A 72,089-nucleotide genomic window follows, 5' to 3' on the forward strand; every position below is an offset into this window, starting at 1 on the left:
ACGAGAGTATTGGCAAATGTAATGGTTGCATTCAAAAGAATCTGGAAACTTCCAAATGCATGGGATGTGTGAAGATGACCTTCCTTCTGATATGAAGGCTGCTGGGTTTCCTTTTCAAATTTGACAATATTAGAAAATTTGTGACTAAAGGTGCTTGAAAACCACATCTTTGAAAACACATCTATAGGGCAGAGTTTTTTTCCTCAAAAAACTAGAAAACAATTCCCTTAATCCCAGATGGGACAAAACTCACCTTCACCTTCCACTGTTAGACCCCGCTCTCTGAACACTAGGACATGCTGCTACTTCAACTGATTCTATTTATGTTACTAAATAGCTTTAATTAGTTAATAAGAAGTGGCTGCAAGTTGAAACCTGAGCTGATGTCAGACGGGAACGTCCAGCAGACCTGTTCAAACGCTGGACTTTTCACAGCCTCAGAGGAGCAGCACCATCCTGATTAACCGCACGGGGGCTGGTGAGTTGGCAGGGATGGGGGCAGCGGGGTGTTAATATTAATAGTTTCCTTTTGGCAACCCAGGCCAAACCCCCATTTCTCCAAAAACCTGCTCGATCCTAATTACACCTTAATAATAGAGTACAAATATTTGCTACATAAAAACGTTTCATTACAAATAATACTGTGTACTGTGCGTGTCCAGGTGAATTGCTATCAGGAGTGAGTTTTTTGGTGTGAATCAGTGCCGGTAGCTTTCCGGTACATGTTTCTGTATATTTTCTCGAGACTCTCTTCAAAGGTCGCTCGGTGAGGCTTCCCTTTGTATACAGCTGCACGACCAGACCGATATTCACCATTATCCAGGTGAACAGCAGCGTTCTCCTGCACTGGTGAACTGTCAACAGAAAGAAGATACGAAATAATTATCAAATCAAGATAAGGAAGAGGAATTGGAAGCACAAAACCATCAGAACTTGCAAATCATGGATAACTTTCAGAAATTGATAAAAAGCCTGCACTGCAGCTACTCCTAAGAAACAGGAGCCCAACGTTATCCATTCACACAAATTCTCCTCCAATGATCTGAGTGCACTTGACACCTCCCGAACAGAAAGAGAATTAATTTGCAAAGAGCAGTGGTTTCGCTGTGTTTTGATCAGCAGTGTGACGAGGCACTGAGCCTGTGCAAGAGCAGCACAGCAGGAGTTGTGTGTCCTTTGAAGGTCAAAACGTAACCACAAGCAGCTATTTCAATATGAAGACAATCTATCAGAGGTATATTAAATTACTGTGGTTGCAGCTGCAAAGTGCTCCATCGGAAGCATCTTGGATTAAGTATGCTACCCAATACATTATGATATAGTGGCAACCGAGTGTTCCTTCCCCACCCCATCTTCTGTGTCACTGTTTTAATACTAAACACAAATACCGTCTCATATTTCAGTTGCTTTGATAAATTACTTCCTAGGTCTATGAAGTGAAATTTATTCTCTGAAAATCATGACAAAACACTGACAAATCTGAAGGATGTGTATCTAGACTTCGTGACTATTCGCCTTCCCTTGGAACTTTCAAAACAAAGGCTTGTGTCATATAATGAAATGAGGTGTTTTCCTGTAATAAAGCATGAAACAAGCAGCTCAAAAATCCTAAGCAAAAAAATGACTACTGAGGTGACATCTTTTTCACATCTGCTCAGAGATTTAACCACTTAAGACACTTAAAAAATAGGATTGTGTTATCTTCAGCCTTTTGTGAATATTCTCAGTCTGAGGAATGAAACTGGAAATGTGATGTTTACAGGGACCATCTTCCCTTAGGACATGGATTACGTTTCTCATATGCATATAATTTATTAAGCTACTATGGCCAAACCAGTACTTAAAACTTTGTCCTCAAGTAAGTACCAGTAAACATCTATGACAAAATTGGAAGAATCCTTATGTCAAAGGACTAAAAAATATACTTCTACCGAGATGCACCAAAACACAAGGTTTTCATTTCAAGAAAGGAAAATGGTGAGGGAAGAAGAGAAAATGTAGGCTTCTTTTTCTAAATTCATGTCCCATGGAAAACAGAAGAAGGATCAGCTTTTGCCTTTATATTTCTTACATTCAAACATTACGGTGATGCCAACCTATACCACATAAAACAACAACAACAAGGTCTTTATGTGGCTCAAATATTAGAAAGGGAAGGAGGCCAACTTCATGTTTTTTCAAAACAACTTCCACATATCAAGTCAATCAACAGCATGCAGATAATTTAAAAGTGTTTATCATTCTGCAGCGGGTGAACTGTGCTTCACAGACACCAAGAAACCAACCAGCAAAATCAATAGGAAAGTTACACAGGCTTGTGTTAAATGGTGACAAGTCAACACCCGAGGGTCCCACCGACAACTGGGGTCTTACCGCCTCCTCTCTGCAGTGTGTGTTCCCTCACTGCTGATGCACAATTCTCAGGCCAACAGATAAGCCCAGCTCTAGGAGCAGCACTTGTCACGCTACAACAAACAGCTCTGACATCCTGCTCCTCGGAATCCACTTCTCGCACTCAGCCGTCGCTTCTACTAACAGCTTAATCTACATGGAGACACGCAAAGTCCAACCGCTTCAACTGCCGTAAAGACAGGCTCAAAAAGCTTCATTTCCCCCTCTTTTTGACAGAGGGGGTGTGTATGTATTTCCATCTCCAGCCCTTGTACATGAGATATTCAGCACAGGTGTGACAGACACAGCCAAGCCAGGGCAGGGTCTCGCTCCTGTCCCAGCTGGCAACCCGAGCTCAGCAACTGGGGAATTACACTCACAACTCATATTAACAGTAGGACTTCTGCACGCAACTCCCTGCTCTGAAATGCCCATCATATGCTTTTGTTTCCTCATACATCTCCTTTAAGAGTCCCAGACGTTCTTCTCTGAGTGAATCACATCCTAAATATTTCACAGAACACAGCCTTTTTCCTTACTCCCAGTGGTTTGCAATCAGCTGCTCTGCTGCCAACATTTGGTTGACAGCACCATGTCCTCCTGTGAACTCTGTCCCTGTGTCCTGTTTGCGAGCCCTGTGCTGAACACTGAGCGATCAGATTAGCAAAATAAAACCTTCTTTTCCTAAGTTAGCACCGCAGTTCTAGGATTTCTCTCTTCTTATAAAGAAAAACAGAAAAGCCATACAACCGAACAAATGTTTTACATTGCTTAGTGTTTTTCATCCAACAAGTATGCAAAACACTCTCCAGAATACTGTGTGTGTACAGAGAACATCAGTATTGATAACATCTACTACAGAAGTTGCCCAAATCAATTCAATTGGTGTCTTTAAAGTGAGATATTTGAATGAAAGTCTCATCATACATGCGAGGGCTGCACAGATTAATGAACTTACATTAGCCAGGTTTTTGCTGAATCACTAAACCATAGTATATAGAATTGCTGTGATTTTTAACATGCTTCTCTTTCCAAATACGTGTTTAGGGAAAGAAAAAAACCACCAAAAACCCAAACAAAACCAAACAAGAAACCACACACACAAACCCCAAAGCAAACACCCCCCAGCAAACAAGCAAAACTCCCCCCAACAATGACCAAAACACAACAAATCAGCCCCAAACCATATTACTAAATCAACTTCAATTTATTTTTGCACGTCCATCATTTTAAGAAAATAAACCCAACTGGTTATTTTTAAAGTGACACTTGCTCTCTGGCTGATAAAATCCCCAAACTACTGCCTAAGGATTGTTTTTACAACCAAGTCCAGTTCCAAAATCAGTGTTTCATGAAGGCTACACTGACACAACACCAAACAGAATGGAAGGCACAAATAACGACAGTTAACTATATTTCGCTTTTAGGTGAAAAAACTTGGTAGGCCTAACTCTTAGAGAAGCCTTTTCCCAATGAAATATAATACACAGCTCAAAATAGGACAAAGCTATTTTTTAGCTAAATGTAAAGGGCAACATCATGAGTATGGATGTTCTGTCTTGGCCAGAGGAAATCGCCATACCTGCTCTGCAGTTCCCCCATGGCTGAGGACGCTTGATGCGAAGATTCTTTTGTCTTAATCAAGTCTCCTTTTGATGAGTTACTCTCATCCTAAAAAAACCCAGAAATGAAATTCTCATTACCTTGGTTTCTGATTACAATGATCTCATTTCAAAAATTCTTTCCATTTAGTAGAAGACTATTAAAGTGCTTACATTTCTTGGGGCAGGAAGGGACAAAGTGTAATGAGCCAAATGCCATTTATGAACACTTTTAATTAAGTTTGGTACGACTCAGCTAATAATTTTCAGGTAATAAACTGGAAAGAATTTCTAGACAGTGTAGATCCAAAGAATTATGCAGACAGCACAAGCTTCAATAATCCCCAACAAACAAGTTGGTTAAACGCTATGAAACCTATTGCTCGGTGCTTTACTTTTGTTTCTTGTAGAAGAGAGGGGAAAGAATCTAACACTTATTATTTATTAGTTTTTATAATGAGCCACTATTATAAATTTAATGCATTTTACCATTCTACACACCTGAATACGTCGATTCCACGTACAGGCCTGAGAACACGCTCGCCCAACTTTACAAAGTCAGTATGATACACTTAATGACTCCTCAGTGGTATTCTCAGGAGGCGCTAGAAAGCACTCTGACCTTCCAAATGCCATCTAGACATTAATTAATCCATATTTGCCCTATTAGGTAATTAAGAAACAAAACGCCTCATGTGAAGGGAGCCACTTGCTCACCTGGAAATTCCACCACACACACCCATGTTCACTCTACTCTGAAGAACAAAGATGCCACTCAAGAGGTGCTATTAGGTGATGCTTTTAGCAGAAGCCAGTTGCTGTACGGATTAGTAAACAAAATCATCTTTCATGCTATAGAAGAAATAACTGGGAGAAAAAGACTGCAATAAAAATAATCACGCTTGCTGGTAACACAGAGCTGGGAGAAAAGACAATAAATATAGAGGTAGATGGCAATAAGATGCAGAGTAAGAACGGCAGATGTATGGCTGAGGAAAAACCCAATGCAATTTATTATGGTGAAAGACAAGGTAATAAATGTGTTTGTAAACAGGAAAACTCTTCCTCCGGCAGTCACAGACTACAAAGCACTGCAGAGGAAACGGAGTACAGTGCTGAATAAAACTCTGCAGCGTTTGCCAAAGGCAAATTCTGTTCTGGAAAGTCAAAAAAGAAAGGCAACGTTACAATGCTGTCAGAATGTCGCAGCGGAAAGCCGCAGCGGACACCCTGAGGAACCTGTGGTCACATTGCTTTACAGAGCGCTATGGAAACGAAACTTTGGAAAACACAACTGGATGCTCCTGGGCATGGTTATTGAGCATTAGGCTCTTTGGAATGAAACAGTGAGGGACTTTTGAACCTTTCGAAGTCTGGACGAGGATCCAAAGTCTACTCACCGCATTGCCAGCGCACTCACTTTGCTGTTCCCTCACTTTGATGACCATCTGATTGCCTCATCCATCCACCGCACCACAATGCAGATTAGGGGGAAACACAACCCGTCCCGATGTATTTTAAAGTATTCACTGTAAGGAGACCTGATTTGTATTTTGTTTTTAAGCGGGTCAGCTGCTGTTAGCAGCGCCTTCACAAGCTGGGCGGACACAGTTACCAAACACTATGAGATTCTCTGTAAAATCATCCTGTTCCTTTTGCTCAGAGGAAGAAAATGGAATGAAAAAACTGATTGTTCTGATCAGGTTGGTAATGACGGACTCAAAAATCTTCCCCAATACCCTGATATCTGGATTTTTTTAGAGCAGAAACAGTAAGTTTTCCAGCAGGAGAGGAAACAGAAAAGCACCATCTCTGATTATGAATCCCTGTGAGTATTCAGCAAGTGTTTGGTACAGGAGGTGACGAGGTGTGTTAACAGAAAGCACCATGCTTCAAGAATCTAACACCGCGCTTGCAAATTTGTATGTATTTCTGTAATATTGCAGTAACAAGTCAACACCAGCATATGTGTAGCTCATTTTAGAGTAGAATGTTTTAAGGGAAGTTGTTTTGTTTTGTTTTTTTCTAAAAATGTAAGTGAAGTAAGAGAGTAAATGCATGGAGAGACTGTTAACCAGCCGTCCAGCCCTCCTAACAACCTAGGATCTTTTATTGTAAAGTCATGGTCTGCTGGTCAAGGAAGGTAGTCAGGGACCACTAGCGACAGGCTAGGGCAGACTTTCATTACATGGAGGTGCTGCACTGTCAGCAAATTCAAGTTGTTATCTTAAGTTCATTGAAACATTTGACATGATTTGTGCCTATTTTGGAGTGGCTGAAACACAGAAAAATGCGATGGACATCTTATATTTAAGAGCTCGCAAGATCATGAAGTTCGGATACAAACGTAGGCAGGGGCAGCCTGAAGTAGATCCAACAGTCTTAGCGTGGAGCAGAAAAGGTTTGCAGGGTTTAAAACAAAAAGCACAAAAACTTAATCTTACCGACTCTCATCCTTACATCCATCTACCTGCCTTTCTTTGACCTCACCTTACACGTAAGATGCTGAGTTCTTTGCAGACGAACACCCTTGTAATTCGCTTTGTAAAATGCTTTGGCCAGGGAGATCCTGTGCCACAACTGCATTTCTCTAAATCACAATAGCAAAAACTTTTACCATCTAAAACCACACTTTAAAACTCCATGAGACTCAAGGACAACGTATTCTGAGCCGGGGCATCATCTCATTAGATAAAAGCTCTGTTCGTTGAAAGGCAGGTAATTAAGGGGAAAAAGCAGACATCTGAGGAACAATATTAGCTCTACAAACAGCTGGACACAAGCAGCTGCTGATGTGCAGCTGCACAACATGTTAAGCCTTGATGCTCTACAGATCCGGAACATATCTTTTGCTTAAATTGGAAGTAAAGAACCAGATATCAAAAAATCCTCTGTCTGTCCTCAATACCCCCTGAGAGGTCACCCACCCCAGCCGTGCGTAAAGGCCACACACAGAGCTACTGAAATCAGTGTGGAACAGTTCAGCTCATATACTGAGCCCATATTTCTGCAATGGAGGCTGCCGCAAAGGACAGCATTATAGTAAATCCAAGGCGGTAGGCACAGCTCTTTTCCTTAGCCATCTTGGAGAAAAGAAAGGATTTAGTTTGCAGCCAGACTTACAAATATCAGGCGCTGTCTAGCACTGTGTGTCCTTAAAATATTCTTCACTCGTTTATGGATCTCATCTCCATTTGCTGGTGAAGGCCAACCGGAGCTAAACCTGCAAAAACAAACAGAACAAAGATTTTCTTGCTGAAAAGCTCAAATGTGCTTTTGAGTCCGATTTTTTTTTTTGTTAATTATGAAGCAGACATCACTTTCTTCTATTGGGAACATACACAATGTTTAGATTTGCTTCCTTTTCTCCTCTAGGGTACAAGTAACCCAACATTTCAAAGCACAAGCAGTATGCATCCTCAATACCAACAGAAGATGCAAAGCACAGAAAAAACATTGATGATTTTGTAACCTGGGTAATATTTCTGTAACGTCTGCATTGTCCCTACGGAACAGGAAAGTTAGTATTCTATTCCCAGTGATCAGGTTTCATTTTCCCCCTTTTATAGCAAGTATTACACACATGAATTTCTTTTCACTGCAATAAACGAGCAGGAAGAAAAGCCCAATGCCTTCAGAGCAGAAAGCCCGTGGAGGTTAAAAACTGCAGATTCACAGCCTCTGTTTCACAAGGTGGAAATGCATTTTAAGTCACCTTTAAGTTTTTTACATTAAAATCCAGGTAGTTTGCTTGACATGAGTGACTTAAAACAGCAGCTGCTTTTGCTTTTTACCCTTTTATGGTCTTTTTTTCCACTTTACTGAAAAAAATCAACATCCCTCCTTCTCAGTAAGTCCAGAAGCTGGCAGAAGTTTGATACCTGTAGTTATTCTTAGACTGCTAAGGGAGGCAAATAAGATTTTAAGAAAACGATCATTTACATACCAACCTCCATGTATCTGTACATTCAAAAATGTGTTATTAAAAAGGAAAAAAAAAGGAAAGCTCAACATAAGGCAAGAATTATTGGGGAAAAGTTATGAAATGTTTACTCACACAATCTCATCACACGGGTAGAGACATCAAATCAAGATGGGGCAGCTTCATTTCAATGTTTCCCAACCTCTGAGAATCACAGAATCCCAGAACGTCAGGGGTTGAAGGGCCCTGGAAAGCTCATCCAGTGCAATCCCCCCATGGAGCAGGAACACCCAGATGAGGTTACACAGGAAGGTGTCCAGGCGGGTTGGAATGTCTGCACAGAAGGAGACTCCACAACCCCCTGGGCAGCCTGGGCCAGGCTCTGACACCCTCACCCCAAACAAGTTTCTTCTCAAATTTAAGTGGAACCTCCTGTGTTCCAGTTTGTACCCATTGCCCCTTGTCCTGTCGCTGGTTGTCACCAGAAGAGCCTGGCTCCATCCTCCTGACACTGCCCCTTTCCATATTGATCCCCATGAATGAGTCCCCCCTCAGTGTCCTCTTGTCCAGCTCCAGAGCCCCAGCTCCCTCAGCCTTTCCTCACACGGGAGATGCTCCACTCCCTGCAGCATCTTGGTGGCTGCGCTGGACTCTCTGCAGCAGTTCCCTGTCCTGCTGGAACTGAGGGGCCACAGCTGGACACAAGATTCCAGGTGTGGTCTCCCCAGGGCAGAGCAGAGGGGCAGGAGAACCTCTCTGACCTACTGACCACCCCCTTCTAACCCACCCCAGGTCCCATTGGCTTCCTGGCCACAAGGGCCCAGTGCTGGCTCATGGTCACCCTGCTGTCCCCAGGACCCCCAGGTCCCTTTCCCCTACACTGCTCTCCAACAGCTCGTTCCCCAACTTATATTGGAACCTGGGGTAAATAAAAATAAGAAACTTATGGTGTGGTATCACACTAATATGAATAGGGTGACCACTGCAACTGGAACTAATGGGACACCAGGCAGGAGCAGAATGGGGCTGCTCTGTTGATCGGGAGCACAAGAAACCACGACAGGTTTGGTGTAGTGGAGAAATATCGTGGCTCTGAATGCTGAGACTCCACAGTGGGTCTGGATGGGTTTGTGGGACTGGGACTGCAAGCCCTCCTGCCTCTTCCTTCCCATTTATCACATTCCCTGCACTATCCAGCCTGTCCCTCTGAGATCCCCATCTGACCGTGTCTGGCTTACATCCACCACACTTCCAGAATGCTCAGTACAGGTAAGAACTGCACAGCGCCTTCCAGAATGAACAACCCCAGTACACACAGAGAGCTCCAGTACAAAACAAGTAACCTGGCAACATCATTATAGAATTAGCACTTTGCAATCTTTGGGATCATTCCTGCTGTTACCAGAGACAAATAGAAATACCAGTAGAAAGTGACCAGTTCTTTGCTTTTGAGCAATTTTCTTCTATTTTCTTGTATCTAATCAACTTATTTGGACTGACTTATTATTATTTACCTTTCGGAAATCTCTCGCTTCTAAAGAGCCCAAATATTTTCAGCCTGTATATGAGTTTCCTTAAATCAAACTGTTTATGTCTGAATATGTCTATTTTTCTTCAAGAAAGGGCACTAAGAAATGACACAATATTGGAAGGATGAATCATATAATCTATAGGGGGATGTATTTCTCATCTTTCTAATGACATTTAATATTGTTTATCTTTGGATCTTTACAGGCAAGAATTTTTGTAAGCTGGCTACAACATTCATATTAGCATCCTGAAACATTTCCAATTAATTTCAAACCCAGCGCAGCATTTATGGCAAATCCATACTGTTCAATGCTTTTGCATACTAGGATCTAATGATCTGTCACACTAAGAGACCTCACATTACTTTTTCTACAGGAAAGCACAATGTTAGGGGAGGAAAGCGCTGCCTTTCAAGACACAGAAGCAGGGAGAACATCCATTTCGCTGACACGCTCAGAGCCAGTTTGATGTGCTGCATTACAATGCCCGGGCTCGAGCACCAGCAGCATTTGGAATCGTGCAAAGGAAAGGGGCTGGAGTGGGACTATCATCTTATGACTTCCCATTAGCATTTACAAACATTTACTAACACTCAAGAACCTCCAAAACGCAGGTTTCAAGATCCACATCCTAGATGCAGGAGGAGTGAGTCATTTCCCATTTGACAAATAAAAGCCAGAGCCACGAAGTCGTGGCATTTTCTCCTATTTCTACAGCAGCTGCTGTTCTTCCAACACGCAGGTTACTGGCACTGAAAAGAGAACTTGGAATAGATTGCCTTTGGGAAATTAAATTGATGAAATTCATATGTAAGATTTCAGATCATTGTTGTTAATCTTAAATTTACAAATAGCTTTGGAGATAAATCTATTTACTTTGGGAAAAAAAGCAAAGCCAGCTTGCTGCTGTATTCATTTAGAAAAGACGTGGCTGTGTCTGCAAGAAGGACTTTTAAACACTTAATTCAAAACCGATTACATTGCTTTCTTCGGGTGATTTTATTGCTCAATCCACTAGTGTGCGCTGTGGTATAAGAAATGTTACCTGCTCACATACACCCCAAACAGTTTACAATTACAAATAAAAACCTTAAGTGTGATTAAAACCAGGATCAGCTTCTTTTTCTTTAGCTTTTCTAGTATTGTTGTTGTCTAATTTTAGCAATAACTACAGTCTAATCCACATTTAAAGTCATAATGTCAATATTTACACCAACCAAAACTCCAACTACAATAAAATCATGCCTGAAATGTAACAACCAGAATCTGAAGCAAAACCTTTTTGTGACAGTCTGACTCTCCTATTGGAAACAATTTATAGCACAGACTTGATAGCACAGTTTGTTAGGGTGTAACTAAAGGGATTCCAGTTGCCCAAAATCACCAATAATATGTTTTTAAAATGACTAGCTACTTATTTATGTGATTTAGGTGTCACTATCATATTGCAATGTTGAAAGGAAAGTCATTTCATTTCAATGACTGTTTGTCCTGATAACCGAAATAAACTTCTACAGCTGTATTCTTTGTCATACTTTCAATTTTCCTTGGGACTTGCAAACATTCTGCAGTTACATCGGTTTAAATTGTTTATTGATTTCAATAGATTGTATAAACACTTTGGAAATATAGCTCAGTGACCTAGAAAAAGGCAGATCAATCCGAGAACTTCTCCAGATTCATTTCAAAGATGTTGTGTCGAGTGCAACCAAGGAAACAGAATCATTTTCCCTTGTAATGTGACTAAAGGCATTTATTTTCTTTTATGAGATAAGGATTTCTTTAAGGTCATACAGACAACATCTAACTCGATGGAAAAAAAAGCAGCCAAGCAGACAGTCTAGATCTTGTGCTAAAGACTGAAGTTATTTTCATGTATAATTTTCTCCATTAGGATGAAATACTCCATTAGAAATACAAACAGGATACATTCACCCATGTACTCTAGTCAAACGGCAGCTTGCGAACTTGAGAGCTGTAATAAATAGGAACTTTCAAATGTCACACAATCCAATCATCCACTTGCACACAGCAAGAACGTTAATATCACATTTCAGCAGGAGCTACAAATGCATTTCGTATCAGCAGAATTAATGCGAAGGCCCGCTGCAGAATATTTGCAATGCCTATGGTGACCCTTTCCCCCCCATCGCACCTCCTGGCCTTGCCAATAACGCGGTGCATGTGGCCCCCGTGAAGAATTCATCAGCTTCAAAGACATGAGCAAAACCTCACGCAAGGACAAACTATCAGAGGGCAGAAATCGATGCAGTACTGCGGGACCACATGCACAATTGGAGAGAGCACCACAGTCATTGGGGAGAAAGAGCTCTTCAAGCTAAATATAACCTGAAAAAACCACAAACTGCAAGAACTTAGACACGGAATGAGTGAGATTCAAGAACGCCAAATATATTTAATTCTGAACTAGAAAAAAGCCTCGCAGATTTTATGATATCCAAGTAGGCATTTATGCTGTGTTCACCGTAAGTGGAGAAGTTGCTTTGTTCTCATCCAAGAGGACATGAAGTGGCAATTCAGTACAATGAACTCAGTTCTCAGCGGCCTCCTCGCAGGCTCCTGTCGTTACCTTACAGAACCCACCTCACTGTTCCTCCTGTTCTTTAGGAAAGGTGCTTTGCTGCAGGTTTCAGGGTTGCAAGGAGGCTCATCTTACAAGTCCCCAAGAAAAACACCATCTTGTAGGAGTACCTGAGGATGCACATGCATTATGAAATCAAGGACTGGATTGCACCGTGCTTTCCTGCAGCAGCGGTGACAAAATAGGCTCATGCTCTTTCCCAAAGCATGGAGGACACTTATCTATCCACAAGAGGACACTTATTTTTGCACAATCAACCAGTCTGGGGGGGGCAAGTGAACTGTGCTGACTGAAGCCGACCACACACCATGGGCAGGAGCTGACGGGTGTGCAGGTACCGCTGCTTTGCACAGGAGATACAACCAAAATGAGCCGGACAGCCACATCACTGCCGAGTGTCAGCTTGCAACACCAGCAAAAGCTTTCCTTAGGTGACCTAAATAAAGAACAATATCAAAAATAAAGTATGAAAAATAAATATTCAAAACTTTGCTGCCTTGTCTGGCTCTTTACGGTTCTGCTGCTGGCCCAAAGCCAGTGGGAAAGGGGAGTGGATTGATCTGCGGTCTCCACAAGGCTCACAGAAAGGGACTGGAAATTGCTAGAAAAGGGCTCAGAGGACCTTATACAAGACCCCTATGAAAAGTATTGCGGTGGCTTAACAACTCTTGAGCCGTGCTCTGGAAGCGCTCCCCAAAAGGCAGACGGGCACCGCACACTACTTGGAAAAGCAAAAATAGAGAGAGAAGAAAGGGAACTAAAGGTTGGAGCGGAGAGTCAAGTTTCATATCGACTGCGAGTTGACCAGCATTTAAAAAAATAGCCTGGATATGCTAAGCTCTTTGTGTTTGTAATTCAAAAGAAAATTGAGGAAACAAACACCAAATACTGTGAGATAAGACTCTGTATTCTTTCAAATACGCTAAGACTGGGCTACTTGCAGTAGTAGTGATTTTCTCTGCATTTCTGTGATCTGAAGAGCAGTGTTTGTGTGCGTTTCCAGACGCTGACCCCTGCTCCGTGTTTGCCGTTCCACTCCAGCTCCCAGCATACAGCCAGCTGAAGCCATTGTTATCTCAGCAGCATCAAACAGAGATCCAATTTTTTAGACTATGCCCTTTACCTTCTCATGTTCATTTTTTGTGATGACAAAAGGAAATGCTTACATCTTTAACATAAAGAGACGTTACAACGCTAAAGAGCTGAGAACACTTATTCTAATAAGAAGAAAACACATAATTTTATGAGATCACCAATCTCTTCCGGAGAAGAGCTTGTGAAAAGAAAAAGCCAGAATGTTCAGCTCATTTCAAGATGAACTGGCAGATGAGTAAATTTCTGTGCATGTAACAGCAGCTGACACATACAAGACTTTCTTGCCATCAATATAAGGGACCCTGTCAGCTTTAAATGGAATCAGTTTGAAAATTTACCCTCCATGCCTTCTCCCCTAAAAGTAATCCAGTGAATAAAGGATAAAAAATAAGTCACCATTACAATATCTCTTTCCTAAACGTGGGTAACGAATGCACAACGTCGGAGTGGGGATGTAGACAAGATGACAAAGAAACCTCCTCCAAACCCCAGATATATCCTAATATCTGCATAACAGTTCTTAAGAGACACTATTACACAGAACAACAGACAAGTGTTCAAGCAGAGGAAGATGTTAAAACACCAACTTGATCTTTATAAGCATTAAAAATTCAATCCCCACCTGCCATCTGTCATTTTTCTTTTTAAAGAAGAAAACAGAGACAATTTTTCTATTTCAAAAGAAAGCATGAGGCCGTGTGCAGGCTGCACAACGCACTGAGCACTGACTGAGGTACCAACCGTACCGAGGATGGAACCGCCTGCAACTAGTGTGAATTGAGCACCCAAGTACAGCTCCATGTAGGGCCTCAGTAATTTAGGTCAAGACACCAGTTTGATCCTCAGCTTCTCCCAACTATTTAATGTATTTGCTCATTCATGCCCAGTTTTGTAGATAGTATTTCTGCTCCCAGAAAGCCAGCTAGTAACTCGCTAAACTGAATGCACAGTAGAAGCACCGCGCACCAAATACACCTTGTAGTCAGCAGGAGGTAAGGAACCATCTCCTTGGAGGAGACTGGAGGACTTCAGCGTGAAACAAATCTGTTGGGTTTTGACATTTCTTCCATCCAACCCTCATAAGACACAGCAGCTGTCTTCCCAACCAGAAATGTGAGAAGCTGGACCCATCAGGGTCAGAGAAGACTACGAAAACTGATTAAAATATAGCAATTAATATACTAGCATAGGAATTCATATGCACGCAATTGCTGTAGATGCCCACACTTCAACTCAACCAAAACCAAATGTTAGGATGTCATTAATGCAGAAAGACTGGCAAATAACACCCTGAGAAGATGAAAGCGAGCCCAAGCACGCTACGAGCAGCAGTCACACACCTGACCACGGCACAGCCACAAGGGCGTGCGTACAAACACGAGTCAGAGGCAGAAGGAAAAACAGCTTCCAAGTACCTCCCGTAAAGCCTACTTGACATGTATCTATATTTACATTCCTGAGATTGGGATTATTTAAGTATCTTCTGTCTTAGACAGGCATTGGCAGCCTAAATCTGAGGCTTCATTGTTTCAGAAAGGTTAGCGATAGAGACATTAAAGATCCTTTCCATTATGAGGACTATATTGGCTAAGCAGAGAGCTGACGGCAAACACAGCACCGCAGGAAAGGTTAAACGATAACGTAGTTGTTGGGGAAAGATTTTTCAGTCTCTGCAGCCTGCAAACCTCCAAATATGCGAGCTATACTCATGCAAGTAGTTATCATCTGCTCACGTTAACGATTCCCGAATTTCGCAAACAAAACGAAGTCATTACCTTTCCCTTAGAGAAGATCGATTTAGCACAGAACTGGGAGAATGCTTCCGAAATGCTGGAGGTGCTGAACGCCCCAACGAAGCAGCAGAATGGGACAGTCTGTTGGGTGGAGCTGAGATCACATCCTCATTGCAAACACCACAACTGTCAAAGTCTTTTGCGTGAGTAGATCTTGCCTGTAAAAAACAAGCCAACAGCAAACCTTGCTAAAATGTAGGATGAAAATCATGATGTACAGCTGTGAGGTTTTTATTTTTCAAAGCAAAAGCTCAAAGGTTGCACATACATGCAAGAGTATCTGCCTGCTGGGGAAAGAACGAGGACCCTCATCTCATAGAAGGAGCCTTGGTCTAAATCAAATGCAGTGACACAGGCCTCGGTATCGAACCCAACACATGGCACAGTCTAGTGTAACAAGCCTTTTGTCACCTTTTCTGATGCACAATTTATATGCTTATTCTTCTTTAGAATCCCATTGATTCAGGATGACGCCTGAGAGTCTGAACACCGCAAACTTCAGACCTCTCCTCGGTGTGGGGCATCTTGTTCTCAGACCTTTTTTTGTCATGATTTGCTGTTCCTCGAGGGAAAACAAAGGCCCATCTACTAATCTTCTATTCACTCTTGGCCATACTAGTTATTCCTCTCATAATTCCTTTTAACCTGAAACATACCACTAAAATGTCTAATTTTACCTGGAACAGGAACTGTGACAGGAGTTGTTTCCTAAAGCTGAAGAAAACAAACCAAGAAAAAAAACCTCACAACAAAAGCAGGCAAACAATAATCAGGTTATTCATTAGCTCTTTCCAGGCTGCAGGGGTTTTTTTGCCCTCAGCTTTGGGCAACAGCTGCTCTTAGACAAAGCTGTATTAGATTTCTGGCAAGAAAAAGATACGTTCTCTTCAGGCCTGATTTTGTGGGAATCACAAGTGATTAGAGGCATCAAGAACACGATGAATTAACCTGTGGCTCAGCTATGTGTGCTCTGCAGACAACAACTGCTCCGAAAACCTGCTTCCCCATTGGGAGGCAGAGGGATGAAGGGGACGACACAGCCTTAAAACAGCCACCATCCAAAAAGCAAAACAAAACCCAAACACACCACAAAACCAGCAACTCCATATGCAGCATTCTGATTAGAAATTCACTATTTTCTTTACAATTTCTCATTTAAAGCCATGGAACAATCCACGAGGGCGGCAACATATTAGACTTGCATGGTACACAAAACTGCGATCTCGGTAATAAAAGTTTAGAATCTGACAAAAGGACACTTAACACATACCAAGGTTTATTGTTTTAATTCCTCCTCTCTGTTATCATCAATTTTCCCAGCCATTAGGAAGTCTAGATGGGCATATGTAATTAAATACCTAAACCCCCAGTTTCTACAGTATTTAGGAACACAGGCAAAACCAACTAAATGAGGATGGAAAGAATTAAAAAGAAATATTAAAAAAGGGACTGTGACTTCGTCAGATCTGTTCAATACACAAAGCAGCTACAATCTGAAAAATCAAGGATGTGAAATACCACAAGAGTGGCTTGTGAGTTGTACCAGTGCTACCTGTGCATACAATTCTGGAATAAAACGTGCTCTCGGAATGAGCGGGAAAGCAAATCCAAACTGCCTTTAAAGGCTCTTCTACAGCCTTGTCACGAGCCTTAACGCCAAGGAGAAGCCAGGTCTGTACCTACAGGCGTGAATGTCTTATGGAGTGCTAAGTTTCACGTTTCTAGTCGTAAATGATCTGTGAGTAGGCTTAAGCCAGGCTAGATCTGATTTTAAAATGTCTCTTTTCTTGCCTTTTATACCAAAGTAGATGAAGTTTCAAAAATACCTATGGAGGACAATCCTTCTCAGTCAGAGCTTCCCAAAAAATGACTTGTAAGCAACAGCACATCAAAGTACTCACGTGGGCTTTCTTGGGCCTGTAGCTGCCGAGGAGAGACGGATCTGGAGGAAGAGAAAAGGTGCATCCCATAAGGATTCAAAGAAAACCCAAATGCTCAAAATGTTATGAAATCTTTTACAAAATAGCCTCCCAGACAGCACTGCAACTATTTGTTATTTGTTAAACGACACGGTGAAATTCTAAACAGTCTCCTCAGAATATTTCAGGAAATCACTGTCTTTGGCTGAAAATAATGACTTTGCATTTAATGGGATACAATGTAATGAATCGGTGTAAGCGTCATCTTCTGCATAGACAATTTGCTAAGCTATTAATTGCCTAAATCAATATAAAAATCAAGCTCTGCCATTCCCCAAAAAATTCTGACATACATTACACTACCTTGCTAATCTTTTCTGAACAAGCTTCCCAATGACCATCTCTCCCTCCTTCCAGCACCTTATTCCTTCCCTCACCACTAACCCACAAACACGAGTACGGAGCCCACGGAAACACGTAGGGAAGCTATTGGGTCCATCCTGATTTAGGATGTTTCACCCATGTCAATATCCATCTCATCCCTGAGGGACTGGCATTAAATTCTGTCTGGCTTCTTGATCAGTTCAACCAGTCTGAAACATCAACCCTACTGAACAAGCCTCGTGCTGTGACCCAAGCCCATACAGGTTCTTCTGTGCTGCGCAGCATCGTAAAGACCCTCCTCTAATTAGTACCTGCACATAAAGCAAACCAGGACTCATCTGTACTGTCAGTATTAAGAGTTCTACTCCTAGGAATCTGGGTTTTTTTCAGAAGTTACAGTTAAGCCTCAAGATACAGGCAAGTGACCAGTGAATCCTCTGGATAGTAATACCCAGGTAGATTTTGGTCTCTGAACCACTGGCAAGAAACCACCAACTAACTCATTTTGTAACTGCAATGGTATCGGATGACAACAGGTCTCTTACATTATCAGCTTACAGATTGATAAGTATGGCCCCAAGGGGAATGGCAAACCTTTAAAATTCTGCACGCGGTGCTGCTACAAAGAAAAGATGTAGAATAACAAGTTCATAACAATTTGCTATATAACAATTCATAATTAGCGAGGAGGTGCGATAAAAATGAGGCAGAACACGTATAACAAACAAATACTGATGAGACTCATTAAAATCCTCATATTGCCAGACACATACAATAAAATCAAGTTTTAGTGGAATTCCTTGAATTTCCGGTCCTACATCTTTTACTAAACCCTCACTTACTGATACCAATGAATGCTGAAGCAGATAACTGAGCACATCCTGGATGCTCATTAATAATGGTAAATCACTGATCCACTGCTCACAAATTCTGCTGGAATAAATAAACATGACTCATTTTTGAAGAAACATAGTCCTTGAACTTCAAAATGACTGATATTCCACGCCTGAGCAAGACACCCACAGACGGTGGCGCAGGTTTGCTCCACTGTCCCAACTCATCCAAACAGGTGGAGTGAAACAGAGCACCCACCTGGGCTCTGCTGGTTTCTACTCCTACTCTTAGAGCGTGTAGAACTATGTTCCAAGTTTCATGAGGTAAAATGCTATTCAAAACACCCTTTTGCAGCAGTACCTTATTCAGTATTCCTGCTGTTCCTAGGAAGAACAGCTTTTTTCTCCATTACACACTGACTTTTTGAAATAAAACAAACACCACACCAAAACACAACCCAAACCAAATCAACCTCACGAAACTACTGCAGAAAACAAGAGCATTAGTAAGATACATAATAGAAAACACTGACCATGGTCTAGCTTGGTCCAGGCTTCTACGGGGCTTTCTCGTGTGGGACACCAGGTAGAAAGTGTAATACCAGGACTCGGTTGGTCAATCTGAAGTAAAAATACTGTTAAAATGCTCAGTATCGGATGTATCCATTGCTATTTTTTCTGTTTCCATCCATAAGATCACATCTGGTCTGTTCTGAAATATTTTACTCTTATTTAAATACTAGTTTAAACTATTTTCACAACACTTTGTTCACGTGTATTAGCATCCCCATGCATAAACAAAAACAGTATTAGAAAGATCTAGAAAGCCTTGAATATCAGGGCTTCTTCTTCATCTACAATGTCTGTAGCCTTTTTAAACAATTCTCAGTATCTCATAGTTATTCCAAACAGTTCAGATCTCACCAGGAGAGATACGAATCTCTTCCTAATTAATAAAGTTACGTTTAACATGATCTAATTTTAATCTTCGTGTAACACAAAATCTCCAGGCCAAAAAAGTCCTCAGCAGTAAGAAGGCCCAAAAGGAGCATCCTCAATCCAGAAAGGCCGTGACGGTCAGGATACGGTACATTGGGAAACAAGCTTTTTCCTTTTATTGTACTAACTGAACCAAGCAATCACAATCAATAATCAGTGTTTCAAGATGCTATAATTAAACCGTGAACTTCACTTATAGATCAAGAAACCCCAGAAGAATAGATTAAAAGGAGCTAAAGGAAATATATCTGAGAGATAAACAGTAGGTTGATGAACGATTAATGGCTTATTAAGGCTAATTTGCATTTCTAAAAGGTATCGATACGTAGAATAAAACTTGGAAAAGAATTCTAAAATTTGACAAGATATTATTAATTCATTTGTACATAAACTAGAGAAAAATTAAATAAGGTGAGAAGCAAACTAATTAAACGCTAGATTATCTCAATGGCTGTGACGAGTGTCCAAAATTGTAGCCAAATCATAATGTCACAGAACAAAATCAGAAGAATCTCATCTCTGCGCCTACACGTTCAAAATGGTGTTTTATTATAAAACTAAAGGTTTGTTGCAATCATTAGAAACATAAAGATTAAAAAAAAAAAAAAAATATAATCCTCCAAGAGGCTGGGAAATTCAGTCCCTTTGTATTAAAGCACTTAACCACAGCTGCTTTAAATAAGGACCTAATTTCAGAACATCTTTTCAAGTACAGTTAGCAAAAAGTCCTTATGCAGGTGCTGAAGTCGGGCTGGTTGTGAACCCTGAGTCACAGTGTTAGAGATGTCGCTCTGAGCAAAGGACGCCTTTCCAAGATCACAGGATGCCAACATAAAACAAGTTGAAAGCGAGGAAGTGTAAGTGTTCCTAATGTGAGTAGACACTCTTTCTTTAAAGTCTTATTCAGGAATTTTTAATACCAATATCAATTTCTTTCAAGCTGAATTTATACACCTATTATCCTGTCTAGTGCACTGGAAGAAAAGAAATCGGGCCTCGGAGAATTTAACCAAGACACTCATGAAAGAATTTGATCTTTGTCTGTTACTAACATGGATAAAGGAAATTTTATTTTAGTTAATTTTGCATTTAAATCACTATGTGACAGACTATTAAGGAGAGAAAAATCATTCATCTAAACTAAGAGCTGAAGGAATTTTTGGAGCGGTATTTAGCGAAAGCACAATATTTGATCTGAGCTTAAGCTGGAAGCAGCTTGGAGAGAATACAAACCCGTCTAACTACAAACGGAGGTTTATCAGTTTCTCTTCTGAATTTGTAAGGCCCGAGGTTTAAATGGGCCAGTCGCTGCCTGGCTTCTTCTGACAGCTCACTCATTCGTCTTTTCGTGTATGGAGATGGAGACCGTGATTTCGAAGCTATAGTAGGCTGCTGGTAGTTCTTTGGTGCTAAGCCGGGCCTGCTTTTCTCAGCTGAAAGAGCATTTTCCTTTGGTAACTTTGCTCGCAGTTTTCCATTTGGGGTTGAGTGATGCGTCCAAACCAAATCACCCTAGAGCGAAAAAGAGGAATGATCCGCTTGGACAGCATGCAGAGCAAGGACCACTGAAAATAAGGCAAACACGGGACTAATCATCTTAACAGAAACGGATGCCATGTCAGCTGAAGTTCCCCTCACAAAACTATCATCAAACCGCAATTTTAAAAACAACAATGTATTTCCCATTTTCTCTGAAACCAGAAGGGGTTAAACCACACATCACTACAGGTGAGATGTTAAGTGTCTGATACTTACCAATTAACTTTCTCACACAGTTAATGTACAGAGACTGTAAAAAATTAAAGTGAAGTTCGTCACAAGTTCATTGAACACAAACTTTACCCGGATTGGACACACACAGATTTGAAGCATTTTTTCACGTTTAAACGTCTTTTAACATTTTAAAATTTGTATATTTTAAAATAAAACCTACAAATTAAAATGAAGCCTATCTAGTCATTTAAATTATATTCATTTACAGTTGCCTAAAGCCTCCCAAGAAGTCTAACTACATTCTCAGATATTCATATTCTCTTGGATCACAGTGATCCATGAGGCTGTGTGTTTGTTTTGCACCAACACAGTTGGATCTGGTACCACACAGACTACTCAAGCCGCTGGCTTTCTCGTGCCTGTACCAGCACCTATGGAGCTGGGAAACCAGAACATGGAACCAGCCCAAACAAAACCAGACCTAACTCCCTAAGATTAACTTCAGTTTCAGCAGAACTAGGCTGTGCTGAGTTTTTTAATTCCTTATCTAAGTGTCTCAACACATTTTAGATTCTAAATCTGGAAGAAACTTGTCTGAACTAATAGCAATGCCACTAACAGGGCAGAGCCATCTAACCCTCTTTGCATGCAAGCCTTCCTGACAACCGTTCCATTGTAATGATGCTGCACCATTTGTCAATTAAACAGCAAAAAAGGACGACATGAGTAACTTCATGTGACAGCTTGTGCTGGGAAACTCAACCAAAATTGCAGTCCGTGAGACCACAGGAGAGCGCCACCAAATGAGCAAACAGCCCGATCTGTTCTGCTGCTTCACCTTCAGCTTTGTTGGCTGCATTTCCAGATTAACACTGGTGACAGCCTTTTCAACAAAAATCTCCATTTCCATTGCTATTACTGATATTGTTATGGAAAGCAAATTTACTGGTTTGGCTGGCATAATGTATCTTCTGACTTCACCTGGCTTTCATTGTCCCACCTTAATTTTAAGTGTCAGTAAGGAAGGGTGAGAAGGCAACTTCCCACCTCCAAATACACCCGGGACTGACACTTCGGCTGATCCTACAACAGCGCAGCTGATAATTGTTTCAGATTCAAGCAACTCTCAGCATTTACTGTCGTGCACCAACCCCACTCTTTACTCATACTTGATTAAAAATGTAATCAAGTTGTCAAGCACCCATGACAACAGCTTTAGCCACAACAAAAGGACGAGGAAAGTTTGAAGTGAGCAGCACATGCACAAATTGGAAGCAAGGCTATCAATATTAAATCTAGAAATTAAATTGCAAACAATTAAATTATGCTAACCTGTACGTGACTCCTTCCTGAGCTTAATAGACTTTCTGTAATAAGGGAGCTTGTAGAAAATCTCAATTTTGGTGCAATTCCCTAGAAGAGAGACAATAATTGAACATCAAGCTCCAACTCAAGATAAAGGGTATCAAAGAAGTAAATGTCACCTAATGTAACAAACCATCCCTAATTTTCAGCCATTTCCTTTGTTAATTTCAGCCTTTAATAAAGATAATTAGAAAAGACAGAACAGCAATGGTAAATGTCAAGATGCTAACATTTGCATTTCTGACAATTCAATTACAGATGATTATATTGCTTTCGTACAACAATTAAGGCCTGACTTTGGTTTCAATACATTTCTTTGTCAAAAGTGTTTTGAAAGATTTGTCATGCCACGCTATATAGCATCAATACCAATCCCAGTCATTCCCTAGAAGTTTCATTGATGCAAACTCTGGAAACTTATTTACAAATAGTTTCAATTGTGTGATCTTTTTTTGTAAAAACACTTTGAAAATGAGTCAGTTTCACCGCAAAAGCTTTTCCTTTGTAACAGTAACAATCCCCTTAATTAGCAATACCCTTTACTCCATAACCAATAGAGCAAAGTCTGATTTCTGTGGATTGTCTCCCATGTTCTACAACCACGTTGCACTTTCAAACTCTTTGTACACACATGGCTGGCAAGTTCGACCAGTTTGACCAGTGTGGAGTCAGTGAGGTCCAGCTGGGCCTCCTGGGCAACCAGGAGGTCCTCCCATCTTTACATGGCCAACACTTCCCGTTCAACTCATCTTCTTTTACTGCGGCCATGTCTAGAAACAAAACACCTTTGTGAGCTCTGTTTCCCATCAAACTTAGCTAGAATCGGCCAACATCTACACAATTTACCGGGTGTAAATGGCAGAGATTATGACACACAGGCATCATTTCCAAAACCAGCAACATTTAAAAGGTATAAAAGACTAAAAGCCACATATTCTGTAAACAAATGGGAACCATCCATGTGCATCACAGAAGCAAAGAGTGACTCAAGTGTTCCTAGAACTTTCCACCCTCTCTTCTTTCGGCACAGGGTTTGCTGCTCAAAGGCACCTGTGTGCACATGAACACACAAAACCCCTGCGCAATGAAAAGGAGCTGGTCTGTTTGTGACTCTGCCCCATATTCTTAACAACTAGCAAGAATTTCATGAGTCAAGTCTCCTGCTGAACCAAACTATTCTCTACCACCTGCCCAAACACACGCTGATTTCCCATAAGGGAGTATGATCCGGCCGCAGGTAAGATTATGGAAATCAAATGACAAAAATGCCAAGAAAGCTCAGTCATAGCAATTAACAGACTCCAGGATTCAATCAAGTAAAGTTATGGCATTTAAGGAGATTTGAAAGCTGACCGTCTTTAATCAACTTATTTTTCTTACTAATGAATTGTCAAGTGCTATCAACAATTCAAAAAAGGACACAGCGGAATTAGTAAATCTTCTATAAAAAGCAACAACAGAGCACCTACTGCTCTTAGAGAGACTGAGAATGATTACACAATTGTTAAATGCTCATAGCTAAAATAAAAAAAACACACAAAACCATGGTTTCTTCAGAGAAATGGTTTGTGGGGTGGGAATGTGGATGGCACTCACATACATAGGCAAGGATATCACAGAACCCCAGAATGTGAGGGGTTGGAGGGCCCTGGAAAGCTCATCCAGTGCAATCCCCCCATGGAGCAGGAACACCCAGATGAGGTTACACAGGAAGGTGTCCAGGCGGGTTGGAATGTCTGCACAGAAGGAGACTCCACAACCCCCTGGGCAGCCTGGGCCAGGCTCTGCCACCCTCACCCCCAACAAGTTTCTTCTCAAATTCAAGTGGAACCTCTTGTGTTCCAGTTTGAACCCATTACCCCTTGTCCTGTCCCTGGTTGTCACCAGCAGAGCCTGGCTCCATCCTCCTGACACTCCCCCTTTCCATATTGATCCCTATGAATGAGTCCCCCCTCAGTGTCCTCTTGTCCAGCTCCAGAGCCCCAGCTCCCTCAGCCTTTCCTCACACGGGAGATGCTCCACTCCCTTCAGCATCTTGGTGGCTGCGCTGGACTCTCTCCAGCAGTTCCCTGTCCTGCTGGAACTGAGGGGCCACAGCTGGACACAAGATTCCAGGTGTGGTCTCCCCAGGGCAGAGCAGAGGGGCAGGAGAACCTCTCTGACCTACTGACCATCCCCTTCTAATACACCCCAGGTCCCATTGGCTTCCTGGCCACAAGGGCCCAGTGCTGGCTCATGGTCACGCTGCTGTCCCCAGGACCCCCAGGTCCCTTTCCCTACACTGCTCTCCAACAGCTCGTTCCCCAATGTATACTGGAACATGGGGTCATATCAAGGCCAAAAGCAATCAGGGTTTTTCTGTTCTCTGCAGTTCCCAAACTAGGGATTGCAGAAGGATATTCAGTAAAGTTTTACATAAAAATTGCTGTATAGCCCCAAACACATCTGTAAATGAAAATCCAGCCAGAAGGTTTTGGGGATCTGTTCCTCTACCTCTGTCTGAGTGCTCTCTGCAGCCCTCAACAGGCCTCTCAGTCTTTCTGTACCAGTCATTAAACAGATATGATATGGACATAATATTAATTTAATCATAGAAAAACTGTAAAGGTGGTTCATGTTCAGAAGAATGCAAGGCAAAAAAGAAGTCTAATATTTGTTTTTGACTGTAAGGGGCAAGAGGACACAGCTGTGGCTTAAAAAAGTAAATATGAATATAACAGAAGGTCTTGTTTTGATATGCTATAACAGTATAACTAAGAAGAAACTGGTTTATGTAACGTGGCAAATACTGGGAATGGAGATAAGAACGTCTGTAAGAAGTCACCACCAGGCTTATGCACATTTTGAAAGGCAGAGAAACACAGGAGAGCCAGCAAAAGCCTCAGCTGGGCAACACTGGGCCAGGAGAGATAACTCGAGGCACATCTCGTATGCGCGTTGTGTTTGAGAACCTCACAAGACATTTCGGCAGAGACGTTATCAGCCACGTGGCAGATTTCTGCAGGAGTTCTGATCCCCGCAACTTGGGATTCCGTCCAAGCGGCAGATTAGCAGCGTTACTCAGACACTGAACTCCACACCCGCCACTTTGCTGTTGCTACTTTTTCTTTAATTTTAATAAAAGACAAATGTATTTGGAATTAAAGTGCCACTGAAACACAGCTGTCAGTCAAAAATACTCACCAGCTCAGCTAGCTATAAATAACTTCTCATGTGGGAAGAACATGGCTTGACTAGCACAGAAATAATGTGAGGGTTCTCACGAACTTATTTAATGCCTTCCCTTTTGCTCAGCATACACATACAACACGTGGTGTGGGCAGAGTCAGCAGGAGATACTTGCCAGTAAAGCTTAGGGAACACTAGAAGATGGAGACATTGGAGACTGTATTTCTACTGCAGGTAGGAATCCTCTCATGGGTATCCCATTGGCAAGCAAGGAGAGGAACCACAACTTCTTTTTGAGAAGCTCCCTCCAATTACAGCAAACACACCTTCTTTATTCTTCCTGAAAATGGGGTCAGTATGCCAAAATTCTTTCCTAAACTGTTCTTTCTGCAGTGGAGATGGGATGGAGCAACGGATGCTTCCACAGGCCTCGCTCCAGGGCAAAGATGGATTTCATCTATTCTGCTCCCAAGGACATGGAAAGTACATTTCTGTCTCATATCAGTCAAATTTTTAAAGCTACCACAGTGTAGCTACACAACCAAATGACTGTTCTCATATTATGGCATCTTCTCTTTCTTCGAAAAGACATGATTTCTGTATTAAAGAACTCAGTCCGACAAAAACCCCCAAACTTCTTCAGTGGCTGTCTTCTACAAAAACTCACTATATTGCATTTACAAAAAATCTGAAATCGTTTTGCTAATACCACCTCATCTGTGGCTCCCTCCCTATCCTTGCTCAACACCAGAAAAGAACCTATTCTATAAGGAATCTGAAAGCAATACTGTCCCCACCACCTCTCTTGAGTCACCCCTAACATGCATAGGATAAGTCATATCAAAGAGATGCTATGGCCAAAAAACAGTGGCCATTTTTGCAGGGACAATTTAAGCTGCTGCATAACCGTATATCTTGTATCACAAAATCACACCTTTCATTCATTCAAATGTAACAGAGCATGAGACAACTAATTAGCACTTGTAATTGCAAGTGACTGAGCAATTTCCAGGTTGCCCTTGCAGGGTGAAGATTATACCAGCCAAATGTTAGCAGTTAAAAGATACCAATGACCTCTAACCAGCATTTCCCTCCTGCCATATGTTTTTAATCCAATCCCAACAGACAGGGCAACTGAGTCTCTGTCTTTCCAATCCGAATGTCCTGCCATTCCACTAGTAAAGCTTAACAAAAATACAACAGAGAAAGCAAATCCCAAACCACATCTCCCACATCATCACCATCATCTTCAAAGTGCCTTCCTGAGTCATTCCACTGACATCTAAGATTCACCAGCCAAACTCTATGTGTGAGATAAATTCATTTTCATTCACTACGTACTTCAGCCCTTATCTACAGAAAATTAACACTAATTAATTGCGCTCATTCTGCCGATTATTGCCATTTATCAAAGCTTTTTTTGAAACTGTAAAAGAGGCAAGTTACTAAATGAGCGTGAATGGCCTGAACAGACATTAAAGACAGGCTTTGGAACTGAAAAACAATCATGGGGCACTAAGCTAAATTTCAGTTACTTATTTTAGCGGCGATCTTGCACCCCAGAGAGCCCCACAGGTCAGATAGCACAGCACTGGACGTTTGTACTGACTGTACCAACAATGATCTGAAACAAAAGGCTGTGTTTATGCATTGAGAATGGTGAGGTTGATATGACACGTCCCTCTTCTCTCGCCTCGTTCAACTGCAGCACAGATTAAACTGAACGTAAGACCTGTCATGGTGCCACGTTGCAAATCAAGTGGAAACTAACTTTTTCACATTAAATAGTTTCTTGAAGCATTTTGAAAAACAGACTGTAGGTTTACCAAAGTTCAACTGCAGATTTGTACATTCGACACCTGAAACGGCGAAACCTGTCAGAAGTGATCACTTCTCATTTGAAGTAGTTCAAGGGGTTTCTTAGTGAAACACACTGTATCATAAATACAATCCACAGATATTCACTCACTGGAAAAGAAGAGGATCTCTTCATTAAAATCTCCCGATCTAAACCGTGGTGCCCACAGGTAAGCTTAGGGTCAGGGAACAGGAAATCTCTTGTATTTTCTTCATACGTAGCTAGAATTTCTCCTACTAAAAAAGAAAATACATACTTTAATTGGAAAATAGACAAAGCCGTATCGTACAGACCCAACACACAGAACCACATTGAAACGAAGAGAAATTCTGTTCTTTACAAATTAACAGCATGGCTCTAAAACTCATATCACACTAGGAAATAACCTCATTAAGTTAAACCAGCAGCAGGAATGTGCAGAACCTACTCGGAATGTTTCACTGTTCTGGTAACAAAAGTACAGAGCAGTTAACACAGCCTTCGAGAGACATAGGAGAACCTTTCTCCAGGCAATTTGTCAGTAGTCTTCCTCTTTCTTTCCCTTCTGTGCCACAGAACAAACTAGTTGGTTTTTTTAACGGCAGCCAATTCCTTATGAAACCGCAATATTCCATATTACAGAATAGGAATAGTAATAGAGGCATAGCAGTAAGAAAGAAATGCAAGCAACATCAAAATCATTATCTCAGGATTCTCTCACTATCCTGGTTTGCTACTTAGAACAAGATATATTGTCTTTAGGGGAAAACCTTGCAAGTATATTATAAACATTTCAATTGTGCTACTGCAGTCATCTTGTCAGCTTATGCTGGCCACATCACAACTACCTCTGACCCCCAAAATTAAATTCCTTATCCAAGATGTTGTACGTTCCCACAACAAAATCCACATTGAGTACATTTCTTTAAGTGAACAGTCTGGTGAGCCACCTGAGAGAAGCAATTGTTTCCTTGGAAGCACTAAGGACAAGTGACAGAGAGCGCTTTTAATACCGCAGTTTCCAAACGAGTCTTCTTTAAAACTGGACTTTATTTCCAATAAAATGCAGATTTACTTTATTCATGGGAACACTTGAATTTCATTAAAATAGATTTTTATAATCACACAAACCAATAACACAAGTATGACAAATCGCTATTTATGATCTTCACGTATCCCAAGAGACCTGTAATACTTACGGTGAGATAAGAGTTTTCCCAATGGTCACCAGTAAAATGGAAGGGAAAAAAGAGTCATTCTGAGAACAAGATTATGCACTTTGAAATTCCACCGACCGCCACTTTGCAAGGGAATTGTGATACGGTTAATAAGTGTGCACTGCATGATTTCAGTTTATTTTGCATTTTTAAAATATGATCACTTTCCTAAGCCTGTTTATGATACATTTCAATATTCAGCTATTATTCTTTTTCAAGAACAAGATCCTCTTGATCTATTAACATTTCCTATTCAGAGGACTATTTGCTGAAGAGGTTTCTATGTTGTCTGTGTGTTGGACAAACGTGATTGTGCTCTAATGGGCAACGTCCTTATGGAAATTCACCTGCTAAACTGCATAATTGATGAAGAGACTGATACAATACCTGGAGGAACGAGCTGTATTAGTTCAAGTACCGCGGTGTCAACTAGAAAGGAAAACAGGTTTTTCATGAGAATCTTCTCAAAAAATGAAAACAATAATTTTACAAAAATACAATGTTTAGGCTTATATTATTTGGAAACTAATCAAATAAATGATCAGATAAAGAAATCAATTGCCTATCTGGATAACCAGCTGGATTTTCCATTAATGATGGCTTTTTACCCTTTTCCTGTTCTAAAGCATGTAGCACACATTTCCAGAGGCATTTTGTTAGGTAATGGTGTTTTGGGTAAGTTTCTAGTAACCAGACAGCAAAAATCCTCTGCCTGCACTGACAACAAATCTTCTGTTCTGAAAATAAGGTGCTACTTATTTAGTACATGATATACTACATTGGTTACCCACCAGTTTTTCAGACAGCAGGCTCCCGAGAGAAACATTATTACATACTTTAAAGCTCCAGAAAGTCTTCAGAGCCCATACATGCAAGACATGAATGCATACAACACTGCATACATAAAAAGCAGAACCTACGTTCCAGTAACTCCACAAGGTCTCCAGGATCAACTATATCAGCAAATGCCTGGAAAAGAAATTAATAAATAATAATAATGGCACAAAGTCATCGGATGGACCAATATTCTCTCTCACTTCAGATGGCTGCCAAGAGTCCAGTCCCCAGTGGAGAAAGGAAACTGCAATCATCATTTGGCACATGATCACACTCATTGAAGGCCAGCAGTTCTTGTCATACGCTCTCCAGCCAGCCAGGGTTAGCTCTCCATAGTTAAATTAGGAGGCATTGTGAAGAGTTGAACACATAGAGATAAGTGTTGTCTGAGAAAATTTCAGGAGAGAAAGATAAATTGCTGAATGTACTAGAATTCTGACAGATGAAGAATATGTTCTTTTACATATTACTAGTGCTTTAAGCTTCATTTTCATGCAAGTGACTACTTGTGTACAGAGTACTGTTCAGGAATCCCGTGTGAATAGATTTCAAGGAACAGGGAGGATGTTGCACTGGATGGTCAGTAGGGAACAGGCTTTCCCCTCACTCTGTACCGAAGTCTCAGCAGAGGGGTGTAGATCACGTTGCTCTTCAAGGTACCAACCACTCAAAGCACCAACTACTGCGCTCCACACTGATCTAGACCTATTCGGTATTAGCAGCTATTTGTAAGAACACAGATATTCTCAGCTTGCTTGTTCACTTCTTATGCAAGCAGATAGATCCCAGTGTCTTGCCATTCTCCTAAATTACACTTAAGTAGTTAGTGGTACGTTTGCCTTTAAAGAAGTCTTTTTTGATCTTCAGTAGCTGGTGAGATTATCACTGTTTGCATCTTACCCACATCACCAGAGTATCATTGATGTTTACTCAGTCTGGTTTTCAAAGTGCTGGGGGATGCTTAAAAGAAAAGAACTAGAAAGGGCAAAGTATTATTATTCATAGGTAGTCAAGAAGCCAGATCATATCTGTAAGATACTGCGTTTCATTTTCCCTGTGGTACTAATAATGAAGCTAGGAAGGACTCAGAATATGCGATAAACAACTATCAATTACAAGGCCAGAGTACCAGCCTGGGAATTCTAGTGACAAACCATGAAAAGAAGTATCTCAAAGGGAGAAAGATGTCACCAAAAAGGCTTGAGCTGCTATTCTGTCTTTCTACTAAATTAAGCTGACTCTCCTATATTGTATAGTCTTTGTTCTTCAACTTGTCGTAGTTTTTAGAACAACATTCAGTTTCTTCCAAGCCAGAAAAACAGACACTAAAAAAGGACAGTTCACAAAAGAATGAACAAACACCTAAAAAGTCTCATCATACATTATAATCTTTGGTACACGTAACTCTTGAGTCACTACATGGGTAATACAGGCACACGCCTCCTCTGTACTGAACATATAACACTGTGTCATCTTCACTGTGATTACCTGTGCTCAGGGGCTTTGCAGTGAGTTTTTGTGGAGTTTGGGATGGGTTTTATTTGGCTCATATTGGCTCTTCACGCGATCTTACCTTTTCAAATACCAGCTTTTCGTGAAAGAGGAGCGGAAACGCTGCAGGGACGCACTGGGTTTTTTTGCACTGTCCGAGTACGGAGACACTAAGATAAAGTTGCTCTTTGTCTTTCAGCAGCACGCCAGGGCAGGTTATCTGTAACACATTCATTAAACAAGCGGAACTCTAGTTACAGAAGAAATGGCTGTTTTCAAGAGAAAAATGAAATGGTCAAGGCTGAAAATAATCAGGAGCAAACCCTTCTTACTGTAAGTAACACACTCCATTGTCTTCAACCAAAACTGAGAGCTGGTGTCCCAGCCCCAGGTTAATACAGTGAAAGGCATGCACTGCCTATGGGAGAGTTAATCATCATGGGCCATACCGGGTTCTATACGAAGATTCATGTAGAATGAAGTCTACATGACGTCAAGACACAAACCCCCATCCCAGCTGTAGCCCAGCTAGAGACAAATGTAGACACTCAGACACCCGTGCTCTGTCCAACCACCAAAAGGGTAAGTTTATTTGCAAATATTGTATTAACTTGGCCTTCTAGTGCGTAAATGACAAATAGCAACTGTTGTTTTGTTGCTATCAGACACACGGCACACAAAGTTTTATCTGAGAAGTTTGGGCACCCCGGAGGTATCTGAGGCAGGGAAGGCTCCTCATTAGGCTGCCAGATCCTGCCAATAATCTCTCAACTTCCTCTGTACAATTCTTATTCTTTAAATAATAAGAAGCAGTCGGTGTGCTTTTAAAGCTCTGATGAACATCAGATTTTCTTTTAGTTGTGTTTTCACTGCAAGGATGTAAACAAGTTGTTGCAAAACTATCTTCTTCCAGCCACACGGTTTTATTCCATCACCCAGCCAGAGAATTGTCACCTTGCGCTTCAGTTCTTCTGCTCGCTTTTCCTCATAGTGTAATAAATATGAAGTTGTCTCTTCCAACATAAGGTTGCTGGAAAAAAGTGTTCAGATTTTCAACCGCCAGGTAGAAAGACAGAGGAGGAGAGTGACGGGAATTAAAATAAGTGCTTTGGTTACAGTCTCCTACTCCCAAATGTAAGTTTTACTTGAGAATGCTAACTGGAGCTAAGAGAAAACTATATAAACAGCAGAAAAAACCAGCCTCAGGTGGAAGATCCAACAGACACCAATGTGTGATAGATTATTAGAGATACAGTATAAGCTAAAATATAGAGCTTCTATTCATAAATATCTGAGGAAGGCAAAAAAAAAAAGGGTTTCCTCTCCATGTAAATGAGGGTTTTGAATGTGCCAGGATATTAGATATCACAACTGAAACAGGCTGTCAAGCATTAAACAGCTCCTATGACACTTGTGCAGCTGCAAGTGTGAATAGGAGAGAATGAAAGGGACACATTTCATTCACACGAGGCTAGATCCCCACACTACGTACTACAATTCATATTAGCTTAGTTCTTGCTCCTCTTCTTGACATTTTTACAGAATTTATAATCATTTTTAGCTGGAGTTTCGTGCCTTTCACCTTAGAGAAGGCGACCAATATTTGCTTATTTATTGAGATGAAAAGCGAGAGGATTGAAGGCATTGGAGAAGGTAAAACTGCAAACGACACGTGCCAATTATTCTGGTTATCCTGTAAACGAAAGTTAATTCTTACGAATCAGCATGTGGGGCAAGATAGCATGTGGAAAGTTGTGCTTCTGCCACCCTTGAGATAAACTGCTCAACTCATTGCCTTGGCTGGAACAACAAAATCACACCTTCCTGGAACCTTGTGGCAGCTCCAAAAATGAATGACACATGTCTATCTGCACTTCACGAAACCTGTTTTGTAATATGTGATGCGTGGAGCTGCATGGCACTTAGAAAACAAACTGATCTCTTATTTGACTGCAAACCGTTCAGGCAGAATAAGGGACCGCTTTAAAATTGGCAAGCATATCATCTGTTGATCAGCTAAAGAAAGGGATATCAATCCTGCAATTAACTGACCTTACAACTGACCAGTAGAACTATGACAAGTGTCTAGGAGAGTGTTACCCTGGGCTCATCTCATCCCAGAAGGATGGAAAAATGCCCCTGTTGTTGGGCCATCACAAGTAGCCATAAAGAAATCACTGAATCCATTTCATGGAAAGGAAAAGAATTTGGCCGATTCACAACCTCCTATGGCATTTGCTTGTTACATACAGTCCTAAAACTGTAGCTGTATAGGTAAGCACTGGAAAACACAGGCCTTGAAAAATCCCTTTAATTACCCATTACCATCAAAACAACGAGTTCCCTATGAAGGGCACAGAACAGCATGAACGTGTGCTGCGTGCTTCCAGATAGAACCGCATGTTGGACTTATCGTTGCAAAAATCGTCTTGTCAATGTGAAGAGATGCCATTTCAGTCTCCTTACCTGGCAGTAATCCACACTGCTATTAATTCATCTTAGTGCTTAAAGCTTTACCTACCGTCACCGCCACATTTGTGCGTTCCATGTAGCAATGACATGAAGAATAATGTGAATTTCATTCTGCCGCTACATGAGCAATCTAAATGCCAGCAGCAGAGACAGCCGCTAAAATTAGTCTCAAAAAAACAAATAACAATGAAATCTTGGGCTAAGCAATCATGAATTATTCAATTTAAATTAATGGCAGGATAAACCAAATAAGGTCTTTAACCAAGGCTTTCCATTTTAGAAGAGCAGCCTTTCAGAAATGAAGAAAACCAGCTGTGAAATAAACCAAAGAGTCTGTTTTGTGGATCCCGACAGCATAAGACCTTGGAATTTCATTAAGTCAAAAGGAGCAAAACCCACCTGTGTCCTAAAGCAAGAGAAAAACCAGAGGACAGAACTCCTGACACAAGTGGACACGTTTCAAAGACAGTTGGGAACTATGCAGAGCATTGTAAACCAACAGGTGACGGAATCCGAAATCTGAACAAGGAGGAAACAAGTGCATGTATTACAAATCAACCGGGGCATGAAAACTAAGCCTGTGTGCCAAACCAAACTGAATATTCTGTCTTGGTTTTCATGACACTGAATACAGGAGCAATAAAGCAACTTAAGGAATGAACCGATGGAAATGGAAGTTATCCGATGTGCAGGAAGCCTGCACCAGGGAGCCATGGGGAGGCTGGACCATCTTCAGCCCAGGTTCTGTAATAATGTCACTTTTCTTGCTGGATGTGTACATTACTAAAATTTCTGTTATGAAAACAAAGATAGTGGCATCTGCTAAAAAATAACAAATGCAAGGCCCACGTGAAGCAGAAAAAGAGATCTGAAAAATTATAACCCCACCACTCAGAACACTCAAATACACACAAGTGAAGGAAAAAAGACATGGAGGAAGAAAAAAACCCCACAGTGTGTGTTTCACAAAACACATCAGTAAGCTAAACCTGACATCTTATTGAAAGCCTGTTTTCTGGACAAAGAATATCTAATTTATCTGGACATTAGTGACATCATATGGTGTCACATGCGAAATTATTACTTATGAGGCTGAAGACGTGAGTTAGTAACAAAGTCCTAAGGCGGTACCAAAGGACAGCATCAATAATGTGCAGAACTGAGAGGCATCAAGCTGAGGTTTACTTTTAAAAACGTTCTTCTGCGTACCCTGGGACTCATGCCTTTTAGTATTTTTAATGGCCCTACAACAAGGAGTCAGAGCGTTCTCATGAAATTTTCCCAATTAAAATTCAGAAATCATCAGAGGTCAACAAAAAGATATAGAAAGTCTTGTCTGCAGGATCACAGGAGCAGAAATGAGATGCACCTACTGTGTATTAACAACAGCTTCTGCTTTCACTGGGGGGGCTAACCTTCAAAGCTGGCAGAGGGGAAGACGATGAGCATGTTAACAAATGACAGCAGAACTGCAGTGCAGCTGTGAAGAGACGAATATTAAGACACACAGGATGAATATGTTGCACTTGTTTCCCTGACATCACCTAAGGCAACAGCGAGACTCCATCTGGAATGCTGAATTCAATTCCAATCTGGATCAATGCAAATTCAAAGTGGAAGAGTAGCATCCAGCCCTAACAGGATCAGAGACTGCTGAGCCCATCGCACAAAATACTTCCAAAAGAACCAGGTCGCTTCAGCTGACAAAGATTAATTGTGAAATGACAGAACTGCTACCCAAAAGATTTATCAAGAGGGCAAACACCAAGGAAAGGAAACAAAATATTTAAGTGGAAGGCCAGTGTTGACACGTGTGTAAGAGCAGGGCAGCAACTAGCCAGAAGAAAGTTTAGGCTGGAACATTTTCAAACGTCACAGGAAGGAAATGTGAAAGTAGGCTCCAGTGGGGAAAACAAAGGTAAAACAAGTAGTTCAAAACCAGTCTAAACAGACTTATTAAAAGGGCTATCAGAGAGACATTATGTAGCATAGCAGGGATATAACTAAACTACTCACATGTGCTGAAAGGAGCACTCAGATCTGAGTTGGGGATTTCCTGTTCTCTCCCTTTCCACTATGATTTGCAGCCTTGGGAGCGGGGTGAATAAGAAATACTCAGAATTGAAGAAGCCTGACCCTGGGGCAACGTATTGGCTGTGCTGTCTCTTGGCACATGAATAGCTCACAGCAGCAGGAACAGAAGAGGAAAGCACATCTGCTCCTTTCCAGGAACCAAGTGGGCCTTTGCACTATATTGCATTATAGATATTATTGAGACAAACACTAGCTGTTGAGACAGAAGAGCAACACCATTAGGGCGATACCCTCACCATCTGCTTGTAGCTATTCACAGCTCTATTTTAGAGCAGCCACACAAGTTTGGAAACCAAGGTGGTTAGCACAACCAGAAATACCGGGTCTGTTTCCCAGTACGTACTTTCTGTATCTGCACGTGAATTTTTTTGGACGGCACCTCAGGTTTCCCCTTCAGCAGCACTTGCCCCATGAGGAGTCCTAACCTCTGGATTACACTGACCCAAGGGAATAGCAGGAAGATGTACCAGAGGAGGTTCAGGTTGGACATTAGGAAAAGGTTCTTCACCCAGAGGTGCTGGACACTGAACAGGCTCCCCAGGGACGTGTCACAGCCCCAACCTGACAGTGTTCAAGAAGAGACTGGACAACACCCTCAGACACACGGTGTGACCTGTGGGGTTGTCACTGCAAGGACAGGAGTTGGACTCAATGATCCTTGTGGGTCCCTTCCAACTCAGGACATTCTATGATTCTTATAGGGCAAACAACTCCAGAGTAACAGAGCACTATCAACCACAACTACTTCTTAAAAGTTATCAGAAGAGTGATACAGACTCTTGTTTTGTTACCACCTTGTATATAAGCAGAAAACTTTGCAAGTGCACAAAGAACAGGCCTAACGTGACCGAAGTAAAAACTTGCTGCTTTCACAGTTGCTGACCTGCAGCCCCAGGTACCCGAGCGGCCCAGGGCAGGTCCTGCCCCGCAGCCCCCAGGGCTCACAGGGGAGCACAACCCTGGACAAGCTGCTGTTTCTCAGCATTTCTTTTGCTCTGTTTGGTTTTGTTTTTTTTCAAGAGTGCTTTTCCCACACCATACAGCTTCCCAAGAATCATTGTCTCTTAAAACAAAGACCTTTTCCACCGAAGAGTGAGAGCTGTGGGAGCTGCTGCTGACCCCAGCGGGGCACGGGGAGCGGCTGCCGCCGGGGCACACGTGGAGGGGGCAGGAGCTGCCCAGAAGCCAGACCCGAGCTGGGGCTCCAGACGGAGGCCCAGCAACAGGGCAGGGACCATCCTCCCAGAGGAACCCCCGGGCCGGGAGAGCGGGGCGGCGGCCGAGAGGGGGAAGCGGGACGGGAAGCGGCGCCGGAAGAGCAAACAGCCGCTTCTCCTCCAGCCTGCGGGCCCCCGCGGCCCGCGCACTCACCGAGCGGACGTCCAGCTGCAGGACGCAGAGCAGCGCCTTCCGCGGCATGGGCGGGGAGGGCACCGGGAGGGCACCGGGAGCGGACCCGCCGGCTCCCGGCCCGCTCCGCCTCGGCCGCGCCGCGGGGCCGACGCCGTTGTCACGGCAACCGGGGCGCTTCCGGCCCGCGTTACGCATGCGTAGCGCCCCATCCGCCGCCGCGGCTCCGCTTCCTTCCCACAATGCCCCTCGCCAGCGGCCACTATCCCTCACATGATGGCGTCGTCAGCTCCTGTGCCTCATCCGCTCCCACCCTGCGTCCCCTTCGCCCCGGCTCCCGCAGGGCCCTCCGTCCTCTGCCCTGCTGCAGCTCAGGCGGCGCTGCCCGTCCTCCTGCCCCTCACAGGCGGGCCCGTGGGCCTGAGCTGCGGGGGTTATCACAGAATCGACTGGGTTGGAAAAGCCCTCAGAGATCATCCAGTCCAACCCTTGGTCCAACTCTAGTCTGCTTACTAGATCATGGCGCTAAGTGCCATGTCCAACCTCACTTTAAAAACCTCCAGGGACGGCGAGTCCAGCACCTCCCTGGGCAGCCATTCCAGTGCCTGAGCACTCTGTACAGAATTGCTTCCCAATATCCAGCCTAAATTTCCCCTGGCAGAGTTGAAGCCCATGGCCCCTTGTCCTATTGCTGATGCCTGGGAGAAGAGCCCAATCCCCACCTGGCTAGAACTGCCCTTCAGGTAGTTCTAGAGAGTGCTGAGCTCAGCTCTAAGCCTCCTCTTCTCCAGACTGAACAAGCCCAGCTCCCTCAGCCTCTCCCCATAGGGCTTGTGCTCAAGTCCCTTCACCAGTCGTGTTGCTCGTATGTTAAAAGTGGGGCAGTTACAGAGCCCTCGGCCTCCCAAAGGACAGACGGTCACGGCCATGGGTGCTGTGCTGAGGGCTGGATCGCCAGTGCATGGTGTAAAGCGCCTGCACAGAGCTGGGAAGGAGGCAGGCGCACGGGCAGGGCGGTGCTGTGGGGTGTCCAAAAGGGAGCGCGAGGCACAGGTGTAGGATCAGGATCGTTGGGGTGGAAAAGACCTTGAAGAAATCAAGCCCAGCCGCTAACCCATCTGCATCCCCACGGTTTCTTGGGCCTGCGGACGGGTGCCAGGGGAGCCTTCCCTTTAGAAACAGGGATACCAAACAGTTTTTACACAGCGCCAGGGCTGAACAGCTAAAAACCAGTGCTGGGCATCTGGGCCCTTCTGAGGATCCTGTTTTAGTGTCCTCGTGGTGAGGCACAGAGTGGGCACAGTGTGTTCTGACTGGTCCCATCTCAGAGACTCATCTCCACACATCTGGAGCTGTCTTTTCAGGCCTCCCTTTCCATTTCAGTTACTAAACAGATGTATGGCACTGATCTGGATCACCATTATGACCGTATCAGTGTTATTCCCCGACTTGTTTTCTGCTAAGATGTTCTCAGAGTACTCACAGTCACGTATAACACTAAAATAGTCCAACTTTGTTTTGGCAACTCAGACTGTGAGAGGGGTTAAGCCTTTAAATATTCTTTCCAAATGCACAAGTGCAGCTGTAGAGAGAGGAGGAAATTCAGTGGATAAACTTAATTGCCTCAAAAAGAGACAAGTGGCTCAAATGCATCCCGTGACTTGCTTTATTTTAATTTTACAGTTCAAAGAGAACTCGTGCAGAGTGACCTAGGAAGGTACGGCTAAGTGATCTGGAAAGGATCAGCACTCCCAAAATGTTTTGAGTTTTAAATAAACAAACAAAAACCAACACCACCACAAAAAAAAACCCAAAAAACAACCAAACAACAACAACAACAAAAACCAAACAAAAAACAACCAACCAAATGAACAGAAACAAAAAAACAAAACAAAAACCCCAAACAAATGAAAACGCCACCAACTTCCTATGCAAAGAACATAATGTGCCTGTGGAGACAGAAGTGCTATCAGCTCTTAGTAGTGATGTTTAATCCATTTATAGATTACAATTTTAAAATAAATAAATGACTACAAGTGCTGGCCTTATTCACATTGCTGTGACTTCTGAGCAAAGGATGAGATGCTGTATTTAGAACCCGAAAAAGACTGATTTTTGAATTGCAGGCCTCTGATACATGTATCAGTGGATGAAACACTTGGATAAAATGATTCCCTATGCATTATCAGTCTCAAGGGTATGAATAGCATTCCAGAGTTAATGAGAAGAAAACTCTCCAACATCCATAGCCTCAGATGGTAACAGTTCTAAAATGCTTTATTGCTTATTTTCAGGTACTTTTCATATACATGCTTTTTGGAGGGATAAATAATGTGTTAAAGATTGTGAAGTATGAGATATTGTGGTAAGCCTGGCCATGTAAGAATGGGAGATAGATAAATGCTGAAATCAAAAATGGCATCATGTTTGTGATGAAAATCTAATATCCCTGTGCGGTGCCCTGGAACAGAAGTACTTTATACCCTTTGAAAAAGGAGCACGAGGCAGGACAGGAGGCTGCTCTGAACTGATAAGGCAGCGATGAATTGCAGTGCTTTTCCCTGTTAAACTGGGGACAATCTGGGTTAGACTGGGGGGCTGTGGACTCCGCACAGAGGTGGTTCTCCATCCCTCTGGTCTGCAGAGTTTCAGCCACTTCACCCTGCTGGGCCTTGGAAGGAAAAGCGGTGGCTGCTGCTGCTGCAGTGATTTTCCTGCCCAGCCCTTCCTGCGGCAGCCTGAGGGCCATCTGCACCTTCTCGTTATGATGAAGTGCATAATTCAGTCTCCCATTGCACTGCAGGAACAATGACGCAGGGATTTGGGGGACAATGAGGGGAAACCCCGACTTTCTGCACAAATCTATTTGCTAATGAACAAAACCAAGAAGCAAAACCACAAAAAGTACATTCTATAATAGACCTGAGGTTTTAACTGCTGGGAGGTCTTCCTGCTGTGAAAGCGTATGAATTCCTTTGCCTTTACAAAAGTAAATCTTCTTGTAATGCTACTTAGACTTAGTTCCATGCAATAAAAAGCCTGGATGACAGCTCTGCATTATGTTAAGGTTGTTGCAATCTCCACCATTTAAAAGCTTCGTCTTTTTCCGTCCTGCAGCCCCTCCGCCATGCCTGCTGTGGAAGAACCCGGCTGTCATCAAAATTCTGCTCTTATTTCTATCATTGCAAACCAGGAGTAACATGCACTGGTGGAAGATAATTGTCACAAGAATTATACCATATTGTTGCAGTGCTCCTGAGGGTCAGACCTCAGGAGTTTCAATGCTTTGAAATATGCTATAAAGTACGTGAAGCGGGAAAAATGGGAAGAGTCAGGTTTGCTAATAGTGGTTATGCTAAAGTTCAGAATCTGAAAAATACTGTGGATTAGTCAGAATTAGATCAGATAAGACTGGAGCTCAGAGAGCAAGTCTAACATCACCGCATTCTCAGAGATCCACGAAGCCAAGAATGGTTTTCTCCTTAAACTTCAGGAGCACAACGCTGGGTGCGAAGCGGCATTGCACAGTCGTTCTGGCAATAAGAATGAAGGAAATAAAGGAGCTTCCCACGTTTTTCCACCTTCTACTGCAGTTCTGAATGTTTTCAGCGAGCCATTTCTTTCGAAGCCCCTGATGTTGACGGAGCAGCCACGAGAGACCTCTGTCTTTCTGCACATTCAGCCCTTTATTTATAGCTCATCACTGAGTACGATTGTCTTGTCGTTAATAACTGTGGAGAATTCCAGGAAGACATCTGCTCAAATAACAGCAAAAAATAATGAGATGTGGAAAGATTTCTGTATTAGAAAAAGCAAACAAACAAAACATTAAGACCATTTTACTTTGGAGAGGGAAAAAAAATAAGATGTCATAAAAAAGCGGTACATAAGGGATTGAATGATACGTAGAAACGGATTCTTCTATTTACCCTTGCCTATTTATCCTTTCAAAGGACACCTGCAATGAAATTAAAAGACAACACAATCAAAACTGATAGAAGACAGTGCTTCAGATAGTGGAACTCATTATCACAAGATACATTCAACAGTGTTCAAAGCAGACTCAGAGCACGTTAGGGACCCCACAGGACAATCCCCCCGTGCGTTACTTATTTGATCTTCTCACTCACTGCTAGGTTAAACGAGCAATTCACAAAAGTCCGTTTCTGTGTGAGGAATTGTAGTTGAGGAAAACAGCCAGGAAAGTAAAGACTAAACAATCCCAGAACGCTGTAGAGCTGAGCTGGAAGAATTTTGTAATGTGAGATTGTAATAGGATCGAAGGGGACCGAAGTGAATTGCATTATTGCAGACAGCAATGTGTAAGGGAAGGCAGTGTGTTAGATTATTGATGAGGACAGAGGATGGAGATTACCTGAGGGTGTCAGCACACTCTTTGCAAAATACATTTTCATCTAATCTTTCTACTTTAAAGCACGAAAAAAAGTTGCCCAGAAGTTGCTATTTGTTAATATCCATTGCTTTAGAAAAAGGCTTCAATGATTTTCTCAGTCTGGTCTTATTGAGCATCTTGTTCTTCCCTAACTTGCAAGGACGACTGGGCAGAGCTCTCAGGCTTCCTTGATGAACCTCCAAGTTACTGCAGACAAAGGGCCGTCTGGTCGTGTCGTGTAGGGGAAGCAGAGCTGGTTCTTCCCTGTACACTCCTAGTCTCGCTGGTGCCTACTGAAGAGCATTTTCACTACACATCGGAGAAACTCAGCACCTCTCTAGCATTTCACCGTGGCTCAGCCCTGTCACAGCGATTCCTCTGTATTGCTGCTAAGCCAGTACTCATTTGGGGGATGTGACCATTAACTTCACTGATTCTTAATGTATGTCATGAATGCAGCAACAATTGAAAATGCCAAAAAAACCACACCCCCCCCAAAAAAAGCTACGTAGCCACACTGAAGTTGTTTTTTAACGTGTAAGCCATTTTCCAGGTCTGCTCAATTCCTTCTTGACTGGCTGCAGCTAAAGAAGAAATCAAATCCAATTTGATTACAGCCACTAGAGGAATATTGCAGATCTTGAATTCAGTTGCAGTAATTGAGAACTTGCATTTTAAAGGAATGATCTAAATTAATCTAAGAGATAACTTCTGTGGATACAGTCTTATGAATTTACAAATGGTACAGAGAAAGTCAGCCAAGATGGCATTAGCTTTGTGCCCCTAGAAAATTCCTGGGCTCTCCCTTACTCAATTCAGAACAGGTAACACCTCCCTTTGTGTTTTACATTAAAAATAAAAGGTCTTAGATGGAGACATTGCCCCAGCCAAGTTTTTGCCCGAAACACAATTCTTCTAACCAAGTTATAAAACCCTGAAAATAGGGGGTTATAGTGGGACTGCTGATAGACCCTTAACAATAGCGTTGTGAATGGCGCAGCTATAATTAATGATACTTCAGAAAGATTTATGGTCCTTAGACAGAGATAAAACAGAAATATCATTGCTTCTTTGCCTCCCATCATTTTATCCTCTATGAAATTTTATGTGAAATAAGTCAAATGAAAAATGTAAGCTCTTAATCTTTTCCCAAAGTCCTGTCTCTCACTTGATGAACACTTTTGCAGAATAAATTAAGAGTGTTTTATTCCTTATGCATGCACGGCTTTGTATTTAAAAAGCGAAGAAAAGAACGTTGTTGGGTTGGCAAAGCAGCTCAAGACGGTGGTCATGGAGGAAGCAGAAATTACCAGCTCATCTTGTCCATTCTTCTGCCACCCCAGAGATGATGACTCCGGTCCTGCAGTAACTCAGAGCAGCCAGCTTTGTGAAGGTCTCAGTTAAGCTCATTACCACCCTGCTTTGTTTCACAGTATCACAGTATCACAGTATGTTTGGGATTGGAAGGGACCTCAAAAGATCATCTAGTCCAGTCCCCCTGCTGGAGCAGGAACACCCAGGTGAGGTCGCACAGGAACATGTCCAGGCGGGTTGGAATGTCTCCAGCAAAGGAGACTCCACAACCCCCTGGGCAGCCTGGGCCAGGCTCTGCCACCCTCACCAGGAACAAGTTTCTTCTCAAATTTAAGTGGAACCTCTTGTGTTCCAGCTTGATCCCATTACCCCTTGTCCTGTCATTGTTTGCCACCGAGAAGAGCCTGGCTCCATCCTCATGGCACTCACCCTTTATATATTTATAAACATTAATAAGGTCACCCCTCAGTCTCCTCTTCTCCAAACTAAAGAGCCCCAGCTCCCTCAGCCTTTCTTCATAAGGGAGGTGCTCCACTCCCTTCAGCATCTTGGTTGCCCCTTGTTGCTAGAAGCTGAAGCTAGAAAAAATAGAACTAGATATTGAGCATTATATGGTAACAGAGAAAGCGAGTAACCACTGGAACAGGCTATCAAGGGGAAAGTGAATTCTCTGTCTTCTGACAATACCGAAGGAATATGAGGATCTGACTCAAGAAGTGCGTTTTTCAAAACAAAACGTATTTTACTCAAACAAAAAGAAAAGTGCCAACAGTATTTAATGGTCTGTGAGGTACAGGAAGCTACCCTACCAGTCTAACAATATGTCCTGTCTGTAAACATTGTGATTCTGTAGGGCATGTGCAAAAGTAAATGGTAAAGTGCTGCTTACTGAGCAGGGCGGAGAGGAGCGGGCTCTGGACTACTGGCTGGGAGCTGGTGCTCGGGGCTCTGAGCACAAAGGCACAAGGTGGCTCCGGGCTCCTCGGGGCTGGCTCGACTCGTGAGCAGGGCAGGAGGTGAGTGTCAGCCACCAGGCTTGGGGAGAGCCAGGCTGACGCACCAGCTGAGACATCAGTGTTGGCATTGGCCACCTGAAATGGCAGCAAAAGCTCAGAATCCATCACATCCCGTTACAGTCCTGGGCTCTGGCTTCTCTTGGCCGCATCCAGCTCAGATGGCATCTGGGCACTTGTTTTTCAAAAGCCTTGCTACAGTGTGTCAGGCGTTTTGTCCCTCTGCCCGTTAAAGTAGCAGCGTTTGGGCATCTTCCATGTTAATTTGATTGACAACAGCAAAGTCACTAGAGAACCTCAAGGACTTTCTGGCTGGCTTGTTTCTGTGTTATAAAATTGTTGCTTGTTGTTAGAGAAGAAAACTGAAACGCTTCCTTTAAATAATAGCTGAAGTTACTCTGTCTAATAGGGAGCTCTGAGATCTATGCTCAAATTCCCCATAAATTATAACATTGCTCTTTTAAAATTTCTCCAATCCTTCAGGAACAGACAGGGATTATTAGTATTTTTTTTAACAAGAACTTTTGATTTTCAATGGAATTCACTCTGGAGGGCAGAACATTTATTTTTCCATTGTACAGAAGATTTGTAAAGGGGCAGGACTGGGCTATTATTAGAGTCCTTCCTAAAGAAAATCATCAAATCCTTTACAGCACTAGGCAGATCTGGGCTAGAAAGTATAGCAGGATGGCACAGAGCAGCCCAGATAGCAACAGAGAGAAAACGGAGCAGGAGGAAAGAAAAATGAGCGCCCAAAAAGAAGAGCAGGTGCCAATTAGAATCCTTGCAGGCTGCAGCAAGGGGCGAATATAAGCAGCTGCAGGAAAATAAAGGGTAGAGTGGATTAGTGTTAATCACAGGCATGGGGAAGTAGGAAAGGTTTTAAATGAGCTTTAAAAGGCAAAAATTGAGTTAGCAGCTCAGAAGAGAATTCCAGATCCATCAAGTGTAGGAGCAAAAATAAAATGCAGAATAGCAGGAGATAGATCTCAGTCCTCAGCAATTAACTTCTTAGGGTAATAAGACCTTTTCTTTGGAAGCAGAAGCTTCTGTCTCTTTTTCTCTCCCAAGAACAGCACTGATTTCCTTAGCCTGCTGAAAGGGCGCATTTAGTACTAGAAAAAAGTGACTCCCACCTGATTGCTTTTTCACTGCCCTACACGGAGCACCCTCTTCTAGGAAAATGAAGCCATGAGGAACTAGAACGTGCGCCGTGTCTGGCATTAAATTTGTGCAGGCACGCAGTCCAGATGAGCAGCCTTTGGAGCTGGGGGAGCTACAGCAGCTAACCTGGCCCGGCATCGGGCGGCGTTTGTGCAGGAACCTGGAATGGGCTGAAGACCTTGGGGTTGAAGATGAGTTGCAGACTCCAGTACAACCCCCACTGGCGTCAGGAGCCCTTGCAGTGGGCTGGCTGGGCTGCGAGGGCAGGGGTTCTGCCTGCAGCTCTGAGGTGTGGAGTGTTACCGATCGTTTCTATGCTGCCACTTTAACTACCTGGGAAATGAGGACAGTAACGCTTTGTTACTAAAAAAAACAAAAGTGAGAAAGGGAAAGGAAAGGAAAGGAAAGGAAAGGAAAGGAAAGGAAAGGAAAGGAAAGGAAAGGAAAGGAAAGGAAAGAGGAAAGGAAAGGAAAGGAAAGGAAAGGAAAGGAAAGGAAAGGAAAGGAAAGGAAAGGAAAGGAAAGGAAAGGAAAGGAAAGGAAAGGAAAGGGAAAAAGAAAAAAAAAGAAAGGAAAAAAAAGAAAAAAGAAAAGAAAAGAATAAAAAGAAAAGAAAAAGAAAAGAAAAGAGCAAAGAAAGAAAAGAAAAGAAAGAAAATCAGAAGAAAGAAAAAAGAAAAGAAAAGAAAAGAAAAGAAAAGAAAAGAAAAGAAAAGAAAAGAAAAGAAAAGAAAAGAAAAGAAAAGAAAAGAAAAGAAAAGGAGAGAAAAAATAAAAGAAAAAGGAAAGGGAAAAGAAAATGAAGCAAAACCCCCACCCACTGATTATATGTTCTTCCAGCATTAAGAAATACTATTCCTAGCCTTAGATTTCTCTACAACCTAAGAAAGAATAGCACGGTGTTTGAGTTTAGGTGTCTTTTGTATATTAAAGGCTAATGAGGAAACTAACACTAAATGAAAAGTTTGTTTTCTCATTAGTTAAACACTTCAGTTTTAAAAGCTCTATATATTCCTAGAATATTACGAATTTATTCTTTGCTAAACAATATTTCAATCAGTCCCTTTTTCATTTCCTTACATAACATTGTTTTAAGCAAATGCAATCAATGCCTTAGTTGCAGTCAGCAGTTCTGGACCCCTGCACCACCGCATGGCCAGCAGGAGAATCCTCATCCAGACGCGGTGCAGCCACATCAAAGCAGCCAGAGCGCCTGGCACAGTGTCTGCGGCAGCTTCGTGCTTCACTGCTGGCTGCTGAGGGACAGACGATGCTGGATCCAGCGCAGCGCTGGAGTGGCACAGAGGGTCAACACCCAGTGTAGCGTAACACCCACCAGCGCCATGCCAAACCTTCCCTGTTTTTACAAACACATTTGAACCAGCAGAGCGAGCGTGTACGAGATGAGTGTTGTACATCGGATTGCCAGAGGGTGGATTTCGGTGATGAAAGCACAACCCTTCTGGCATGGTAGAAGATGTATCCAACACTGCAGCCTCAAACCAAGTCACCAGGCATGTGGCCACGAGGGGAAGAGATGAGCTCTCAACAACAGAAAACCCAAGCTACTTGCTCCATGCCAGGGGCACACGTGCCAGCTTTTCCAGTTGGACATGACTCTGTTTTAATGACCAAAGTTACACCAAAAACCAATAATCTGAAAATAGGGCTTCATGACGGAAACGCCTCCACAGCTGTAACAGCCACTTCTCTGCTGCTTATGAACCACAAGAATAATACGGTGAAATGTGCCGACTTTTGCAGTTTTCCCCTCTTTTGTTGAAACTAATGAGTCACGATTAGAGTAATGCTTTTCTGTGACTCCGAAACCATTTTGCTTAATGAGGTACTAAGTCTTTATAATTAGGCCCAGAAGGGAACTGGGACGTGGCCCCTTAAGAGCAATAATTATTTAGGTTATTTATGGTAATAAAAAATTGAAAATAGGAATTCTTCCTCAGAATGTGACTATTTATTCTTTTACATATTGCCTAACAGGCAATTACCCTATTAAGGCAACGTTTTGTTGCTAAAGACATTAATTGAAATGTAAATTAAATGTAAATCAGCTAATTAAATTGATATGTAATGAACTTGTCATGCAGGCCTTTGAGATCAGATGCATTTTCCTAATAAACAAGTGTTACAGTGGTGCCATTGCTCACTGGTGTTAAGGTTGTTTAACGTGTTGCATCAATAACGCTCCTTCCCCAAATTCAAAGGTTTGGAATGTGTCGTTAGAGCCCAGAACGGAGCCGGCACTGGGTGTTTCCAGATTTATTCCTTCCAGTTATTTCCTGATGAACTTCATTGCCAGGTAAAACCTCTCACCAGCCCGATGCTGCTGTATCCGGTGGCTTCTGGAGGGTCAGTGCTATCTTTTTCTCCATGCACTGTGGTCAGCTCAGTTGAGGTGGTGAACCCTCACAGCAGTGGAAAGATGACTCTAGATGTTCCTGAAATACAAAGAAATAAAAGGAGAAATGAAGCAATTGGAATTTACTTGACGATTATATTACAAGGTAAACATCCAAGCCAACATCATCAAGTCAATCCAGCAACAGGAGAATGAGCCACAATAACCTTCTGTGCCATCCACACCAGACAAGTAACCTTAATCATCAGTGTGAGCTTGTGTCAAACAAATTAGTGAATTAAAGAGAAGGAATATGAAGCTCTCAGTTCTCTTATGAAATTATCCATTTTCCTGCAGCTGCATTTTGGGCCAGACCTACTAAAATTTCTGGCTTGAATTTAGGTCCTGTATCAAAGGTATCTTGGAAGATGGAAGCCCCTTCCCTGCCGCGTACGTGGACAAAACTCACTGCCTCCAATAATGCAACAGTGAGGCAAACATCACAGATTTTGATTTTGAAGAAGCTCAGGTCTGCACCTTATAAAATGCGCTGCCCACTTCCATGCGAGTCGTGCAGACATTTTGCATGTAAAACTCAAGCAAACGTGGCAAAAAGGGCTGTGAGAGCGAGGGAATAGAAACGTGGTGTGTACTTGTGGAAATGCTTTTGCAGGAAGTTTTCCTGGCTCCAGCGTGCCATAGTTGCACCTGAGCATTCACACATAATTGTTCTGTCTTGAACAAATCTGGTGCTGCATTTCTAACTTCTTCTACCCAGAGAACCTTCCACCCTGCACTCCTTTGGGGCCCGGGGGTATTTAATAAACATGTCAACTACCACTCTGCTTTAGCTCGAATGCAGCGTCTTGTTTTTTCCTACTGAAGAACACTCCAGTTTGAAGTTTGCAGAGCAATTAAAGACCCTCGTGGGGCCCCTGATATGTAGAGATTGTCAGCATATGTAGATTAGTAATTGTCAAGTTTCTCCCTAAGGCCAAAGAGCTCTCAGTCAAATTCCAGAGATCATCAAGTATTCAGATTTCAGTGGGCTTTGTGTCGTACACAACATAGTGGCATAATTAAACTACAATGCCTCTTTTCTAATAAACTTTTGGATCTGGCTCTGTTTCTATTAATTTCTTTTAATTAGCTATGATCACAAAATAAAAATAAACATCAATCTAAAGCTGCAACTTTGCTGCTTGCAAGAAGACACCTTGGGAACAGCTATTTCTTTACTGCTGGAGTTTGGGGACCACACTTATTGCTGTGACTTGCGAGGGCCTGTTGGAGGCTGAAAACCAGCAGACTGAAGGCACGATCCTCCTCTGACTCCTTTTTGGCTGACACATTGGCACAGGCCATTGCATGATGAGCTGTGTCTTCATTGACCTGTTGGCTTGTACTCTAGTTCAAATTTTAGTCTTTTCTTCTGCAGTTTTCACATCTTTGAACAGTGATCTAGATAGAAACTGGAAAAAGAAAAAGAAATATTGACTTTAGAGGTCAGAAAAGGAAATCAGTATAAGGATGCTCGCAACCCAGGCTGATGCTGTAGTGGCCATGTGCAGCATCCCCTGTTGTTGAGCCCACTACCCCCCATGCTGGGCAATCAAATACACACCTGAATTTAGATTAATTTGCTTGACTGTTGAAGAGTAACTGTGCTGGTTTGCTTTGCATCTTGCATGGTCCAATCCTTGAGGATCAAATCGCTGCCCTAATTCAGTGTTCCCTGGAAGCCAGAAGGTAGCAAGAGCAACAGGATGGAGCTTTCATGCAGTAAGAGTGGCCCTGGCACGTTCTGCCAGCTGGGTCCTCAGCCGCGGTTGCCACATACATCGTGTTGTGGTACCAGGGCTCGGAAGGTACGAAGTGTTGGTTGTTGGCCAGCATCCATTGTTGGAGTCCCACTCCACCCAGCTGTGTCTGTTTGTGGACAAAACCTGTGGCAAGGAGTAAATTGTTACACATCTCTGTGATGTTCCTGACCTACAAACTGAGATTTTCAAAGCCACGTGTGGGATCTGAAAGTTTAATGCCTAATAGAATAAAAAAGAATTGGACTTGGAAATTGTGAATGCAGCTCTCATAATCTTCATGATAGCATGTTACATAAAAGAGATAAGTTGTTACTCAGGAGGAGCAGACCTTCATTTCCATGCTGTTCATACCTTCTAAATGCAGCACAGGACAAACTGACTGTGCTCGGGAATTGACGGAAATATGCTGTTAACATCGGGCTGCCCATGCACACGTGTGTGCTCTTTGTTGAACGCTCAGCCACACATGCCCAAATGAGCCGTGTTCTCAAACCAGGCAAGCGAGTGAAACCCTGAGAAACCCCAAATCGTTTGTGCATCAAGAAAGAAACTATTATCTCCATCACTGTATTTGCACAGCACCTCCTGCTCTGTAAATCCCACCTTGAGTCACAACTTAGACTCCAGTGTTGGAGTGTTGGCGGCTCTGAAGACTGAGATCTGTCGGTTGCCCCAGACAAGGCAGCTGGAGCATCCCCTCCCAATGCAAAGCACAACCTGAGACCAGCGGGTAATTTCAGAGTGGTTTTCTGTAGTCTCAGGCCTCCGAATCTCTAAATAGGCTCCACGTCCCCAAGTGCCTTTGTGGGCTAAATCCTCATTTTGTGAAAATCCCTTAAATTCCTGCCATCATTGAGCAACACCCATCGGTGAAGGCTCTTCTCCAGTTGGCCCACTGTGTATGGCAGAGTATAAGGCTGCGTCCTTTTCAGAGGCCTGGTGTGAACACCGGATCCCAGCAGCATGAACAAAATTGGGCTCTAGAGAGTAACCCAGAGAAGAATCTCAAGAGTCCAAATAAAAAGAAGAAAAAAAAAAATCCTCACATTCTTCCTATGATGATACGTCTCAAAATCATTAATTTTGCTTGTCCGGTATCATATCTTAGGGCAAGCAGCTTTTCCCGACTGAATTGCAGCGCGGCGTTTGGTTCGATGGGTTTAACTGAAGCGTGGGTTTAACTATCTGGAAAAGGCAACGTTATCTGTAATAAGGTAACTCCTTCAAATTTACTTGCTTGATCTTGTACTTTGGTTGGGCTGCCAGAGTCTTAATGCCTGGAAAAGTATCTGTCAGCCAGGGGTCCTGGTTTCAAAGGACCGTAGATCTGTAGGGGCTGGATGGCGCCATCCCCTGCATTGACGTTGGGAATGTATCCCATGGGCGAGCAGCCGGAGCTGCCTCCTAATTCCCCATCTCCTCTTTGGCTCAGCGAGATTTCAGCTTTGCTCACTGGACTCTTCTCTCCCTGCCCTCCCTGAGCTATATTTTCTAAGCACCAATTTCACTCCAAAATTAAAGATGAAATTTAAAGATTACGGACTGCAGGTTGGTTTTTTTTTCCAAAGGCATTTCGATGTCTCATACTCATTGATTGAATTAGGTATCTAAATCATCCAGAACAATCTGGCCCCCGTCCCAAATTATGTGATGTAAAAGGCCAATTTGACTTTTAAAATGCTCTGCATTTTAATCGCCTGCTGTGCGATTAGCGCCACACGTAATAAACACATTTTGTGCAGCGTGCGGAGGGCAGGTGTGGGTGATGTAATGGATCCTGCTTGGATATAAACGCCAGAAATATCAAATACCACGTGCACCAGTCTTAGTCCCAGTCAGTTCTAATTACTTTAGTGGTCTGCCTCCAAATTCAGATGCACCATGGTGAAACTGAGGTCAGGATACAGTACATGATTCTTATCTTAATATCACTTTAGTACTGTAAAGGTCAAACTGAGCATCATCCAAGGAGAAGACATAAGGGCTCTGTTAATTATTCTTCATTCCTTGAACAGAAGGTTGAGGATTGTGCCTCTGCTTAAGAGCATTCTGCCGTAGTGTGTGTTTAACTTAAAAACCGAGGAAGAACCAAGGAGCCATTCGTGCAATAATACTGAAGTGAGCCTTGCTGAGCTCTGCCTAAAGTCTCACAGCACTCACTCTGCCAGCCTTTCAAGCTACAACCCGCATGTTCATTTGCAGAGACAGTGGAAATCCGGGCTCAGAGCTGGTTTTAGTTGAACTCAGCTCACTGTTATACTGTTATGTGGTGTTACCACTAACTTCACCCATTTCCAAGTTACCTTCCCAGAAGCCCACACTCGCAAGACATTATTTTGTTCTTTTCTCTGAAACAAAGTAAGCAAAGTCTTTGCTAAGACCAGAGGGCGATCCCAGCCCACAGCCATTCATTTTGGGTTATCTCTAACGTGTTAACTGCTGAAAGCAGAAGCACCAAAACCCAACATAGTGAGAGCTGATTAAAATTCAGCCCACTATATCACCCATAAATAGGAAATAAAGAATCCGTGGTTGTGATTAATCGTCCATAAATGGCCATTGCTTGCTTCCTCTATTCCATATAAACACAGTCCGGGTATTTATTCAGCTCACCAAAAGAGTAACAAACAGATCATTCCTATTTGCCAGGATTTGGGATTTAAGCAAATACGTAAAGCGGGAGCTCTGTGCTTGTGTGTCTGTCGACATGCACGCACATCTGCTCTTCTGCTTGATTTGCAATATTCATTAGGAAATTCGGTACTTTTTTTTATAAAGGTGAACTTGTCAATATATCAAAATACATCAAGATGTCAAATCACAGCAGTGTAAGCTTTAGTTAAGGATTTATTTATTTTTTTTTAAATTGGAAACATCAGTCTAAGGATTGATAATAATAATAAAGAATGTTTCTGTGTTTATACATTGCAACTTGACCAAATCTGAGACCTACAGTAGAAGCACTGAGAATAATAATAATAATAATAATAATAATATGTGATATGCAGAAACTAGACCTGTAGGTTGAAGCAATGGTGGGTAAAGTCTGTTTTTAGCACTTGCGAATACGCCTTCATTAAAGCACCAGCTTGCTTGCTTGTGGTTGAGCTGAGCTCACCGGAGCAGAGCTGCCTGCGCCATTGTCTCTTTGGCAAAGCACAGAGGCATCTCTCCTTTGCAGTGATTTACGGTCCAAGGGCTGCAGCCGTGGATCGTGCGCCGCATCCAGCGCCTTCGGCCTCTGCTGGCACCGGGTGCTGGCTACACCGGGCATCTCTCTGGAAATGCCACTTCGCAGGCGTTTCAGTTGCAGTGCCGGTCCAGCAATGGGAGGTGACACTCGGAAAATTTGGTCTCTCTGCCCCTATCTTCCTGAATCATTAAGCAAACCATTTGTTTGCGTGCTGTCCCAGTTCCCTTAGCTGTTAAAACACAAACCTCATTAAAGGCACTGCAGATCAAGGAGGGAAAAATGCTGCAAAAGAGCTAAATATTGATATTATTACACTCCTTGCTGCAAAGCAACCAGTAAAATTGTCAGAAACTTGTATAAGAAGCAGGAAGCAGAATCCCAGAATGGGTGAGGTTGGAAAGGATCTTGAGATCATCTTGTCCATCCCCTCTGCTCAGGCTGGGCCAGTTGAGCAGGTTGCCCAGCACTATGTCCAGCTGGGTTTTGAGTATCTGCAGGGATGGAGCCTCCACAGCCTCTCTGGGCACCTTGTTCCAGTGTCTGACCACCCTCACAGTTAAACAGCGTTTGTTTTAATTGGTGCTTTCTGCCTCTTGTAATGTGTGATCCCCACACGCCCCCGAGCAACCAGTGAGCACCAGGTGGGAAGTGCACATGGCTGGATTTGATCTGAACTTGTCCAGTCGCTTTTGAAATCCTAGTCTTCATTCCCTTTTCCCCCGTTAATTTCTCGCAACGTGCAGTTTGGCTGCTTTTGCTTGGAGAGCAGTGTCAGCGTGTTGAACCAGTGGGTTAACAGCCTCACGCCTCCTGGAGCTGCTCTGGCAGGGCCCAGGACGCCTAGGAAGCCAGCAGAGATTGTCTAGCAATAGGGAGCTTCCCCCGAATTGTAAACCACAGTGATTACCAGCACCCCCACCACACAGCTCCTCCAGTAAAAGGAAAAAAAGCTCACGCCTAAAGATGTTATCATGCATAATTCAGGGGAAGAAATCCATACTGCATTTAAAAGATTACATCTTATCATCCAGGGTACTTATTAGCTTGATGATTTAAAAGTACACGGAGATAGAGTCTTTCCTGCTAGTCTGCACTGGCATCAATGCAGTTGTGCTGATGAATGATCAGCCTTCTGGCTTGGTTTGGGACTAGAACTGCTTTTCTGAGGCCAGAACTGGCCCAGGCAGGATTGGGATGTACCTGATGTACCAGGATTGGGGCCGTTCACAGTGGGCAGCCCCGTCCCTGCCTGCGTGCGTGGGCCGTGGGTCACAGCAGACACTCCACGCCGTGCAAACACGCAGGCAGGACACTGACCACACCGTGCTGCTAAACCCATGTCAAAGAAGCAGCAATACACATCTCTGTGTCCCTCTCGTTGTGCCTGTGGTCAAATCCGGTGTTTTGAACACACAGGAGTATGAACACATCTTTATACAAAACGCAGGCATCTGGATACTGAAAGAGTGAGGAGGATGGAACAAAATGCAGGCAAATTTGCCTTGGCCATCACTAGTTGCTCTGATGGCCACTGATGATTTCCAAATACAGATTCCCCTCCTTGTAACCCGGCATGTCCCACGCTACATGGCACCCTAGCTCAAAACAGGGCTTGGGCTTCCACTCTTGGGTTTTTTCCATACTGTGGAGACAGGCACCATTTTTCTAAATCAATGAAAATTAGAGATTGTTTTTTTCAGCCCATACACAGGCTGATATGAATCCAGTTACAGATTTGAAACGTAAATTGTTTAAAAATGGCACTGGCACCAGAGAATAGTTCCGTTCAAATGCTGTGTGCCTCAAGATTGAAAGGAAAGTTGGGCTGTGACCATTTTTTTCTGCAGCATCATACTGTCCCTATTATGTCTTGCATCTCCACGGTATCAGGAGGCAGGACAGTTGGCATTCGTGGCAAAACTACTCCAGTTAACCATTTTTGTACCTCTCTGCAACACCTAAATGAAGTACACTCCATTTAGCTTTTTGTTTATGGCCTATATGAACACAGTAAGTGTGAAATGGTGATGAAGTTGAGCAAGAAAACTTGATTTGTTATCAAAGCTACCTGGAGGTGTTCCTGGGCAAACAAGATTAACCCCTAAAGGTGGCACCTACACTGGTTATAGCGACTGGCAGGGGGGTTTCTGGGATTCTCCGTGTGGCTTTCCACACAACCGCTGTCATCTCACAGATCCCCCAGTTGTCTTGTGGGCATTTGACTAACGAATAACCTGGGAACTGTGATGCTTACAGTCTTTTCAGTCAGAAATCTTCAGATGAATGGTTTGGGAAGTCTCAGTTTGGCTGAGCGACGCTTCGGTTCAGAAGAAGGTGCAACGAACATACAGCATTAGAGTGACGGGAAAGGAAGTACTTTGCAAAAATCCTTCTCCCTATTTTTTCTTTTCAAGGTTGAGAGGTATGAAACATCTGCATTTAACAGCCGTCATATTAATTACTGTTTGCTCTCTGCCAACGCTACCTTGGGAGCACCTGTGATGATTTAGCCAAGCACCCTCTACTATGGTTCGTCCATGGGGTCTCATTCACGTCCCCCGCTGGCTCAGTGACCCAGTCCTGTCCTGCCTCAAAGAGTCTTGGGCCACCACGTAAGAAGTGGGTGTTTCCTCCCATGAAAAAAGGCCTATGTTAGTATGAGGTGGAATTACCGTAGGGTTTTGGATGGTAGAGGTGAACCACAGAAATAAATATTCCTCACCTTATCCTAAATCCTGCAACATCAGATCCATGGAAGAGCTGAGAGTTGTATTCAAGATTTCCAAGTTGAAGTCCTGGCTTTATTTAGAAGAACAGCAGAACTCTTCTTCACCTAAAAGGACCAAAGGTTTCACCCAACCCTCAGTGCTGAACCACAAGCTCTACAAGACCCCCCCATGCTAAAGAACATCTCTGTGCTCTAATCAGCCTTCTGAGCTCAAGTTAAGTTGTGCTCTTTCATTTTTTTATCTCCTCTGTTCCTCCTCCTTCTTAGTCAAGCCTCCCTGGACGTGCTATGTGTTTTCCACTTGGTGACTCAGTATCAGCTGCTCACGTTTTTTTTGGGAGCGTGACAGGGTTGTGACAGACCAAGAGGGACAAGGAATCTGCCTTAGGAGAGGAAGAAATCAAAGTGCAAAGGACAACATGGATTTGCTGAAGAAGAACTTCCCCCCCAAGAGCGCTGTCTCCCCGCTCTGCTTTCGGCACCTCGCAGCTGCAGCACACAACGTGGGTAACATCTAGGCCCTACACCAATTTACACCTTATCCAGCCTTACAATGGGTTCTTAGTGCTACAGGACAATCTTAGTGCTACACGCTGGAAGCAAAACCAATAAAATCCCCCATCTTCACCGAGCACCAAGGGGAATGTGTGCAATTCCTCAGCGTGTGCCTGTGCTGCTTTAGCTGGAAGAAACAGAGGTAGCAGCCCTAAATGTGCAAAATGAACAGGGAACTCTTTATACTCAGTATGATTTTGTGTGTGTAACGGGGGATCGCAGTAGGATATTGATTCCCTTATGGCTGTGCGAAAGACTTCGTCCCCAATGGCAAAACTTGCTCTAGTACTTTATTTTCCTTCCAGACACTAGTGGGTAATAAAATTTTCCTTTGTACATCCAGGTTATTGATATTGCAACTTAAGTTAAAGTTGGATGGTTTCTGTTCCCACTGCTTCCAGGTGGTAAATTTCAAGCCTTACTGGAAAAGTAGCATTTTCGTATTTTCTAAATTTAGAATTTTTCTTTTTTAAACATTTTCAATGATAATTTCTTTAATGAAAAATTTAATGGAAGAAAGAAAAGAAAAAAGGGCTGATTTTTCAAGTTCTTTCACATACATTGCCCATCAGCCCTCCTGAGCTCAGCCTGCCCTGTGCTCCTTGCACAGGAGGATTCAAACCTCGCCAGACCTGCTCTCTCTAAATCACATCTTCCTTCTGTGTGTGCTGGTCTGCAATGGAGAGGTACATGAAATGGGAATAAATCACACCTCCCTGTATTAACCAGCAACAGCAACCCCTGACTGCAATGCAGTTCGCATCAGGTGCCCTTGAATCTCTGCTCAAAGCCACCAGATGGGGAAGAACATGAGTAATGAGAGGTGCTCCTCTACGCCCAGGCAGAGCCACAGACAGCCGCAGCGTGTCTGATCTGACCCGAAACCCCCTCTCGAGCACCACGAAACTCCAGTCCACAGCGCACTTACCTCCAGAGAACAGATGAGACCATGGTTAGTCAGCTCTGCTGGGTCTGCAGCGTGTGGCTCCGCGAAGTTGGGCTCTTCCGTGCCTGTAGGTGACCCGGTTGTGTTACAGGGAGATACCAAGGTGGTCAGCAGGTTCTGGGCCACCCTCCCGCTCCAAATGGTGCGTGCAGGGAGCACATAGTGACATGGACAAACTGCATCTGCATCAGCAACACCTTCCCTGGAGCCCTGGGCTTGCAGAGACCCAGGGAACTTGCTCTCTGCTAAACCGGGTCTATTGACTGCTCAATACTGATACTAAAGCACAGGGAAAACCTTAATCAACTCTTGCAAAGTGCTCCGAGATCTTTTTTTGCACAAGGACAGAAAGACTTTAAGGGGAGAAAAATCAGCTCCTTTGCAAGCCGTGTCGAATGTTTTTAGGAACCTTTAGTACAGAAGGAAATGCAGTGAGCTCTGCTTATGAATCGTTACCATCCAGCTCTGTGCCTCAGGCTGCTGAGGAACTGGTTTAACTTATTTTATGTGAAAAGAGATAGACACAAGCACACGCATACACATATATATATATATAAAGCACACACACAAATATAATCTGGGAGGCAAAGACAGAATCTGTATCAGAATTTGTGATATCTTCCTGCACCAGGTAAGGGAAGCATCTTTTTCCCTTTAACCGGGTGCTGTACATAAGTTGTCTCCTTGCAGTCTGTCTTCAGGTTAGAGCAGTTCACAAGGTTTTTTCAGCAGATGTGTTATTCAATTACTTCAGGGCTTTTCCATTTGTAATATTATGAAGCAATGATAGCCAGCAGACTTCACCTGTCTTTTAGAGATAGCCAGCCTGGTAATTTTAACTCTGCCCATTTTATCCACACCAGTAAATCTCATAACATGCTTATAGAGAGATTCCAATTTTTGTAGAACCTTCTCCCGGGAATTCCTGTATACAATATTGCCATAGTCTGTAATGGACATAACCTGTGATTGGATTAATGTTTCCCTAGTGAAGAAGTCAAAGCATTTCATGTTCCTGTAACTGGTTTGCAGCTCTGCAGTAAAGGTCTTTGGTGTGGCAGAGAAAATAATTGCAAATGCAGCCCCAATCAGAATATCTAATCCCCTCACAGCGAGGGTCCAATTCAGTGCAGTTAGGCTGCCCGTGCAGGGGGTTGTAGTGGGATTTTCTTGTCAGGAGAGCAGAATGCATAGAAAACAAGTTAATTTCTTCATTTTAATATTCATCGCCCAGTCTGGTACAAAGGGTAGCAAATAGATTGCAAGCAGAGTGGAACAGGCAGGGCGATGCAACAGGCCCTGGGCTCCCCGAAGAACCATCCATTTGTGCTCAAATAAACATGTGCCGTTGTTCTTCAGAGTAAATACAGTTGCGTCACATGAGGCACCCAGCATTGGATCCATACTGGCTTCTGAACCTTTCAAAATCACGGGTGTTGCCTTACCTTGGGCCCCGACAGGAGTGATTAGTGAAGCATTGTTTGTTGAGTGCACAACATGCATTACTTACGTCTGGGAGCCAGGTCGTCTCCTTTGGGCAGCAGAGGCTCACGGCAGCCACAAGTGGGTTCTGAAGCAGGACCTGTCTGCTCAGGGGGAGGAAGAAACTTCAGCGCTCACATGGGAGGAAAGTGAACTAGAGACGGGGAGAAAAGGGTCTGATATTTTCAGCTCCCGTGATAGGCTTCCCAAGCATTTGTGAAATAGCGTGTGGACATCGTGCATGCTCTGCCACGCCAAAGTGCAAGCCCTCCTCATGCAAGTGAGCCAAGAGCCCACAGCGAGAGGCTCAGCTCCCGTCCCTACGTGGTCAGGGAGAGTTTTCAAGAAGGATGGTTTATTGGTGAACCCCAAAAGCAGAGGTGAGTCTCTGAAGAAAGCGCTATAGAGTCAACTCTCCCTATAGGGTTCAGAGGAGACATGATTGGGATCTCAGGGTATGAAAAGAAATGGGTGGGGGTGGCTGTGAGTGGACCAGAAAGTGCCAGAGACAAACTGAGGCTGGAGAACGAGCAAAGAGTTTGAACATGACGTGCTGGAACAAGGCTGGGGAGGGTGGGCTCCAAAACGGGCATGCTGCCCGGCTGAGGAGCAGGGCAGATGCTCTTGGCAGATAACCTTGTGTTTGGATGTTGTGGTATTGCTAGGCAGGTGGAGAGGATGGGAAGAAAGTTACCAGCATGGAGTTGACAAATGGGATGTCATCATTTCCCATATGGGCAGCAGTCTCCAATCTGTCCAAGCTTGGGATATGTCAGCAGAAGGGAAGCATCTCTGGCAGAGATGCGCATTCTACATTAGGTCTGTGCTAAGACCTGGAAATTGCAGGCTGTGGGGCAGATGTGGGTGGCGGGAGACAACTAAGCAGCAGACAGTGATTTCCAGGAAGATCCAGTTACTAAATCTAAACTTAAAAGACCAACTTTTGCAAGTTGGATAGCAGGAGCCTCTGCCAGCCCATTGCAGGGCAGCACCGGGCTTGCCAGAACCCAGGCGGCCATGTCTTGGTTTTGAAGGGACTCTGGGGGCCTGTGGGGAGGAAGGAATGAAAATGAAACAACACAATCATTCCACAGCTGCTTTTATGGCTTTATTCATATTTCTAGAGTAGACTCTTTAGCAGCTAAGCAAACACCTGAAACTCTTTCATTATATATATGTATATATAGAACCATTCAAAAAGAAATAATGAGGAATCCTGCAAGTGTTTTTCCAATGAATATGCAGAAGGAATATTATCACCTCAGTAAACCAACTTCGAAAGTCTTTCACTAAAAACCCTATAAAACCCAACGATAGTAATAAATTAACACTAGATTAATTCAAAGGAGAACTTATCCCCCCTTTGCATACCTTCTAATCCATATCTCAAAGAGATCATTTTAATTATCACGCTGTCACTGCTGTTCATTACTCTGCTTTTGCAGACAGAGAGCCAGCACTGCGCCTTTTGGATGCCTTGGAATTCATCATATGAAGTCATTCTGTTCTCCCTAAAAACAGGCACAGTTTAACCCCCTCACCTTGAGATACTGACAATATCAGGTTTGCTTGGTGTTTTACACCATTTTCCTTCCAGTGGGTTATCTCTTTCTTGTTTTCAGCCAAGTTCCCCTGGTCAGACAGAAGGTATCTAACTAATGAAAACCTAGCTAGTGGGTGTCTAACACACAGACACAATCAGCTCGAGTTTCGTCAGATCCTGAGTAGCTTGTCCCTTTTCAGAGGCATGCAAAGCCACATTTTTGTCCTGATTTGTACTGCTCGCTCTTTCTGGCTGCAGTAATGCTGAGTGGATGGAAACCATGTGCCTCGCAGGAGGTCTGTTGTGACGGGGCTCCAGAGGTGCACGGACCCCTAGACACAGACCAGACCCCAGCCTTGACCCTGCTTGCCTTGTGTTCACTGGTATGGAATGTCTTGAATGGATGTCCGTCCATTGAGAGATAGATATGGGAACCCGTGGGAGGGCCTGCTGGCTTCCTGGCTGCATAAATGCGACCCAAGCTGCTTTCAGCTCCTCCTAGGATCACACCTTGGTTTGGTGCTGGTCACGCTCAGGCCTTGCAGCAAGGTCTCCGCTGCTGAAGGATCAGGGAGTACTTTCACAAGGGATAGGAAATGTAAGTTACCCGGGAGATCTGTTTTACCCTGTAATTCTCAGTTTTTCTCATACCTGTTCATTGATCCCCAGGATGTGTTCTCCTCACACTCAGGCCAGCTCGAGGACCCAGCTAAGCCTGGCTCTGTTCCTAGTCCATGGTGCTCAAATACTGAGAAAAAGGAGAGGGGCAACCAATCCAGCACTTTTACTAGAGAATGAAGCGTCTGGGGCTACTACTGCTTCAGGGCCACCCCACACCGAGACCTCATTCAGTCTTGTTTCACGTGTCTTTCTTCACCCACGGTCTAGTTTGTCCTTTCTCTCTCTGTCCACTGAGTCTTGGCACCTTCTCTTCTCCAAGCCACCGACTCCTAGCAGAAGACAGTGAAGAGAAGCTGCTTCCCAAGGCTACTGATGGGTTGGGCACTTGTAAGTGCACTGTTCCTTCCCACCCCCTGAGGGACACTTGGACTCTGCTCAGGGTCCCCCTCTCCTGCTCCCTGCTTGAGAACCACTGGCCTCACGCTTCAAATCCTCATCACTGGCAGATGCTTAATTAGCCACACAACGGAAGAGACAAGACCGCCTAGTGACGGTGGCTTTGAGCAGAGATTTCACGTGCTGTCCATGTAATGGGAAGGCGGTGAGGTTTTATGTAGTGAAATTCTGGGGTTGGTCTCAAAGTCCGAGTGACACAGAAAGCTGAAATATCACGGTAGGGCACAATGTGCCTTGATGAAGCAACCAGGAAGTTTTCAGCAGCCAGAAAACCAAAGTAATCTCAGAAGTACAGAACGTGGGATTTCTTACTGTAGTGTCACAACACTGGGTGTTCATCCCGTTCAGCACTACCCCGCTCACACTGCCTCAGCCACGCATCTGTTGGGATATCCAGTCTTTCAGGACTCCCAACCAGTTTTTGCTGGAGGACCATGGTTCCTTGCAGCACAATTCATGCCTGCAGCCTGACAGCAACATTTCTCATATGACCCCGTTCCACAAATGATCTGATAGAAGAGCAAAAAAAACCCTGCCCATGCAGCGGATGACAAACGGCACACTGAGGAGCACCCGCCTGCCTCCCAGAAGCTATTTGTCAGGCTCTCTTAATGCGAGCTAACAGGGGTAGCACATGCAATTGGCATTAGAGCTTCTGAGCCTGAGACTAAAAGGGGAGACATCACACGGAGCAGGAGGGGAGCCAGGACTCCCTCGTTAGCTCACGGTATGGATTACCTCTTTAAAGAGACAGCGAGGCTGGTGGAGGAAGGGGAGGCTTTCTCATTTTAACAAATAGCTTTGCAGCCACCGCAAATGATTTCTGCAAATCTATCGGGTCACTCTTTTTTTTCCAGAGATGAGGAGAAAAAACCAAAAAAAAAAAGGAAAAAAAAAACCCCTCTGAAATGGATTTACCATCTATAAATAAAAAAGAATCAATAGTAAAATTTCTAGATAATTTCCCTCTCACTCCTTCCCTCTCGGGCTATTTGTTATCTTAGAAATACTTGTCTGGAAAAGAAAGAAACCACGATGGATTCGGGAGCCGGGTGTGCTCCCCTCCTGCCCCGCACAGCAGCGCCATCCTCATGGCGTGGAACGGGCCTGGGCCTGCTCCTTCAGACGCGCCTGGCCCCTCTTCTCCGGCTTTCCATCACCAGGGCTGCTCCCGTGGCCGCGCTGGGCAGTGCCTTTCAAAAGCTGCAGGTTTTCCTTCCTGCAAAGGAAGAGAGAGGGGAGACGGGCGCTGTGAGCGCTGCGGTGTCTCAGCAGCAGGGAGGCCGCGCGGGTGTGCTCCACAAGCCGCGTGTGCTCTCATGGTGCAGTGCATCTGCAAGGGAGGCTTTGGCAGCTCCAGACAAATTAGAGATGGTTAAAGACCAGCTGGTCCCATCCTCCTCTGGCCAGAGCAGGATTAGTTCTTCCAGGAGGCTTCAAGGGCTTTGTGCCGGCTCCGAGCTCTGCAGAAGGGCCCCGCTGCTCCCTTTGGGCTCATGCACTTACCCCTGTTCTCTCCTCACTGTGGCCCCCACACGCCTGAAATGTTTCTACTTCATTTCTGCTCATTAAGAGCCCTCATCTCACTGTGAATATTTCCTTCTGGTGGAACCATCTTCTCGCCAAGCTGGCTGTGCTGCAGCTCTAAAAGCAGGTATACTTTTTGATGGCTGCAAAACCCGTCTCACAGTATCACACAGTATCACAGTATGTTTGGGATTGGAAGGGACCTCAAAAGCTCATCCAGTCCAATCCCCCCGCTGGAGCAGGAACGCCCAGGTGAGGTCGCACAGGAACACGTCCAGGCGGGTTGGAATGTCTGCACAGAAGGAGACTCCACAACCCCCTGGGCAGCCTGGGCCAGGCTCTGACACCCTCACTGAGAAGAAGTTTTTTCTCTCCGTTCCCATCCTGAGGAAGGGAATCAAACCATGCTGCCAGCCTTGCTCACACCAGCCAAGGGGCTCCGATGAGCCTTTGGGGTGCCCACTGAGCCCCCCGTACCCACCATGCCCTGCTGATCTTGTACATTCACCCCACGTTGCTACAGCAGGACACAAATGGAAAGGGTCCTCTACTTGTGCCTGACCTACTCTTTAAGCAGTTTGTTCCCTTCAGTAGCAATGATCTGTGTCTGCTACGGCAGCTGGAGACCCAAGCCAGGCTGGGGTTGGTGCTGTACCCATTCACACCGAGACACACGCCATAGGAAGGGGAGGACATCTCCGTTCACATAGCCGTGTCACCAAAAGTGAAGTGACTTGTCAAAGGCCATTCAGCCACCCTGGGGAGAACCAAAAGGAAAAGAGCTGAGATGGAAACCCAGGTATTTTGATCCCTCCACCCTGACTCAGCCCTGAGGAGCCTGCCTGCTCTAGTGACACAGAGAAACCCCCCTTGCCCACCGCACAGGCGTGTATTTGTCACTGCTGCTGCTTTCATTTCCAGAAGGAGGTTTCAAAATAGATTTTAAAAGGATTTAAATAAGGTAGGGGCCAATGGGGCACAGGGCTTAGGGGCTTCACCTCCAGCAGCCCTCCCCTCCACGGCTGTCACAGCTGCCACCAGCTCAGATCTGCCGCGCCTGCACCGTTCAGTCACCAACCTCAGGCACAGTGGCGTTTTGAAGAGATAAACACTGAGACAGAAATAAATAAATTAGGACCCTGGGAGGGAGACCTGACAGGCACACTGGAGTGAGAACAAGCGGTTTCTCTGATTCCGTGTGTAATTACATTGACATCTTCCTAGACAACACTGGAGACCCACACACAGCAGCAGCTGTGGACCAAATGGAGAATCACGCAGAACACAGGACAGCTCGCCCGTCCGTCCATCCCCTGCCCTGGGGAGGTGTCAGCACTACAATACAATACGGAGCATGCAAAGAGGATAAAAATGGGTCTTAAGCCTCCTTCCTTTTTCACGATTTGGCTAATGCAGAAAAAGGAAATCTAACTGACAAGACTTACACGTGAGATTTTTAGACACTGGCCTTTTTTAGCAGCCATCCAGGCTGAACTGAGCTGAAGCACTGTGAGCATCAGCCACTCTGCTCACATCAGGTACTCGTGACAAAGTGATATTTTGGACGTGCAGCCCATTGACAGACAGTCACGATCAAATCACAGCTCCACTCCATGCTCTTCGCACATACAACAGTTAATCCTGCAGCCCTGCGAACTGCTTTGCAAATTGAAATCTCAGAGGCATAGCAATTACAATACCAAATTTATACCACATCTCTCAGTCAACTAATTGTACATCCAAAAAATCACCACTTGAATAATCTGAATACATTTACCTTTACAGCTAAAAAAAGCCCTACTACATGCTTGATCTCAACACAATTCCGAGCTATGGAACCCCACGGGAAAAAAAATGCCGAGCTCTGATTTCAACAGCAAAATTACTTCTGTCTAAATACAGCAGATGTGTAATTCACATTGAGATCTAACATGTCGGTGTTTCCAGCGATGCTCTTTCTCACACTCTGCAAAATGGGGCTATTCCTGCTGCTTTCTGTCATATTTTCAGCCTGTCTGCAGGAAGACAAGCCCTATATACATGTCCTGCAAATGTAGCGTGTATGTTCACGTCTCAATCAGCTGCACCCAAATTGCTAATTGTTAGGAAAACTTAAACCTTAAAGGTCTTAAAATGAATCAGCAGATTTACAAAGGAGGCTGATCTTTTACATGAGCTGAGCTTTACAAAGCTACCACCATAAGCACACTTGTGGCACGGTGGCATTTTGAGCTCTGTCACAAACACATTTCTTGACTTCTGTTTCTATCCAGTGATGCAAGTTGAGGTGGGGAGCAATGGGTTTGAATTAGTGACTTTGCAGCTGGTGCATTAAAGAGGGCCAAAATAGAAGATAATTTGTGTTTAAATTGCAAAGGGAGGAGAAAATGAAGTTATCCAAGCCACGTGAGCGGGATCAAAAATGAATCATCAAGGCTGGAAAATGAGTAACCTCTGATCCCTGGAACCAAGAAATCTGGCTGCTGTTGTATATCTGCTGATCTAATTTTTACACTTTCCATATAGAGGAGACACATTTCCATTGCAGCCATCGCAGCTGAACAATCAATGCCTGATTACTCCAAATGCTTCGCTGTCAGGGATGCACAATTAACCAGGCCCGTGTTTGACACTGCAAGGGGAGAGCAGTAATTTCTGGGAATGTCTGACACGTTTCAAACGTAAGAAGCACACATCAAACGGCCCAGCAGATAATGACAGGCAGTGCCCCGGCAGTTAGACACTGTGCGTGCTCTAAAGCAAGGTCAATTAGAAGCAATAAAAACAAATTTGAAATGTTAGAGCAAAGGTCAGAAATCCTCAGCTGTTCCCGCAGGCTTGACTATTTTTTTTAAGTGGTTACCAGTGCCTGTTTCCAGAAAGCAAACACAAATTCACACTTGCTAGATGACCACCCAGCTATTACAGCAGCTTATGATCCCTGGGTCGTACAAACTATGGAGAGTCCTGGTGTTATCTGGCAATCGCAGCAGGTCCAGACTCTGCACAGAGTAACTGGAACTGTGTTATCACACAAGAGGAAAAGGAGTAGCCATAATGACAAGCAATGCACGTGGCTCAGACCCAGCCATCCCGGTGTATCTTTGCTGAACCTGGAGCAGGAAGCTGCAGAGAGGAGGTGAATAGGGTTTCTTTTGTCTTACATCCTCTTATTTCCTAAGGCTCCACGTACCTGATGAGATGCTAGTAGACAGTGACTGTCTCTTGAGCTTGTTCAAGTTAGCAATACAATATTGGGATTAGCATGCTCCGCACATCAGATATTACCCACATTAACCCGCCCTACACAAAGCAGCTCCCTGCTTTCTCTGCTCTGTCCTGCTCTTCAGAAACAGAGGGAGAATCCAGACAGGAATGAGGCGTGAAATAACACAAATGCTGCAAATCTACTTACCGAGCCCCGGCTTCCTCAGGGCAGCACACCCAAGGAAGGAAAAGGAGAGCAGGTGGGCATCTCCAGGCATTATTTGTATGAGGATGCCTGTGAGAGCTCATCCAAATACATTTAGGGTGTATATGTAAAGCTGATTAGCCAAACCACAGTAAGCTCCTGTGTGGATATGCTCCTTCAGAGTTAAAGTAGCCATAATTCAATTTATTAATTTAGCTCATTTCCAAAAGTAAATTAAGGTAGAGTAAATTAAATTAAACCAGCTAACAGTACCTTCATTTTGAAAGGGGTTGTTAACATGGGCCCAGTCTGGTTCATACAGTAATGCAGATTATTCTGTCGTGCTGGGCCGCCCATCAGGCACAACAGCAGCTCCCCAGGGCAGTCCTCAAGTATTTCTGCACACCCTGTGTTGGGGAACTGTCTGAAAGGACCAAGCCAGCAGAGGTTTGGGCTGTTTGCTTGTGCTTTAGTGCGTGTGTGCTTAAATCCAGGCTAAAATCCTTGCAGCAGCCACTCTGCTTCCCAAACGCTTGACAAGGTAATTGCTGTAATGTGGTATTTTGGTGAGCCCTCTGCTGGGAGCTGGCCAAACACTGCAAATCTCCCCAAAACTCTGCACATGGATCCTTTTCATTGAACCCACGCAAATGTGTCACTGCTTAAAACCTGAAAGGTTTTCTTTAACGACAGCTACAAGTATTGAGAGTTGCATAAAACATGCAGACGTGTGTGGGAGCGAGCTGACAGATTGTAATTACCCATAGAGAAGGAGGAAAAAACAAAAATTAATTTTTGAGGCAAAACATATAATTTGCTTTTAAACCGTAGTAGAGCTCCCATTACTAATGCAGTTTACAGCCCTGGAAATCAGATTGAAGTTGTTTGACTCCTCAGCAGTTTTTGGTTCGTTTTTTTAAATTTTCCTTTTAAAGGAGCACCAGCCAACGTGGGAGGATAAAGCACAGCGGGGTTAGATCCTCATCGGAGCTTTGCAGTGTTTGAACAGGCAGGGAGCCAGGGAGGCTGCCAGGTGGCATTTCTGCACTGGCTGGTAGGGGTGATGCATCCCCTGCAGCTCGGACTGGCCCCACCAGTGACATCAATAAGACCTAATACAGCCTGGTCCTGCTTGTCCCTGCAAAAGTGACACAGCTATAGGGCACCTGTAGCCCAGGTCCTGGTGAAATCCCTTTAGATGGGTTGCAATCCTGCCTCCCAGGAAGCTGGGATGGTGGTGGTCAGTAGGTCAGAGAGGTTCTCCTGCCCCTCTGCTCTGCCCTGGGGAGACCACACCTGGAATCTTGTGTCCAGTTGTGGCCCTTCAGTTCCAGCAGGACAGGGAACTGCTGCAGAGAGTCCAGCGCAGCCACCAAGATGCTGCAGGGAGTGGAGCATCTCCCGTGTGAGGAAAGGCTGAGGGAGCTGGGGCTCTGGAGCTGGACAAGAGGACACTGAGGGGGGACTCGTTCATGGGGATCAATATGGAAAGGGGCAGTGTCAGGAGGATGGAGCCAGGCTCTGCTGGTGACAACCAGTGACAGGACAAGGGGCAATGGGTTCAAACTGGAACACAAGAGGTTCCACTTGAATTTGAGAAGAAACTTGTTTGGGGTGAGGGTGGCGGAGCCTGGCCCAGGCTGCCCAGGGGGTTGTGGAGTCTCCTTCTGTGCAGACATTCCAACCCGCCTGGACACCTTCCTGTGTAACCTCATCTGGGTGTTCCTGCTCCATGGGGGGATTGCACTGGATGAGCTTTCCAGGGCCCTTTCAACCCCTGACATTCTGTGTGTGATTCTGTGTGTGTGATGGAGATTTTTGCAGCTGACTCTCTTTTCTACTCTCATTTAGTTTCCTCATTTCTTTATGCATTATAAGTGGTTTTGCTGAACAAAAGCAGTTCTTAAAAGTATAGAGAGGAGTTTTTTTCTGAAAGACAGCAAGAGGTGGACTGGTAAGAAGATCCCAGACTCAGCGGGACAGAAGAACCCACACACAGCATGTACCAGAAGGCAGCGAATCCCTGGGACAGTGTCAGCCTGTAAAACCACACAGCCTCTGGACACGGTTCCTTAGTGTCAAGATGGGGCTCAAAACTTGAAAGGCTGAGTTGTCCTGGCAAAAATGCCTCCATCAGACTGTGCCCATACACAGGAACATTCCCAGCTCCATCCAGCACGACACAGGTGACGGTGCCCATCGCCTCTGAGGATGACGGGACAGTCCCACGGGTGACCCAGCCTGCTGGATACGCAGCTCTGAACTCATACATCATCATTAAGGCTGCAAAGTCAAGCAGCAAAAGGAGGAATTGCCAGAATAAAGGCTGTCAGAGCAATTTTAATTCAAGCTCCTGGCGGATATGCCTTCCGATGCAGTCTTTAATTACCTCATCACAGCCTACTTTTTCTTCAACGAGACTGCTGCTCCATTCAGGGCACGGTGGACAGACGGCAATTAATGAAGGGCCAGTCAATATTTTGTACCGTCCTTTTTTATTCAGTGTTTGGCCCCAGGCACTATTTGCTGTGCGCCATCAAATCCCTGCTCTTAGAATTATCCATCTTCTCCTGGACTTTTCTCTCGTGTGCATCAGTGCAGCAACTGAGAGCATTCCACACAGGAAGGAATTTCTCTTCCAGCACCCCTGTGAGCACAGAACCTGGGTTTTACCTGCAGGAAAACATGGTGCAGACGTGAGCTGCAGAATGCTTCACTAGTGAGCCCAGGTGGGATTTTTCAGGGTACCCACATTGTACCTGTTCAAAGCTCAGCTCCCCTAAGCTCAGCCAGAGCTGTAGGCGCTCATCACCTCCATAAGTTGAACTCCAGTGTGTCCAGAAAATGAGAAACATGGTACTGGTGGCTCTCATAGAAAAAACGTCGGTGGTTTACAAGCGGCAGCGACTCCTCTGCTGTGCAGTCAATGAGCCAGGAAAGAGCAGAGCGGCACTGATGCAGCAAAGGGCTGCGCTTCTGGCAGCGCAAGGTGCCTGGCCTCTGCACATTCTTCAGCAGAAGTTCTGCTTTCATACCGTAGCCATTCTCAGTGGCAGCTGTACCTTGCTTTCTCTTAATCTCTTGCAAAGTTTTTGCCTTTGACCAAAGATTTCAATGGAGGACCTTTCTCACTTTTGCCCCAAGCAAGCCCAGCCTTTGCTCTGGCACAAGTAGGAAGAGGTGAGTGCAGGACAGAGACTCAGAGAGCTGAAGAAGGGCTCCTGTGCCACCGGCAGCATCAAAGGAAGCCCCACTGCAGTGCTTTCCAGCGAGCACAGTGGGAACAGAACTGGCTGGTCATCAAGCAGCTTAAAAAGGAACAGTAACGAGAGGAGAGGAAGGGCATGAACCTTCATTGCCGCCTGACAGCGCCTTTCTGCACCGCACTCCCCTGCTCTGTGCCCACATAACCCAACCTCGGAGATGCCTTTGTGCAGGTCGGACTTTGCTGAGCCTCTCTGAAGCGTGTCTAAGGGGCAGCGCTCTCTTCTCCAGCAGCTTTGGTAGGCAGCACAGAGGTCCCTTTTGCTGCTAGAAATTCATAGGCATGCTAGTTTGTCATGTCAGAAAATGTCCAGCATTTTCAGCAAGGCTTTTAATTCATTAGCTCACATAGGAAAACACTCTAACCTTCCTGGCCTTCCCAGCTGAGTCACTCATGCTCTCCTATCTTGCCAACAGACACATCACCTTCAGGAAAATAATTGCTTAGCGTGCTGATAGCGATGAACGGCGTCTGGGTCTTCCCACGATGGAGACTGCAGGACACACTGGGGTTCCTGTTGGAAACAGCTCCAGCCCTTCCCTTGCAGGCTGTGGGAAACCTGCGGGAACTGGGGGAAGGTTGGAAGAAGCTCAGCAAGAGGGAAAGGGCTGAAGGGTCCTGGGAGGGACTGGGTGAGCTGTGGTGGGAGGGAGCGTGCACGGGAGAGCAGCCGTGCTGGAGACGGAGGGGTAAGGAAAGCACCGTCTAAGAAGTAAAGACAGTGCTAAAAAAACCCTTAAGCAGTTAATGTTCATGTCTGGCCTCTCTACAGAGTCAGTGCGCAGTCCAAGGGTCTTTTCAGGGGTCCGAGCTACTTGGGAGCTTGAGGTTTGCCCAGAGTCCCCTTCAGTTCCAGAGGGAGCAGAAGATTCTAAGTTTGATGCCTATGGCCTGCAACTGTGAACACCCCCCTCTTGGTGGCGAGGACATGTTGGGAAGGAACAAGATGGTCAAGTGCATCCAAGCTCACTCCAACCGTTCAGAGATCACCACCACATCTATGGGTTCAAGATTAATTTGCAGCAACCAACCACTCAGGGGTAAAACTCAGCACCCCCACTGCCCTGCTCCCCACCTGCTGGCAGCAAATCCTTGAGGGCTCCAGCTCTATCCCAGCTTTCATGGTGGCCTCTTTGGAGGTCGGTGGAGCCTGACTGCAGGGAGGGTCGTGGGCACAGTTCCACAGTGCCCATCCACAGGTGACACTTGTTCCAGAGGCTTCTATAGACAAGGATAGGTGGAATTTAACCACAGGTCCAACTGACCACTTGGATTCACCTATGGACACAGCACCTCGTAGGGTATCGCAGCCCCAGCCTCAGCCTTAGTTCTGTAACCAGAGCTGTTGCACAAGTTCTTACCTCTTGCTCCAGATGGTCCTAACTCAGTTCCCACTGACCTGCCCGCACAGTTTATGCTCCGGGATGGCTGTTGTCAGCCTGACAGCTCTAAACGCTGAAGTGGTGCCTGAATTTGGTTACCAGGCGTATTTCTGGCTCTCAGGACCACCTCTCCGTTTCTGTGCCTCAGTTTCCTTCTCTGCAACACAGTAGTAGCAACATATACATTTTCTTCTCTAAGATCCTACAGGTAGATGTGCTCTGGAAGCGCTGCAGGTTGTTGCTGTTTCCAGGGCTATTGTTATCACGCGTTTTGGCTGCACTAATTCCCTCAAACAGAAATTGTTCTGCCTGCAGTAGGCTGGGACAAAGCAGCCAATTAGTTGTCCCTTGCACGTTTATTAACTCTGCAGCTTTCTTTCAATGAGTATATGGAATTTGGTAATGTTTTAATATATTTTCCTGAACTGTGGGCACAACGTGTCCTGTTTCAAGCTAATAAACATGGCATCTAATTAGTCCTGATTACACAGATATTTAGTATCATTTTACATATTCCAGTTCTTTTCTAGCGCCACTGCCCAGCCAAGATGTATTTAAAGCCACATCCATCGCTCTTCTGCTTCCCAGCAGTTTGCAGGATTTTCTTTTGGACAGGTTTGTAGTTAACACGACAGCTTCAAAGAACAATTTCATTTCATTGATGTACGTTTTATATATAAATATATATATATATACAGGCTCTGATCAAATGTCGGGTGACAAAACCAAGGATACAAATAGCAGGCGTTTGTCTGCTTGCAGGAAAAAGCTGGTATTTGAAAGCTGTAGGGAAATTAACAACACAAACATTTAAAACTCTATTCCTTAAACATCTGTTGCCTCTGGCCTAAACATTTCCCATATTTAGGATTTTACTGTGAGGTAGCACTCCCCAAATAAAAGATACCTCACCCCATTCGACTCTAGTGGGGGAACAACAGAAAGTTGCTCCGTGCAGCCTGATTATAGATGTGTATCTTCCTCTGCCAGCATGGCTGTCTCTATAGAGATGGACATGGATATTTGATGAGATTAAAGTGCTTCAGTTACCACTGTCAGTGGTTCTTTAATTTAAAATGAAGAAAGCAAACAAACATTCCTTTTTGATGAGGTAACCGAACGATGCTACAGAAAAGCACTTTGCTGCCAGGTGGTAATTCGGTTCGGTAATAGCCGTGGGTTTTTAGCCTTGGAGGCTGTGGCCCCTGGGAGTCTGAGAGAAGCGATACATTGAATTTCCGGAGGAGGGAGGATGCTGGTTGCTTTTCTCTGCTACCCATGCAGGTCTCTGCAGATAAGAGCATCCAGGGCGGCAGAGCTGACAATCCTCCTTGAGCCAGCCTAAACTGCTGTGGCGAGATCACGGACAGAGGAAGGGAGAGGGACTCAAAGCATTGGGCGTTGAGGCACCTAATGCGGTCAGGCTGGCTTTGCCCACATGTATGGGAACTGCTAGAATGGCTGCACTGAGAGGATTTTTAAAGGCTGCAGAAGGAACGCCAGCAACTGCTCAGGTCTAGGCTGATATCTATAGGCTGATATCTATAACATCCATCTTACACATCACGAGAAAACCTTCAGTAGGAAAGCGTTGCTTTGCAAACAAGCAGCTGTTCCCACAGGTGCTTTTCTAAGGGGGTAAACAGTGGAGAGAGGAAGGCAGTGAATGTCCAGACTCAGCTGCCTCCCTTGCCTTTTTGGAATTGGCTTTTACACCACAAAATATACATTATATTTCGTTGCGCTATCAAGAGTTGAAACCCAAATGAAACATTCCAGTTGTCCCAAATGCATATAATGGGAAATGTTGAGTTTGAAGGAATTATCACTGTTTTCTCAGAGCAGAGGCAAATTCTGAACAGGGTGTTTCCCGTGAAACAGGAGCTCTGGTTCCTGCTCTGCTCCCCTCCTCGTGTTATTACACGGCTTTGCCTGCTCGGGGAATGCTGGTTCCCAACACACAGGTCAGCGGTATCTCCCCCGCTCCCCACACACGCCAAGAGACACTGGGAGGACACCAGTTTGTGGAGGGGTTTTGATAGATAAAGATCTGTTGCTGAATTAGTCAGGCTCAAAGGAACCTCAAGGCCGCTTCGAGAAGCTGAGAACAGAATCTGCTGTGAGAAGGAGGGGCGTTCCACAATCAGCGGAGTCCTGGCGTGGCGTGAATCATCGGACGTATCATCAGTGAGACTCCAGCGCATGGACAGCCCACGATACTCATTTAGCGAATCCATGCTTGGAGCGTGGACGCGTGATTAGAATATAGTTGCATATATAAGGGGGCTTGTTTCTGTATTAAAT

At 44.1% G+C, this 72,089-nt stretch overlaps 1 protein-coding gene across 1 annotated transcript; it reads right to left on the bottom strand.

Annotated features, from left to right (window-relative positions):
• Positions 1-673: 673 nt before the first annotated feature.
• On the bottom strand, positions 674-36,746 carry SPATA6 (spermatogenesis associated 6; the record flags this gene model as incomplete). Its single annotated transcript, XM_080348808.1, has 13 exons — positions 36,634-36,746; positions 30,779-30,916; positions 29,289-29,337; positions 28,756-28,797; positions 27,284-27,408; positions 22,114-22,194; positions 20,302-20,580; positions 18,603-18,690; positions 16,835-16,875; positions 14,916-15,091; positions 7,116-7,215; positions 3,974-4,062; positions 674-854 (listed from the first exon to the last, which is right to left on the bottom strand). The coding sequence occupies exons 1-13, from the start codon at positions 36,679-36,681 to the stop codon at positions 674-676; spliced, it is 1,437 nt and encodes a 478-aa protein (XP_080204934.1). The 5' UTR covers positions 36,682-36,746.
• Between the last annotated feature and the right edge of the window lie 35,343 nt (positions 36,747-72,089).

Source organism: Nesoenas mayeri (genome assembly GCF_963082525.1).
Source record: "Nesoenas mayeri genome assembly, chromosome: 8".
In the NCBI taxonomy this organism is placed as follows: domain Eukaryota; kingdom Metazoa; phylum Chordata; class Aves; order Columbiformes; family Columbidae; genus Nesoenas; species Nesoenas mayeri.